Here is a 71926-nt window from a genome sequence, read left to right as displayed (position 1 = left end):
GGCTTGCTTGGGGTTTTCGGTATCCGGACTTGTTTTGGAGATGAATCTTGCTGGTAGTTGTTTGATGGTGCTTGAGTTGGAGATGGGTCTTCCTTGGATGTTGTCTATATTGCCGCTCAATTGGGTTCTGGAATGATTTGGTGAGAATTAGAGTCACCCCCCCCCCCCCCCCCCCCCCCCCCGCCGCGTTTATATTCTGCCTAACAAATGTACCCTGGATACGTCCCCTCCCCAGATTTCCCCTAAGGTTTTGTTCCATGTATATGACGGCTGATTTTCGGCAATGATCCTTGGGTATAATGAGAAGCACTGGTTGGAAAGAGACGTCCTGGAGGCGAGGTTTGCTTGGTGTTAAATGAATTAGCGAGAATTGGTATTTTTGTTGGCTTCCCCTTCCATCCCCAGGCCGCCCCTCCCCCATTCCCTCCCTGTTTTTTTTTTTTTTTTTGAAAGATATGGAAGGATAGATGTGAAGGAAAGGAGACGTGAAAGGAGTGAGGGAGGTAAATAAAGTTGACTATGCAGTATAATTTATATCTATGTAGTTGGGTTATATGATGAGTATGTAGTGAAGTAATGGGAGGATTTTAATTCGGATTTGTAGATCTCCTTAGGAATTATTTGACAGAGTGTATTACTTATTTTCTCTATTGTCCTTTATCCTCTCACCTTAGAAAGTGCCTTATTCTTTTGAGCTATGTTTGGGTTGATTGGTGGGACCCCCATCCTTGAAGTTCGAAACTGAAGTTCTGGTAGGTCCCGGGCGTGGTTACGGCCTCCGCCCGGGAGCCGCTTCATTGAGCGACTGACCATCCTCGGCTTACCGGTCGTTGATTGAGCGAGCTCACCCGTCTGCTATCCTGCAGTGGGGTAACCAGTGTACGTGGTACGATGGATTGGTCATTGCCCTTGCCGAGCCTAGTTGTAGTGGAGGGGCCGGCGGATAGCAGTACTGTGCAGCAGGTGTAACCTAACTAGTTTAGGTCCTGCCACTCGCGCTGATGCCATGCGCTAAGTGAGTGCGCAGCACAGAAGTAAGGAAAGAGTGCGGTAGGAAACCTCTGTGCCACTTGCGGGGCCCATCAAGGGTAACCCGCTCTGGTGGTGTGAAAGTTGAGGCCTCAGAGGGCATTGGGCTGGTTTTCAGGATTGGGAACCTGATGGAGCAGTGCTATTTGGCATTGCCCAGATTTTGGTGCTGTAGTTTCGTTGGGCCTGGGGGACAGCCAGTCCTCCACATCATGGTTGTCCGTGCCACTAAAATGGGGCAGGATCACGCTGGCGAAGCGCACCGGGGCAGGTTACGGGTGGCGGTAAAGAAGCCGTTGGTTGGGTGGCGTCAGACGGCATCACGGTAACGAGGGTACGACTGCTTAACTCCAGGAACAGTGTTCGCACACTCCATCAAGATTATAACGAGCTGTATGTAGGGCACGCTCGCTTGCTAGGGCTAGGTTAAGGTATCCGCTTGTAGGTCCTCGCTCCAACAGCTCGAGTACTTAGTGTCTAGTGTCTAGTGCCAGCGCGCCGGTGCCAAGTAATTTCCTTTACAGTATGTATATCTGTCAATGAAGAATAGAAGGCAATATCGTCTGCGTAGACGTACAGCCGAACATCGTCTCGCAAAAATATAGAAGAAAGGAAAATATTGAATAGAAGAGGGGACAGGACCAAAACTTGAGGAACGCCTTTCGATTGAGAAAATGTGCGAGATGAAACACCACCCTGATAACAGTAAAAAAATCTTCCTAATAAATTTCTTGAATCCAGGCGACTATGTAGTTCGGAACCTGACAATTTATCAAACGAGAAATTAGCAGTTTCTGATCAACACTGTCGTAACCTTTTGAAATATCCAAATTTACTAGAGCAGATATTTCACGAGACCGACTAGCCAAACGAATTCTGCTCTCCAGGTCCATGTGAGCAGACCATATTAAGCCTTCTGGACGGAAGCCAATCTGTCTGGGAGAAAGAAATTTATTTCTTAAAATGAACTGGGACAGACGTCAAATGATTATGCGCTCTATTGTTTTCACCGGATTAGAAGTTAAAGAAATCGATCTGATATTGCCGAGGACATAGCCAAGGCTTTGATTCTTTATAGCAGAACCCCTCTGGCAAGCATCCAGGAGTACTTTAGCGAACAGTTAACAATATTTATTAATTCCTGTTCCGAAATCTGGAATAGGATCTTTTCCAAACCAGCAGTAATACCATTAGTGCCTGGAGGTGAAGCTTTGTTATTGAAATTACAGCTGCCGCTGATTCTAACATAGTCACCTTGGAAAAATCTGTCGCAGCGACAAAGAATGCGAGCGGCCTTGGAGCGACGAAAAGCGAATTTCTAGACCGCGACCAACCCTATCCAATAAATCAGCCGCCTCGCTAGGGTTCAGAACCACAGATGAAGACCAGACTACTTGCTGCGGAGATTTAGCACAGCGCAGGAAACGAAATAGTTCACTCCGGTGCTTATTACCAGCAGATAAAAAAGAATGTAAATCAGTCTTATATTTTTGCTTGGCTGTTCACACAGCACGTTTAAAAAGGGCAGCATGAAACTTGTATTGTAACCAATTAGAGGGGACTGATTATTACGCAGACTCTTCCATGCAGCTTTTCAGCACCGATAAGCACGAGTGCAGTCAGGATACCACGCAGAGGAATTTGAAGGCTGACAGATGAGGTAACAGAAAATTCCGCCGGTTCAATCGCATCGTGCAACCATGAAACCACAGACGCCGCCCGTGAATGAGCGTCAGAAGGGGAAATAGACGAGAAGGAAGTTCGAAGAGCGGTTTCGTATTTAACACATTTACGAAGTGCCTCTGGTGAGCCCTGTACAAATTTTTAAAAGAAGTAAATTATAGGTAATAGGAAGATGCATCACTACTGGTTCCGCTATCTATGGACTTTTCTTGAATGCTCGGATATCTTCGTTCTTTAAAAGCCGCCATTTCGTGCTGCCCGTCAAGTGCGCGAGACAAGACAAGCCGGCGGCCATACCGAGACGCAAGCACTGAAGTGCTATCGCGAATTGTTGAGGAGTGTAACCTCGAGGATGTGGCAGAGTGTCTCGAGGGAGCCCGCACCGTAAAGCTCACGCACTTCCAGGGTTCGAGCCATGCAAGGCTGGACCGCATTTACGCATCCCTCGACATCTTACCTGAATGCAATAGTTATGAAGTAGAGCCGGTATCGTTTTCAGACCATTGTTTAGTTAAATGTTCTTTTGGATGGGTAAAGAGAGGGAATTCTTTTTCGTGGGAAATGTGGAAATTCAATAATAAACTCTTGCAGGATGAACATTTTACCCGCATAGTAAAGAAGAAATTGAAAAAATAAACCCAAGTAAAAATATGCACCTTTGGCAACAGTGGGAGCTGTGTAAAGAAACTATAAAAATTAAAGCAATAGAGAGGGCAACCTGTATACGGTTTGAGGAAAAACAGAAAGAGACGGAGTTAAGGACACTGCTCCGTACGTTGCTTAAACAGGAAGCTCGAGCGCCGGGGAAATGGATTGAAGATATACGGAAAACAAATCAAAAACTAGAATTGATAGACGAAGATCGTTATCGAGGTGCGTTAGTGAGGGCAAGGGCAGAAGACACAGCTGCAGGGGAGGCGCCATCAAAACGAGCGCTGGGGTTCGAAAAAGCAAACGCTCAACGGAACCACATCGACCAAATAGATTGGGGCGGTATCTTGGCGGCGGACAACGACCACATCAAAGCAGCGTTCAACGCCCATTACCAAACCCTCTTCGCATCCCACACGGTAGACGCTATCACTTTTAAGAATAAGTTTCTGGCGACGATACCGCGTCTGGACGATGAAGTGAAAGAGAGATTAGAACTAAAGATAACTGAAACAGAAGTGGAGCACGCTATTGACAGTTTAAATGCCGGTAAATCGCCGGGACCGGATGGGTTCAGCGCGGGTTTTTACAAAGAATTTAAGTACGAAATCACACCTATTTTGAACGCAATTTATAACGATGCCTACACAGTAAATGCCCTGCCTCCGTCATATGGGTCATCCCACACCGTACTCATTCCTAAAACTGATGAAATAGACAAATTACGCCTGGTAACATCTTACAGACGCATAGCACTTACAAACGTTGAATATAAAATTTTTATGAAGGTTTTGGCCCGAAGGTTGCAAACGGTTGTTAAGGATATAGTAGGACCACACCAAACGTGTGGGATAAAAGGGAGGTCAATAGTGACCAACATTCAAAAGGCGCGAAGTGTCCTTGAGTGTTGTGATGACTGGGATGGTCGGGTCGCCATGCTTCAGATCGACCTCGAAAAAGCATTCGACTGCGTCGATCACGAAATTTTGTTTTCCCTTTTGGAACATGTGAATGTTGGTTCAGTTATATGTAAGGGTGTGGCCCTGGCGTACCGTAACTGCACGACGAGAGTGATTATTAATAAGAGTCTGGGAGCCCCCATTCGACTGCAGCGTTCGGTGCGACAGGGCTGTCCCCTCAGCCCTCTTTTGTTTTGCATTTATATTGAAACATTGTGCATGAAACTTATGAATAATGTCAACATTAGTGCGTTTAGGTTACAAGCAGCCGAAGTGAAGCTGCTGGCGTATGCAGACGACATCGTTATTTTTACGGTTGACCAGGAGAGTATCATCGAGGCTGTCAAATGTATCCGTGAGTTCTCTCAAGTTACCGGTAGCGGGGCGAACTGGGCCAAGTGCCTTGGGCTCTGGCATGGACAGTGGCCGTCGAAACCAGATCGCTTTGCCAATGTTACGTGGACAGACATACCGACCAAGTACTTGGGCGTCGAGCTGGATGCCTACCGCGAAAGCGAGCATTATTGGAAAGGGCAAATGACCGAACTACGGGAGAGAGCCGAGAAGTGGAAAGGCGCCAACATGTCGATTTTCTCCAGAGCTACTGTATGCAATCTTTTTTTTATCAGCAAACTTTGGTTCGCAATGCAAGTTTTGAGTTGTTCGCGCGTAAACGTACAGAAGTTACACAGGATTTTCGCCGTTTTTGTTTGGGCAGGTAAATGGGAACGCTGCAGCAGGACGAATTTGTTCCGTCGGGTAAAAGACGGCGGTTTGGGACTCGGCCATCTGTTTTTACGGCAGGTGGTCAACCGGTTTTTGTTTTTTCGGGATGCTTCGGACCCTTTCTTACGCACCGTCTGCCAAGTTAGGCTACGGCGCCTACTGCCGGAGTTTGTTGTCTCCACCGAAGAAGCTACGGGTGGGATTTTTGGTTATTACAGGGAGGTCGTCGCTAGTGTAAGATTTCTTTCAGTGCGTTTTTCTAATGAATATTTGTCCACTGTAAAACGAAAAAAGCTGTGTCGCGATTTATGTGACATTGTTTTGCCACAACCCTTGTACAGAACCTTATACACAGTGGAGGTCCGGGCAGAGATGTCTTGAAGAGAGTAAAGAAAATGCAGGTGGCGCCAGGAGCTAAGACATTTTTCTTTAAATTACACACCGGAACATTATCAGTAAAGAAGTTTTTGGAGGAAAGGGATTTTTTTTTTACCGTGGGGGGCGCACTGTTTAATCTGCAAGCAGCCGGAAACAATAGACCATGTTTTTTTGCATTGTTGGGAAGGGGTTTATTTCTGGGATGTTTTGCAACGTACGATAAAGAAAGAATTTCCACTAGACTCCCACGGCATCCGGTATTTAAGCATTGATAATGAAGATGGCGTTCCGTATGATTTAATCATGCTCATGGGCCTCCACTCTATATGGCGCTCCAGAATGGCGGGCTATCACTGCGACAGGGATGCTCGACCCGCTAGAATATACTTTCGAGAAAGTGTGAATTGGTTTATTGCCATACAGAAAGTGGCTGCTGAACCTCCCGAATGGCTCTCAAGGGTAGAGCCTTTGCTGTCGTTGCGGGAGTTTTAATGTACTGAGACGAAGCCAGCCTGACATTGGCTGATGATGACCTTCCAATATGTACCTTGTTTTGTGTTATTCGTGTTGTGTTCTTGTGAAATGGTATGAACCAAAGCCAGGAAATAAAGAAAAAAAAAGCAAAAGGAGCAGAAAAATTAGTGGGACACTTTTCCACTGTTAAGGGTATGACGTGAAAGCGTTTCATGCCCATGGACGTTATTTTTTGGCATTTTAGAGCGCAAGCTTTTACCACTTTCGTTCGCGCATTTCGCGTCCGTCCGTCTTTCCGATGCACCATGGGTTCAAATTTCCGCAGCATTTTGTGCTGTCTTTGTAGCCACATGAACACATCACGTAAACGTTGTGAGGTCATCGCTTAATTGTGGTACATCTATCACATGACTAGGGTAGTCATGGGACGTCATCCCGTAACAAAGGTAGCCACCGTAGGTAGGTATATGCCGTGTCGTCCTCACGTATGTCTAATCACTAAGCTAGCCTTGTGACGTCATGAAGTAATAGGTAGTCGCCATGGGTAGCTGCGTCGTGATGTCATCACGTAACTATGCTATGTATATTGTCACGTAGTGGTGATAAGCCCAGTAGTCACAAATGGAGGCAATGGCGCTGCACTTGAGTGAAACTCTTTATTTGGTTGACTTGCGCCCGCAAAAGAACTATAATCGACGGCGGCGATAACAACCACGTCCTCGTCGGTCGCCGAACTAAGAATGCCCGTCGCACCCGTGAACGCTCAATTTAATGGCGGCCAAGAAACATCGAGACAAAGCCGAAAACGGTGACTAGCACAGAACATTGCAGAAACATGCCGGAATCTCCGAGACACATCTCGGCGCATCTTGCGCGACAAATATATAATCTGATAAAGCTTCATCTCGCGACAACGAGCATGAACAAACAAAAAAAAAACAGGACTGATCCTGTGCCAGAATCAGTGCGATAAGGCCGCATGCCGGCGGCTGTTGAAAAAAAAAAAAAAAGAACAAATACAGATTCGAATATTTTGCAGTAATATCACATGAATGTATGACAACCATGACACAATTATCCTTCATGACAAACTGTTTTATCTGCAGCGCAAGGGAATTTGCATTGGTTCATGTGTACGCCCAATTTTATGCGATATATTTTTGTTTTATTGACCGTTCATTGGAACCAACTTTTCGTGACGGTCAGATTTTTTAAGTTTTTAGATATGTTGACGATATTTAACTCTTAAAGTTTATGACTTTCACATCCCTTGACCTGGCTGTTTTACAGGTTTTAACTGCTTTTCATCAATTAAGAAAAGGTTTGGTTTTTTACACATGATTTACCTGACAACCAAAAGCTACTGTTCTTGGACCTAAAGCTCTTGTTATGAGGCAGCCCCGTTTGATGTACGTACTCCCCCGTTCAGCGAACAGTTCAGGGAACAGGAACAAACTAACTGTTTTCGTGTCGGCAGTCGTCGGCAGTGATGTAAGCTCAGTAGGTCAGTTCTCTGTTGTCAATGCACCGTTGCGGCATCAATGCACCGTTGCGACAGCGGTGCATTGGCACTGCGAACCCGCCCCGGCGGGGTGCATCCAGATTGCATGATCCCCTTGGCTGGGATAATGCCCGCTTCCCGAAACAGAAACCTTCCCGCCCCTGTGGTGTTGGTGGCCTTGCCCGGTGTTGCCGTAGGATGATGATGACCGTTGGTTGATGTCTGTGCCCTCACAGGAGGGTGGCACCCAGTGAACCCTCCCCTCCATCTGACAGGGCAAAGACGGGTTCTCCCGGTACACAAGGTACGCTTATGTTGAGGCGACTGAGTAGACGACGTTCTGACTCCGTCTGCTGCAGTCGTGTGTATACTGACTCGCGAGATGAGCCTTTCGTAACTCCGAATAGGTGTTGAGCACTCCTATTGCTGCAAGGCGGACCGTGGAGGTGATAATCGAGAGGTACAAAACTGGTTTCACGACTTCGCGAACAATGACGTCTGGGTGCGTTGTGTTAGCTGCACTCAAGCAAAGGTATGGCGACGAATACAGGATAAGACTTATACCCCTGCCACACGGCAAATTTAATGTCATTTCCATCGAAAGACATTTGTTCAAAATGACATTTGTTTGCTGCCACACGGGGAAATGTAATCACATTCGATGAAAACGACATAAGGCACCGAATGAGTTTGAGTAACTCATTCGAATGCGACTAACGAGGTCATGTGTTATCTCAACACCAGAGACTCAGCAAGAACATATAGCCAAAATAAACTGCAAAAGTGCCGCAGGCATTATAGTACTACTGTGCATCTACAATTTTATAGCTAGTCAATAAATTATGTGAAACATGCCAAATAGCATCGCGAAAAAAAAATTCAACCCTCGCTACCAGCCAACCAGCCACCGTACTCAGCGCGAGCGGCAATGGCCGCGGCTGCCGCAGTCCATGGGCGCAGGCACAGTGGTTTTCTTTCGCCACCGTCAGAAGACATGTCAAAATCTGCTGACCTTAAATAATACGCGGTTGGATAAAGGAACCTCAAAAATAACTTTTACTGAGGACCGGTGATAAGTAACCAGAGCGATTTTCTACTCGCAGCCGCGTAGCAGCCGCAGCGCCGGTGTGAGGCAGCTCATCCGATCTCGTGCTGTACGTAGTACCTATAGCTCCAATGCTAATGCGTCGCCGAAATTACACCTTTCATGTACCGTCAGAAAATTTATGACACTATTGAAATTACAGTGAGCAGCTCCACGAATAGGCAACTGACTATTCCCAACGCGCCGTCCGCTGTGGCTTCGATGCGAAGCCGTTTAGGCCTAGCGACGACCAGGGCGTAGCGCACGGCCAGAGCGCCGTCGTCCACCGCTCTCGCAGGCAGCACCGTTTCGGTAAGGTCGTGGGATCCGGCGCAGCAAGTGATGCTATTTTGTTGTCTGCTTTCTTGATGAGGCTGGGGTTCGGCATTTTTCGACGGGCATTTATGCCGAGCAAACCATCTTGCGATGACGAGACTCGACGGGGCTGTGGTGCGCTACGCCGTCGGGCGATACTCGAAGATTCAATAAAAGCGTCGTCGGTCAATACACTAGCCGCTGCCTATTTTACGTGTTGCACTTGGAGTGTGCAAAATGTACCTTGTTGAAACAATTCGTCCGCTTTCCACACCCAGGCACCGACGCGCGCACGTTCCCTACCCTTTCGTAAACAAACGCAGCCGGCGCAGTCGCTAACTGCGTAATGAGTAGTCGTAATCAACAGGTTGGTTACGAATCATGCAAGACATAGATATGATTTCAAAGGCTGCTTTCGTTCACAGCGCTCATCATTCTTTTAAAGGCGCACCAACATTTGTGTATCTATCGCAATTGCCATCATTTGCAAATGACATTAGCTTTGGTCGTGTAGCAGCGCGTCGAAAAAATGACATTAAACTGAACGAATGTCATTCGATGGAAATGACATTAATTTTCCCGTGTGGCATGGGTATTATACACTTCAGTGAGAAGGAGCGCATCGCGTCCGCGCAAACCATCGCGCCGGTCAAATGCAGAGTACGCGGGTTCTAACCCGACCGAATAACATGAATGCGATGGGCAACTCCGGCCGACAATACAAATCGATGCCCTCCACATAGCAAGCGACAATCTTCACGCAGACCCCGCTTTCTCCTCTGTGTCTCCACTGTGGCTTCATTGTAAATATGCCTAGATCTTCTACGGTGTATTTACATTTCTGTGGACACCTCAACCGCACCGTAAGGGAAGGGAGGAAGGTGGGAATGAAGGTGGAAGGAGAGAAACAGGAGCCGTAGTGGAGGACTACAGAGTAATTTCGACCACCTGGAGATCTTTAACGTGCGCTGACATCGCACAACACACGGACGCCTCTTCGTTTCGCCTCCATCGAAACGCAGCCGCCGAGGTCGGGTTCGAACCCGGGTACTTCGGCACAGTAGTCGGGCATCTTACCACTGCACCACCCTGGCGGGGTTGTAAATAAATACAAAAAAGGAGGCAGGCTCGCAACAAAAAATTGATAGGAAGCGATGGAATTGTGATTCATATATTTTTAGATAGCCTGGACAGTCAAGAATTGTAATCTAGCTAACAACGGTGGTATTCGGGCTTCAAGGTATAGTACTTTGTTAGCCACAAATTTTGGGAGCCCAAGACATAATTTAAGCGCGTCCCGCTCTAAAAGAACAAGCGGACGAATTTGGTTAGCAGGTGAACCAGAAAGCAACACACAGCATCCCGCCACATTACAGACCTTGGATTGCTTAACCTGCGCAACATCCCCACAACACGAGCCCCTTTCGCTGCAACATTTTCAATGTATTCCCTCCATGTCAGATGATCATCGTAAATGACCCCTAGATACTTCGATGACTTAACTTGAGGAATCATTTCCTGCGTAAATGCTAGAGAAGGATTTGCCAGATCCTTTTTTTGGAAAACAAGGACAGCGCATTTTTTTACGTTTAATGTAAATCTTAAGTCACATAACCAATTCTGAAGGGAGCACAGGTACGGTTGCAGGCGCCCATTGAGAGTTTGAGTGTCAGGTGCAGCTGTAAAGAACGCGATTTCATGCGCATAGACATACGTGCGAAGTTCTTGATGAGTGGGAATAGAGCTCAATAAAACTTTAAAGAGCACGGGCGAGAGAACTGCCCCTTGAAGGAACACCTCTGGTTTGTTGATATCTGCCAGAATGCACTCCATTCAATGAACAATAAAATTGTCTGTTTTGTAGGAAAGCTCATATCCACGCTATTAAATATGGCGGGAATCGCAGAGTTTGTAATCTTCGCAATAAAATTCTGGGCTCTACACTTTCATATGCCTTTGCTATATCGATAGTCACCAATGTAGCATGCATTTTCTGGCGCCGCGCAAGGAGAATTCGACTCTCAAGGTTGGTATGCGCATTCCGTATTGAACGTTTTGAGCGAAAACCAATTTGACAGGGACTAACTATATGTTCTTGTTCCACAAACTCTGTAACCCGCTGGAATACGACCCTTCCAATTAATTTTACCAAATTTGATGTTAATGATATTGGTCTGATATTGTCCAAGGTATGGCCACCACCATTATATTTCAGTAAAAGAATCCCGTACCTTGGCTAGTGTCCAATCACCAGGTGTCCAAGAATGATTAATTGAGTAATTTACCAACTCTAATAGGGAATTTGGAGATACCTCAACGAGGATCTTTAACATTTTTGATGTTACTCCATCAGGTCCAGGAGCAGCGGCTGGCAATATCATTACTATCGAAAAAAAGCTCAGAAATTGTAATTTTGGGGACTTCCTTAACCATATCTACTGGGCCTACAAACATAGGGGATATGGTTAGTGTTGACAAAAAACGTTTTTCCAAACCTTTAGCAATATTTTCTACTATTTTGAGATCTTCTTTAGGAGTCGAAACACATGAGGGTAAATTATCTGAGGCTGGAATCTTCTTTTTTGATTTTAAAAACCCGAAAAGTGCACGTCGGTTATTAGATTGAGACTTTCGCTTGGCCCCGCCGGGGGGGCGCAGTGGTTACGGTGCTCGACTACTGTTCCCAATAGGGAGCCTACATGTTTTGCCGCGGCGCAACATGTAGGCTCCCTAGTTCCCAAGGATGCGGGATCGAATCCCGGCCTTGGCGACCGCTTTTCGATAGAGGCGAAAAACAAGGCGCTCGTGTGCTGTGAGGTGTCAGTGCACGTTAAAGAACCCCAGGTGGTCAAAATGACTCCGTAGCTCTCCACTACCGGCTCCTCTTTCTCTCTTTCCATTTTAACTCCCACCTTCTTCCCTTCCCTTGCGGCGCGGTTCAGGTGTCCACAAAAACAAGTGTGGCAGATACTGCGCCTTCCCTTTCCTGTGAACCAATTATTATTACTATTCTGTTGCGGGAGGCCTTGCCTGGGGTTGCCGTAGGATGATGATGGTCGCTGGTTGATGTCTGTACCCTGACAGGAGGACTGCATCCTCTCTTTCATCTGACAAGGCAAGGGTGGCCGTTAAAGTGACGAATATTTTTTACAGTGTAGGTTCTTTCATTTCTCCTCGTTTTAAGTCTCTATGGAGAGCAGAGATGGAATTTGAGCTGTTACGAGAAGAAATATATCCCAAGCGATCACGAGAAAAACGGGAGCAGCGCCATTGCCATCGATATTATGATATACAATGTTCTAGCCTCTATAGATCAAGACCGACTGAAATACAGACCTGCACAAAAAACAGGGTCCTATGGGACCTCGTGCGCCAACTTTCGTTACCTTTCTCGTCGTTGAGGGCGCTCGGTTGACCTGTTCGTCTGTCATTTTCATCATCATCAAATCACAAATTAATATAAACAAACTGTACCCAAATTAAAAAAAAAAAAAAGATCTTTGCCCAAGTTATACTTCTAAAATTTTGCCTTTTTGTATTTTAGCGGACAGTGTTTATTTTTATAATGTTTTTCTGTCGCCAGAAGACATACCGCGATTCCGCTTTGTGCGACGGCACTGCAGTTACTCGCTGCACATGCGCAGAACAGGTGCTTGTGCATTACAGCGTGGACAGATAAATAAACTATAACGACGAAGAAAAATGACAGAACTAATAGACCCTTCTTATTAACAGGTTTACAGTATCGCCAGGTTACCCGTAGTGTTCGTTCCCTAGCGGCGAAGGCTATGAACTAGAAGGTGCGCGCTGGAGCAGTGCTATCTGTGCAGGTCTGTATTTCAGTCGGTCTTGCTATAGATATACCACGCCAGTCCTGTGCGTCCAGGTACGATTCCGCTCCTCTGTCCTTGGAAGCTCCATGTCCTACCTCTCATGTCTTCTGTATGCCGTCGGTGCTGCGGACCAAGAAACAAAGGCTTGACTGAAAAGTAAGTTTGCATTGCTCTCTCCTGGCGCTCGGCCTGCAGCTTCACGTCGATTTTGGGATGTCGTGCTTTGATAGACGCACTTTAAAGCTCTCCCCGCTAACCCTAACGTAGCAGCGTGACGTTTTATCGAACAATGAAACAGAAGTTTCGTTGGAACAAGAAATCTTTTTACTCTTTTTGCATCGGATATCTCGACCAGGTATGTTAGCCGAGTCCAGGTATAGCCCTTCTCTCTGGGGTTCCGAGACGCCATAGGCCCTTTCAGGTTCTCCAAAGTTCTTTACACGGAGCATTCATTTGCATATTTCCGCAAAAATTTCTCTGTACGCGTGTAACTTCTGGTTTCGTCAGTGGCAAAGTTTGTCCGCTGCTCTCTCCATTGCCCCAGGCTGAGGAATAGGACGCAGTGCGGAAAATTCTCTCTAAATGTCTCTACAGACGTGTTTGGCTGTTATCGGCGTTCGTTGCAGCGTTCATATAAACTGGGTTATAGAAAGGAAAGGCACAATAACGGTACACCATCACTCCTAGCTGTCACGTGGCGTTCCTTGGCGCGCGTTCAAATTTGGCATTGCAGATGGTAGGAACGCTAGAAAAGGAGAACACATCTCGCGGAATCTTGCCCCGCCGGGGTGGCGCAGTGATAAGACGCCCGACTACTGTCCGGAGTTCCCGGGTTCGAACCCGACCACGGTTGCGTTTCGATGGAGGCAGAAACGAAGTGGCGTCTGTGTGCTGTGCGATGTCAGCGCACGTTAGAGATCCCCAGGTGGTCGAAATTACTCCATAGCCCCCCACTACGGCTCCCCTTTCTCTCTTTCCACTTTCACTCCCATATTCATCCCTTCCCTTACGGCGCGGTTCAGGTGTCCACAGAAACAATTGTGACCGATACTGCGCCTTTCCCTTCCTGTGAACCAATTATCTCGCGGAATCACGTGCACACATTCAACGCCTCAACGCCTCGTTGAAAGGTGTCGCGCGCAACTCTCGCGCACAGAATTTCATTCCATGAGCCTAGAAAGGCATTCGCCTTTAATACTGGTGGAAACAACCGCCAAAGCGAGTCTGCTGCTTCAAACCTCTCTGTCGCTATTGCCAACCATCTTTCGGTTAATGTTCTAAGCGTTTTCTTATGGAGAGCGCTAGAGCGGTGAACACCGCATTAACTGAAACATCGCCGCCTTTTCTATCCTAAAAGCAACGCTAGCGCGGAAAGGTGCGCACGTATATCTGCAACCAGTGAGCACAGGTAATATATGCGTACAGACAATCTGCTACTTTATGACCAATGGAACACTAAAAGCTCCTGTTCTCCGTGACGTTGAGCAGGCGCCGAATGAAAACGCGAGCCGACATCCGAGAACTGATTTTCCCGACGCCGAAAAAGTGAACATCCGCGGGCACCGATTAGATTTCACAAGGCGAGTTCCTCGTTAATTGAGGCTATCGCCCCATCATAAAGGATGGTGCCATACGCGTAGAACACCGCTTGACGGCAGCTGTCGACGTAGCAGCCTTTCGAAGCCCGTTCGAGCAGTTGGAATCAAGTCTGTCACCGTGATGCGGCTTCAGCTCAGAGTTTCCCTCCTTAGCAGATGCTCGGGGCGCACTTGAGCGCTTCTTCGCCCGCATTGTTGTCAGGCAAGCGTCTCTTCCTTGCTACGTACGCTTCTATGTCATTCTGAATTTCAGTGCCGTCAACGTCGCAGCAGCTTAAGAGCCAAGCCAAGCAATGAAGTCTGACGAAAGAAGGTTTAGCAAGCACTTCGGAGGAGCGATCATTTTGCGAGTTATATGCCGCAACAGAAAACTGCTCGCCCTTCCCGACAGCGTGCTATCGCATTACCATTTCATGATTTACGCTAGATTATGAAGGGACTGCAAACTCCACTTCTTGCATACAGAGCTGGAGGTGAAATGACGCTTAGAAATGACATCTGCGGCATCCTTCGGGTATACACGGAGGGAGTGCGAAGATACTGCCCCTTTGATTGCTATAAATATTTACGTTATAAACCATTTCAAGATTAAATTAGTATTGGATATGACCTCTACGGCACCATTTAGGTATCCACGGATAAATTATGAGAGATGCTGTGCCTTTCTTTGCTTTAAATCGTTCCCTTGGAGGCCATTTTGTCTTTTTCGCATGCAGAACTGAAGGTCAAATCAGGCTTGGAAATCATATCTCCGGCGCGGGTCAGGTTGCTACAAAGTGAGATACTGCGAATTTCCTTTCTATACAATTTTAAAAATCACCTCTGTCTGATTTGACCTTCAGATGCCCACTTGAAAACGAACGCTAAATTTTTTTTTTTTTTTTTGCCCCGTCGCGGTTGTGCAGTGGTAAGATCACCTGGGGGATCTTAACGTACGCTGACATCGCACAGCATACCGACGCCACTTCGTTTCGCCTCCATAGAAACGCAGCCGCCGCGGTCGGGATCGAACCCGGGAATGCCGGCACACTTTAGTAGTCGGGCGTCTTACCACTGCACCTACGTGTCTTGGTTGACATGTATTCCTATAAGCGGTAAGCCTTCTTTTCATCCCCAATCGGCCAATGCCTACTGGCGCCAGCAGTGCCACCGCATCTTAATTACGTCACAGATCGTTGTTGGTCAGTAGCTTAAAGCAAAATTGTGAAAAACTTGTGGATTGAAAAAGCTGTACTATGTGGCTATCGCTGCGACACTGAAAAGCTTTCGCCCTATCACTGGTTTCAAGCCATTCTTAAACCCGTATTTTTTTTTTGTAATTTTGCTATGTTAGTTGTCGAAAAGCAAACAGTGTGGGCGTGCTTTAAGCTATGTCGTGTGAATGTCGTATATGCTACGAGCATAGTAAATCCCGGTGCAAGCCATATACATTTTTTAAAAGAACAGTCTGCGTAGGTGCTCCAGACGTTACTGACACCAAGATGTTTATGCTAGGAGACGTTTATAAGTGGAATATGTTATGAATGCTGTAAGGAAAACATTAGGCTTTTTTTCTGGTTATTGTCATCCGCACAGATTTTTTACATTTAATGATGATCGACTATTTCTCACACCAGTCCACCACAGAGTTAACCAACAATTTTCTGTACATGATGGAGTCAATTGCAAATAGCTGGATGTTACAGCTAATTTAAGCGGTCACACCCTGAATATACATTAGAAATAGGAAATAGGAGTGGGCCATGAACGGAACCTTGTGAAAATCCCAAATTGACCGCGATAGCCTATAAGGCATGTTTCCAAGGATGAGAAATTGAGAACGGTAAGCAGGACAAATCCTGCCCAACCCCCCCCCCCCCCTCCCCCCAAGTTATTCATGCATTAAAACTTTGCTTTTAATTTGTTACGGCGCTCGCAATCAAACGTTTTGGGAAAACCTAGCTGCAATATATCAGTTCGGCTGCAAGTATCGATATTAAGAGCCCAGTCATGAACAAATTCAACTAACTAAGCGATGGAGTCCTCGGCGGAATCTATTTGGTCCGGTGATATCAACATCTCAAGCGCTAGAAAATCAGATATATTGAGATTGTGTTCGAAGACTTTACTGATGTGGTAGTCAGTGAAATCGGCCAGAAGTTTGATGCATAACTAACACCTCCGCCATTATAGGTTGTAAATATTTTCGCCAACTATTGCGGGTTGTCAAGATTCTGTGCCATGGGCGAGTCAGCAAGAGTTTACAACTCTTGTATCTTTTTGAGATAAGAATTGAGCCCTCCGAAATGTCCGATTTCGAGAAGAGACAACCATGTTCATACGGCTTTTTATTGGTATGTGCCTGCATATGAATGTATGGGATGAATTCGCGGGAGATATAACTGAGGGACTAGTGCATAAACTGAGGGACTAGTGAGCAAGTAAGTGCTAACGTTAAGAGTTCTTTGGACTGCCAGAAGATCAAATCAGTCGATATTGTCGACCATAAACCCTGACTGCTCATTGGAGGGTCAAATTCTAAAGTTAAAGCTCAGCTACTTTGGTCATCTGATGAGAAGAGAGGAGTCGCTGGAGAAAGATTTGATGTTGGGAAAGGTTGAGGGTCGCCGGAGAAGGGGTAGGCAGCGAACGCGATGGTTAGATGGCATCCTCGAGGCACTGCAGATGAAGTTATGTGATGTTAGGAAGATAGAGACCGGAAAGCGTGGCGTGACATGGTCAATAGGGTCACGAAGAGTCGGACACGACTGAACGACTGAACTGAACTGAAGTGCTAACGTGCATATACGAGAGCGGGGACCTACAAGGGCAGCCACCGACATGAGCTGTCGGTTCATGCCCCTAGAGGCGGAGCTTAATATTTTTTCTTTTAAGGTGAAAGGCATTTCTGGGATCATGGATGACAAGCTGTGCGTGCGCGCGAAGTGTTCACCCCTTCTGGACCATAGAAGAATAACGTTAGAAAAAAAAATCAATGATTGTATGATATAGAGGAGGGAAAATCAAAATTATAGAAGCAAAGTTTGGTGACTGCAGAATAAAAAGGTAATTAATGCCACGATGTCCAATTTGCGTCGAAATAGCGCTGGAAGTCGATATAGTCAAGGGATACGAAAACAGTTCGGGCATAAAATAGTATAGAAAACGTCCAAATTGAGTTAGAAACGCACGTTTTTGTGTCAAACCAATTAAAGTGTTATAAAAAGAAAATAATACAGATACCCGAAAGACGTGTGATTATTTCTCCAAAATTGCGAAGAAACTTGGATGATTACATCATCAGGCGAAAAGGCGTCGAGGCAGTGTAAGATCTCACAAAATTAGTAAGAACACCAGATTTCCGTACTATTGGATATAAAACATCTAATTAAGCCAAATAATACTTCACAGAAGGACCTATAATTGAGGTCAATTCAGGTCAAATACGAAGAAGCCTGATTGAGTACAAACGCGGTGGTGGTGGTGACAAACTTTATTAAGGAGAGCCTTAATTGTAACATCCTAGTGATGGGATAGCTCTTGGATGCGTGTCGCGGCCGGCAGGTGATGCTTCCCGGTGACTTCCAATTAAAGCTCAGTCCACCAGCTGCCGTTGAGCAGCCGGGTCAGAACTGGACACCGCAGCCTCCCATCGCTTCTGTGAGTTGCCATTTGGCTTGTGGAAGATGCTCACAGCACGAATAAAGAATCTGAGCAAAATCCGTTTTGGGAGCACCGCAGAGGACGCATTACGTCGTGAACAGTCCCAGGTGAACAAGCAAAGTAGGCAGGAGAGAGGAAGGTGCAGGATTGTAGCTGGCGCCACGTAACCTGCTGCAATTTAGTGAGATACTTGTGCGGAGAGGGATAGGCAAGACGTTGTTCACGGTAGTGCATAGTGATCTCGTGGTAAGCGATCATACGATCTCGAGCGTCTCCCCAGGTATCGGCGGCTCCTGCTCGGCTGACGAAACCTCGAGCTGAAGAATGAGCCGCCTCGTTACCTGGGTGGCCGGCGTAGGCCGGAACCCAAAGAAGCTGAATAGGTCGGATAGGGACCGGAGACCGGCTAAGAAGCCGGAACGCGGGTTCGGAGATGCGGCCTTTCGCAAAGTTTCGTACCGCTGTCTTCGGATCGGTGAAAATGAGGGTCGCCGATGTAGTAGCCATTGCTAAGGCTACTGCCGCCTCCTCCGCATCCGCGGAAGTGAAAGCGGAGTCAGTACCTGCTGTAAGGGGGGTGGAGGAGTTTGACACTACCGCCAAGGCAAAGGCGGAAGAAGAGGTGTAACAGGCAGCATCAACGTAGGCGGTCTCCGGCTGTGTGCCATAGTGTTTGTGTAGGGCTGCAGCCCTAGCAGCACGACGAGCTACGTGATGTTCGGGGTGCATGTTCTTGGGGAGGGGGTGAATGGTGAGAAGGTCTCGTGTGCGGCGTGGGAGGGAGAAGGTGTGGGAGTAATATCCAGGGGGATGTAGGCTAATAGCATTAAGAATGTGACGGCCAGCTAGGGAGGAGGAGAGCCGATCAAGTTGGGCAGATCGATGAGCCTCGGTGAGTTCGGCGAGGGTATTGTGTAACGCGGCACATAGGTGCAAAGACCCGCAAAAAGGCTTTCACCTTACCGCACTTCAGAGGTATCTAAATGCCTCCAACGCATTTTCTAATCGATTGTTTATTTGAGTTGTGTAGATATATTTGACGAATGGTACAATTGACGACACAGGCGGTAATTTGTCGTTGAAGTGGCTGCCTTCATTGGGATATGCTGAGTTTAGAAAGAACGCCTTGAATAACCGAAGAACACACCCCCCCCCCCCCCCAAAAAAAAAAAAAAAAAAATCGAATTCTTAAAAGTTACCAAATGGGTGTTTCTTTCAACTTGGAAATTTCTAAATTTGATTTCTGAATATAATATACGAGAGGCAGCTGCTTAACGCAAGTTGCTAGTAATATTAAAGGTTAGCGTTCGTCCATAATTCTGTATAGTTCATTCAATGCATCATGCGTCCGCATTAATGTGCCGCTTCTCCTTTGCATACCTTCAATGGCTTACGTGGTACTGAGATTGTTTCGTTTTATTTTTATTTCACAGACTTAATGAAGAGGTCCGAAGGATCTGCACACGGCTGCCCGCCCCTTGCCTGCGGTTCGGAATTGCTCTGTCTGGTTGCGAAATCTGCCTGGCCAACGGGCTCGACCATCGGCTCATTATTGTGGCGTGCTCCAGCCGATCGCACTGCCTGCCAGATCGTAAACCATATTTCTGAATGGAAAACGTTGTTATGGAATACGGGCCTGGAGCTGGGGAAATTGTCCGGCGTTCCTGGGCAGCTCTCCCTCGTCAGCATCAACGAGCCGCTTCTTTCTCATCCCACGTGGAACCAGACATGCCTGGGAGCCGCTCTTGCTTTTCACCTCCTGAAGGCCCATGCGTGCCTCGCTTCTGTAAACGTCAGCACCAAAGGGGCCAGGGCACTCATCGAAGCGCTGCGAGACAACGCTGCGATAAAGTTCAAATCATCGGCTTCATGAGACGCAAGGATTGTTTCCAGGAGGTTCTGTCTCTTGAGAGTCTGCGACAGCTTGAATGCGGCACGGCTATGGAGTGCCTAATCCAATTGTGCGCAGCACTCGGAGACGTTCTCCGAAAAGGCACGCCATTTAGGGTCCTCAGAACGTCGAAGCTACGCTTGAAAGCCAGCGCTGCTGATTACCTACTAGAAGCGCTGACATCTAACTCCTACATCGAAGAGCTGGCGTTCCACGGTTTCGTGATTGGCGAAACTTCTCCAATACCGCGCCTTGTTCTCAAGATACGTAGCCACTAGCACAACTTGGAAAAGTCGTCGGTGTCTACAACGTGGAGTGCCAAAACTCCTTGAAATGGATGCTGCTCGCAGTTGGCGAGGACAACAGCTATGACACAGGGAGATAATTGTCTTTGCAGCCTCGCTTAGGAAGCTAGGCCTCACCTCGTGGCCTCACAATGAATATAGAGATCTCGCGATTAAACGCTGGTGTCGAGAGGCATCGAGAGTGTGGACGCGTCGTCATAAGCGGATCCAGTGCCACGTCGTTGAAGATGGCGGCGCTCTGCTGTCGCATGCGAGGCGTTACCGACAGCTTGAGGACATAAAGGAGCGACCTCGAGCTTTGCAATGTTCGCTTGGAATAAATGTATTATCCTCTCTGGTAAGCCCGACTATGTGCCGATTGCGTTAGGCGAGAGCGATAAGGTGGAAAGCACTGGGGGATTAATTATCTTTCATCTTTGTGTCTCTAAATGCGTCCGTCCGCTTCCTTCACTAACACCTTTCGTCATATCGTCACCATCTCTGTTCTCGATCTTTTATTGGCTGTCTCAATCTCTGGCCTTGGATAGGACTTTATGCAACGGATCCATCATGTGCTTATAACAGATTACTCCAGCAAATAGAAAGTTAACTTGAATGAAATATCCTCCGGTAACCATGGGTGTCGTATTTTAAATCCCCGGCTGTGGCTACTATCTCCCGCGCACCGGAACCAGCAAAAGCTGTATTCGTAATGGCGCATCATTGCCCCAGTTTCTTTTGCGCCATAAAACTCCACATAACTAATGGGTTTAATAATGGGATCGAACCTGCAGGAAACTTTTCTTCGATGACTGGACATAAGGGAATAAAGCCAAGCTCTACTTCATAGGTTTGCGAAATTCCGGAAACAATAACAAGCGACAAAAACCGTTCGTGTGCTGTCCTGTCGACAGGGGTTCAGTGTGCTTATTGGCAGAGTTTTTTTCGCCCATTTTAAAAGCTCTAGAACACGGTCAGATACACACGCAAATTACGCTTAACTGACAACTGAATTTTTATCATGAAGCATGGTTTATAAAAACAGCGGCTGATAAAACGTTAACCAGTTCCATCACATAATCTAATACGTCTCCCTCTTGCTCCTCTGCTGCCTCTCTAATGTCGCCGGGTCCGGAGTTCGGCGCACAAATGAGGGCAGCCACGAGTCGTGTTTGCATGAATGTGGCAACTAGCGCATCACATCGCATCGCACCATGTTCCTAGCTTATCGCATTCATGTAAACAGGGGTTGAGGAAAGCGCATCGCATTGATGTGCCAGGCAGGGCTGGATTGAGAGGGGTAAGTAGACTTTCTCCGTGCATGTCAAGATGGCGGCGTCCGGCGAAGTGGCGGTTGGTCGCCTCACCACCAATTCGTTTTTGCCGCTCCAATAGGCTTCGCGTTCGATATAAATGAATGGTGAACGAAGCTTTTTGAGCTTTCCATGCATGCGGGTGAACGGCGGTAGAAGACGCAGAGCGGTGAAAAGATGGAGACTTGGTGAGGTGCGGTAGGAGGTGGGAACAGACACTCCCATTGCGACGGGCGTAAAAACGTCCCCAAGACCGGCCGTGACTACGGAAAAAATGAAAACGCTAAAATGACTCACACAGCAATAGACACAGACTTGCGCTTTGCCGTCTCCTGCTCTGTGCACCCTTGACGCTTTCAACACTTTCCATAGGCGTAATAAACAGGCGTGTTACGTAAAGTAGCATTGGATAGAAGAAAGCTGGGTAGGACTACAAGGGAACAGAGGCACTAAACACCAGACGTTCCACGTTGAGTCCAAAATTAGGAAAGCCCTCACGATCTCACCGATACCCAAGAACATGCACCCGCAACACGATCAAGAAAGACGCCAGCACAGAGCCAAACACTTGGTAACAAAACTAAGCGGAATGCCATCCGAGACGGTTGCCTACACAGACGCCGCTTTTGACGATGACGGGAACTCTGTCTCGGTGGTAGTCGACGGGTCCGGAATAGAGCAAGGCAAGATATATACAAGCGGAGTAGACGCCACGGCAGCGGAGGAAGCGGCGATCGCCCTAGCGTGCGTTAGTACGAACGCGAAGGTGATCATCAGTGACAGCAAATCAGCAATAAGGAATTTCTGCAAAGGCAAAATATCACACTACGCGTTGGACATATCGAAAAACAACATAGACAGAGGGATCACCCTAACCTGGGCCCCCGCTCACACCAACATACCAGGAAACGAAGCGGCCAACGCCCTTGCCCGAGCGCTCATTATCCGGGGGGGACGCCGGCCTCAACCTAGCTTTAAAGTCGAGATGCTCGCGACCTACAACGAAGTCATTGAGCACTACAAGTTAGGACGGCGGAAATATCCACCCCCAGATAGGTCCCTCACATCCACAGAGGCAGTCACCTGGCGCCGCCTGCAAGCCAAGAACCACATGTCTCCCAGATGGAGATACCTCACGCAAACTGGAAATCCGGAGGACCAATTCTGCAGATTCTGTAGTGATATAGGAACGTTAAAACATATCCTCTGGGAGTGCAGCCACTCCCCGGGCTACAATTTATTCAAGGACGCAGAAGCATGGGAGACCGCGCTTCATAGCGAAGACCCGGCGACACAGGCCAACATTGTCCGCCTGGAAACCGAAGCGGCGAACCGCTTTGTCTACTAGCCCCTGCCTCTTGGGGTGACATCGGGCTCCCTGGACGCCTGCGAGCGGTGCCGGAGCTCCGGTGTCGCCTCTTCCGGACAATAAAAGTTTTCACCACCACCACCACCACCAAGCTGCCTGGGTGGTTAGTTCACGAATAAAAAAGTTTGGGCATAGCCTTCAAAGTCTTTCAAATCATTTAATAGTTGCTCTCCAAACCAGAAATAAACCCGCAAAAAAGGAAGTGAATACTGCGCACCTTAACGGGAACGGGAACAGTATGGGGAGTTGGATGCCCTTCTTGCGCTATGCAGCAGGCGAAAAAAAAAATTCAGACAGGACCACGCAGGACAGTGTTGGACTGAAAGAACTGTTAAAGACGGGGCACCCGTGCCCGCGGTACCATAAAGCACCTGTGTGAGTATCAGGTATGCAAACAACAAAAAATCAAAAACAAGCTAAATAACAATCAAACCATAAACAAAGTACACTGAGAAAACTCTTTGCTTTATTATTTTTTTACATTATTCTTCCAGGAATCCGACTTGCATGTGTCTGAGTGTGGTGAATGATGCACTGATGCAAACTGAACTGGGAGTCATTTTCAAGCCCTCTCACATTAGATTGGGAGTTCATTGCACTCCCAATTACCCTAATGTCAGCGAGTAAGAAGTGTCTAAGACAACCGGAACAATGGGTACGTAGCTTCTGCAGGAGCTGCTGGTAACATATGGATGGGTCCCTAACTACGGAACCGTCTTGTGCCTTCATGCACTACCGAATTATTTCGGGCCTAATAAATGTTGATTCTTCCTACTCTTCATGGATGCATTGTCTTGGGACTAGACCAGCCCTGAAAACGCGGAGAAGTGCTTCTAGTTTGAGTGGTTGCCGCGACTTGCTGCATGATGTTTCAAATTAAAACTACTGCGGGAATTTTGAACGTTTTCTCCACCCTTTTGATTCCCTTACTCCGTGCTAGAACAGGAAGAATCCTTCATAGATGATGTTCCGCGTTGCGTGGAAGCTTCACCACCTAACAGCACTTCCCTCAGAGGTACGCGGCGCCGTCAGACGAGGGCGCAATGGGCGAGTTGCTGATCGATTACTTGGTTTACAGGCTTTAACGTTTGAAGAGACTCGGGCGCTTTACTAGGCGATGTGGGAAAATTTCAGCAAACAGGGATTATTTAAAGCCAACTCGCGTCGCACAATACAGGGATAGCTTTGTTTTTCACCTTCATTGAAAACTAGATGCCGTGCTCTGGATTGTATCCGCATCCTTGAGTTCAGAAGTCGTGCCCTAACTACTTAGGCACCATGGCCAGGATTTCATAGAGTTTTTTCCTTCAGAAGCGCGCCCGCACCCCCCCCCCCTCCAACACGCACACACACAGCTCATGAAATTTGTAACAGCTGATTAGAGAGCGGCGCTCCTGGACGTCTTGAGTCAACGAACACATGGGGAGCGTTCACCAAGGATTAAAGTGTCGTAGGCTACTTCCTGACATGTCACCACCAGTCAGTTTAACTGCAACTAAGCAAAGATCCCACAACCGCTACCAGGAGGAGCATTTTATCTCCCATTCAATATATTAGTTTGATGCCACGGTTGAAAACACCTCAAAGTTCGTTTTGAGGTGCTCAAGGCTACTCCCGGACGTCTTCAAGATGTATGTGACGCCTTACAGCACGCCAGCAGTACTCGTTGAGGCTGTCTAGCTGAGGCCGGCCGTCTTCCATGGCGTGACACTCTACCCGCTTTCTGACGACACCTGTCAGCCGCATGAAGTCGTCCATGCTCTCAATGCTTCGCTGCCCTCGGCTCACCATCTCAGCGGCCTCGCAGCCGCTCACCGACAGCTGCTCGGCCAGCTCGTCCAGGAGTGCGGGGTGCCGGGCCACTCGTTCCAGGGCACAGGCGCTTAGTCTGCGTGGGCGTTTCGCAATTTTAAACACAGATCTCCACCGAGACATTCCCAGTGTTCAATTATTCTAGACTCCTGACCTTGAGAAAAGACTTAGACGACAAGCACAATTTAATGCCACACATATTTGCCAGCGTGATGCTGCAATTAAGGCACTCTTAGGAAATCCAATGAAGCGCAGGCAGCGAACCTCTTCATTACATTACCCGGAGCGCGATCTTGTGTTCTGCACATGCCCGATGATACAGCGCATTCTCAGGCGAGCAATCGTGTGCTCTGCGATCCTTGCAGAAATAGGGAAGCCAAGAAATCAAGCCGTAGGAAAGAAAGAAACAAAAAACGAGAAGAGTAGGCGAGAAGGTTATTCCTTCCGCTTCGCCGTGCACTTCGTCTCCTACCCCAATCTGCGGGTGGGAAGGCAGCATGGAAAGAGCGGGGTGCTCTCCCTGTAGCAGAGTGTGGATCTGCTCCCTAAACTGGAGTCATAAATGGGGGGTGGGGTCTCCTCTCTGCTGCGCGGTGTGGTGCTGCGCGGCCTCTAACGCTTTGTTCAAACGGGGCTGAATCCGATTAGGGAAAGGGGCATGCAGGCCACCATAGATTGGAAGGCACGAGAATGTATTCGAGTCCCCCCATTGCCGAGAAACATGCATACAATAAAGAGAGAAGGCAGAAAAGGGCTGAGGCTCTGGAACGCATATATTTATGGAAGCCGAGGTAGCAGGTCGCATTTGTACATGCGGTGGGCGGAAAAAGGGGGGAAGGCACCTTAGCGGTAGTGGTTGACGGGGGAGGGGGCTCGATCTCGGCACTATCGATTAAGAGTGATGATATTGATGTGGCAGAGGAGGTTGCAATAGCTCTTGCTTGTCACAAAGGCCAAGTATGTGTTGAGCGACAGTAAAACTGCCATTCGAAATTTTGGTACTGGGAGGATATCTCCCGTGGCACTCAAAATTTTAAGACAAAAAGAATTGGATGGGACAATTAATCTGGTTTGAACCCCCGAGCAGGAATCTGTTAGTGGCAACGAGGCTGCTCAAAACCTGGCTCGAGATTTCTACTGCCGAGCAGGTCGGAATGGGCAAGCTGATGAAGGCTACAACAAAGAAGGGCGTCTGCTGTCGTATTATGATGTGACGCAGTATTATATAGGCAGCATTTGAAACTACCCCCTCCAGACAAGACTCTAGATGGGAAACAGATGACGGCATGGAGGCGTCTGCATGTTTATCCAAATCCGGTCTTAATAAGTAAATATATATTCCCAGATTTTGAAGATGAGAGCTGCAGGATTTGCGGGCAGAGAGGCACCCTGAACCATTTAATATGGGAGTGTTTCATTCCCCAGGAACAAAATTGATAGTAGAGAAGACTGGGAGGCTTTGCTGGAAAGCCCAACCCCGGAACACCAACTACTAGCGGTTCGACTGGCTGAAGAAGCCGCCCAGATCCAGAAGATTTTGGCCAGCATCTGAAGCGGATTCTCACCTGGCGCAAGGGGCCTCTCCTCTAGAGGGGAGGACGTGGGGCAGACTTTTATGTCGGACAATAAAAGTTTATTTACCCACTCACATACATTGTGGTCTGCGTTCGAACGCGTTTGTTCAAGGAAGCACAAAGCTTGTAGACGATGACACAAACACAACTGCATTGAGCACTACTGTCCTCGTTTCATGTCTTCGTCTATGGGATGCTGTCATCCTATAATGACTGACATGCCGCTAGCCCCATTAAATACACCTTACACAGCAAAGCTGCATTACATGCTTATGCCATTGCGAAAGTGCTTCGAGGGGCTCTCCGGTTTCTTTTCGAATAAAATCCAGCTTAAACACCCTTCTTTCAGCAAATGTGCTGCCGTGTTTCGGAATACGCCTTCTTGCTCACCAGCTACGGGGTGTGGACATCGGGGCGACAACCGAAGAGTGTGGACGGGACACCAGCCTTGCGGGTCCGAGAAGGGCGGTAATCGGACTCAATAGCCCTGCTTACATGCACCCGACTGCGGTGGTCGAGTTAGTGGTCTCGACCTGACAGGGTTTACATGAACCCGACCTTACGAGTGGCGATTACTACGGCGCCTCGCGTCGAGGCGAACTAGCAGACGGCACCCGATTTCGTTTTTCTTTTCTTCGCACATCCATAGCATTTTCCGTACTGTTTTCTCAAAGTGCGCCCCCAACTCAACTCGACCGCTTTTACGTGGTTCTCGCTAGGGGGGGGGGGGGGGGGGACATGGTATACTGTAGCCAACCCACGCCCTGCGCCCGAGTTGACTCGACTCGGCCCCTTATCTCCTCGACCCGACGCGACAGCGTTTACACGAACACTGTGACCGGCTTTGGAACCGATAAATCAACTCAACCCGCTCCTGTCGGGTCCATACTAAACGCCGCTACTGACGGCTTTGAATTCGTCGGCCGAACCCGTAACCCAAGCCACTTGTACAGTAGTACCGCGGCTGCCAGCACGTATGGCATTTCGGTGGGTGATGCGCCGCTGATGTGGGAAAGAGCGAGATAGAGACAGCAAAGCAGTCGTCTACCTGCCTAGATGGGGTCAACCATGGGGCGGCCGCGCCAAACCATCCAGTCCTTTCTTCTAACCATAGATTCCTTTCGGTGCCAAATTCTCGTCAGCTCACGCTCCGTGATGCGCTAGACCGCCAAGCAATTAGCTTTGCAAATTTCGTACATCTTAGCTCATAATTTAGCATACTCTCTTACACTCTTTGTGTAATTTATTACTCTAAAGAATTAGTGCCGTGCTGTGGTATCTGTGGGGAACGTAATCGCACTGTCTCGCCATCCTAATATCGGGAGATTTTATGGCGAACCCGTCAAGGTGCTGCACAAAATTCTCGATTAACCGGAAACATGAGTCGATTTAAAGAGGCTGTAGAACTTTACTAATGTGAGCCCAAAGGGCGCACACATTTTGGACACTTCTTTAAACTACGTCCTATCAGCATTGAAGTGATTTGCACTTCCTGCTAATGATGTGTATTATGGCACAAATAAAATTATTATTCCACACTGGTGCTATATAGATATGCCGGGCGTTCTGGAAACATATAAACCCTCTGGCGAAACCATTGCTGATGCACGAGCTAAATGAGCCCTCCACGACACTATCTCAACTGATGTAACCAGTGTCACGAAATCGAGTGGGTGTGCTGGTTCATCGGACGCCCATTATTGCCATCAGATATTTAGTTTTGACGTCATCAATGGCCCGACCAGTTTTGTGGGATGACTGGGATGAAAATGGGGCTGTGAAAGGGATTTTGTAACGTTGAAAACGCAGCAAACTCATTTCAAAACAAAGCGAGCAAGCGCTTCAAATTGGTCTGCTGTCTGGTTTATAGGTCATCGGGTTTTAAAGTCGCAAAGCGACTTAGGCTGAGAGACTAGTGGAAGGCTCAGGAATGTTCGACCACCCGGAATACTTGAACGTGCACTGACATCGCACATAAAACAGCCGATTTGCTTTTCGCCTTCGTCGAAAAGCGATACCGCATGCTTGGGCAGATCAGTCGAGCGCCCTATAACCAGCGCTATGGTGGTTCGCTTTCTGTCTCGTGAATTTGATGCTCATCTTAAAAGCTGTTGTACAGCACCGGCTGATGTGAATTGTTAGTTGTCTTTCTTATTTTACGCTTCACGGGAGATAAAGAGAAATGGGGCATCTGGTCCTAACAGTTCGGCAACCAAAATATTGCCTCCTTAAATGTGGTTTTAGTGCAAAAACTGCAACATCGATAACTTCCCATCACGCATCTTACCAAAGCCGACGGCGAAACACAATCAGAAATATCCCTGCCAACTATTTAAAGTATTGCTAAGCAAAATCTCCGCGTACCTACCTGTCATGTATGGTGCCGCTCACGAAATCGGCAGCCCAGGCAACTATGTCCGCGTTTCGCCGCGCAGTGTCATGGATGACGAATAGTTCATTGGACAGATGCACTTCCCTCAGCATGCCACCGCTTATTCTCACGTTGACCAGGTTGTAGTTGTCTTCTATGCGGACGCGCAAGCGTCGGATAAAATTGGAGGCTATGCGCGGCTCCCCGGTGGTCAGATGAACCGCCCGGATGACACTGCAAGATTTGATGGTGTCTGCTAGGAGTTCGACAGCGTCGTCATCTATGGAGCTGGCGCCGACGTGAAGCTCCTTTATGCTTGCATTCTGACTGAGGCCAGCACATATGAACTGCCAGCGTTCCTCGGTGAGTTGCCCGAATGCATGGCGAAGCCATACGCTGAGGTGTAGCTCTCGAAGTGTCGTGGTAGTAGCAAGATAGCGGGAGATGGCTGCGCTAAGCATCTCGTCTACGTCGGGAAACCAGATAATGAGGTGGACGGATGTGATGTGGCTGAGAGAGGGTAGTAGAAGAAGCGTCCGATGAAGTACATCCCACGTTTCGCCATACGGATATACGTAAATCTGAGAGAACCCCCTGCAGCTTAGGATTTCGCTGTTCTGCAGCTCGTATATGCAGGAGTCAAAGACAACATTATTTTCAGCACCGCTACCCGTGAGAGTTTTCCAGAGTTTTTTTCAGAGGAAGTGCTGGCTGCACTGCCCGGTAATGGTCAACTTCATGACGCTATTCTTTGCTGCGAGCGTCCTGAACAGCAACTGCCAGGACACGAGCTCGAAGATAGTGAGCGGCAAAGTGACGGCTTCTAGAGTTCCGTTGACAGCTAACGCATGCAGCCAGGGTCTGCATTCGGCCCTACTCGCGAAGTTCCAGTGCGGCTCTGTCCATGTGTCAAAGCTGCGAACGGAAATGTTCAGTTTTCGCAATACATCGTTGCCAGCAAGAATCTTCGTCATGAGCCTTGCGCTCTCGGAGTCTAAGAGAAAGTCTGTGAGGCTAGCATCCGTCACCGTTCGGTTTTCCAGGAGGCCTCGCAATATCCACTTCAAAGAGTTTAGGCGCAGTACGTCTTGGCCTCCAACACTGAGCTTTGTCAATGTTGTGCTGGTGCCTACGTATTTTGAGAACGTGATGCGGTTCTCAAGAGAAGAGTTCCCAATCACGGAGCCATGCAACGAGAGTTCTTCGAGGGTGGTGTTTGCGGTCAGCGCTGCTAGAAAAGCATTAGCGTCGGTGTATTTCATGCATAACTGCGGCAATCGGAGAGCCCTCAATGATGTTGCCCTCTTGAGAACCTCGGTGAGGGCTGCGCAAAACGCGGCTGGACATTGCGCAGCCGTACCGCACTCTAGTTGTTGGAGATTCGCAAGGGACGAAATGGTGGAGTAGAAATCGTTGTGTTTCACGAAGCCAGAGAAGTTGATTGTAAATGACTTGATTGAAGTGTTGTCTTTCAGGGCGTCGCGGAAGAGTGTCTCGGATTCCTTGAAGCTGCTGGTGCAGATATTTATGGACGCAAGACACGGATGGCTCTTCAGGACGTGACAAGCAAGATCGGCTACCGTACGCATCTGGTTCTTCTTGGGACGTGGAAGACATGGCTCGTCGAAGCTGAAGAGGGAGAGCTGCCCAGGAGTGCCGGGAAGTTTGCGCAGCTCCAGTCGTGCATTCCATAAGATCTTGTTCAACGCGGGAAGATGATCCGTAATTTGGCAAGCGGTACGTTCACTTGCAGTGCATTGCAAAGGAAAGCCAGCGGTAGAACCTACGCACCGGAGTGTGGCGCCATCTAGCTGTTCTGCACAACGTTGCTCTGCACCTTGCCAAGGTTTCTCCGAGCAGCCATCTGGTGATAGAGAATCCTGCCTTGAGCCCCTGGGCCTTTCCATTGCGTCTGCAAAAGCGAAAAGAAGAGCGTTATTAGTATACATAGGAGAGAAGCTGCAACTCAAGGCTTATATACTAAAAATGTGAAACTGAAAAGCACCTAAGGACAAAATCGTGAACAGACCTTTGGGATTGGTAGTGCGCTTATAGTTGCTGCCCTTTGGTGCCTTGGTATGATGCTGTGATAACTTGCCAGTGGAAGTATACGCAAATGCGTTCAGTTTGGAGTCCTTTATAACCTATGATTATGTGCAGTACTTCGTTTCATGTGTTAGGAGTAAATAAATTAAACAAGGTTTATTAAACTAATTAAATACAAATTAGGTTAGCAAGGCCACAGCGTTCTTGCCTCGTTCGTATCCAACACCCCGTCTGCTCTTTTGTCTGGCGCCGCGTGCGGCCGCGCGTCCTCCTCACTCCCTCTCTTCATAGTTCTCCGCACCTGTAGACGGCTCGGGTTGCAAATTTCTGCCTCGCTTGCAGCGTTTCCTTCGCCTGGCTCGCAGACCGGCCTTTTTACAGGGCATCGTTCTTTGTCCAGAGTTGGCGTTCACATTCGGCCGTCCTGTTTCACCGACCGTCCCGGCCGGAATCGTACTTACATTGCGATTCTTCTGAGAACGGTGCTTCTGAGCTTATCTCCTTGAATTCTCGGTCTCAAAGTTCCAGCTTGTCAACCGGAGCAATACTGCTGTATGCTCTCCTCCTCGGTTGCGCCTAGGCATGTTCTCAATGCGATAGCGGTCATTTGGCATCCTTTCTCGTACGATGTACGGTCCCTTGTATTTTTCTTTCAGTTTCCTTGATTCCCCGCTTGCTACCGCTTCTCGTTCCACTAGCACATCTCCGGGAGTGTGCGTCGGCGCTTCCGTCCGGCTCTTGTTGTAGATTGGCAGGTTTCGGGAAGTCAACGATGCTCTGGATCTTTAAACTTCCGGGTCCTACCCCTCTGGCCGAAATATTGTAGCCAGGGTAGTCGACCTTCTCTTAGAAGAAAGCAAGAAACGGCACTTGCTTAAACGCAGGGTCAATCCCGCTCCACGGAGGACATCCAAAGCCACCCGTAGATGGTCTAGTCTCTCTTCCACGGTTGTTGTGGGCGACAGAATGTCATCCATGCAGACGAGAGCCCAGTACGGCGTTGATCATTCTCTGGAACACTGCCGGTGCGTTGGCCAAGCCAAATTGCATTCGAATGAATTCATAATGGCCGTCTGGTGTAACGAACGTAGTCTTGTGTCTTGAGTCTTCGATGGAGTTCGGTATTAGCCTGACACAAGATCTAGGCTCGTGAAGAAGAATTTTCCTCTCAGTCTGTCAAGTTGATCATCAATTAACGGCAGCGAATACCGATCCTTTTTCGAGGCCCGGTTAAGGGCTCGGCAGTTCACACAAAGTTGTTGTTGCCCTGTCTTTTTTCGCACCAGTAGGATAGGACTTGCATAATCTGATTTGGAATCGACAACAATGCCAGCTTGTTTTAGTTCTTCGATCATTTCTTTCGTGAGTGCCCGTTCGGCGTAGGAGAGTCGGTAGGGGCGAAATTTCACTGGCTCCGGTGATGCCAGCTCAATGTTCATTTCAGCGGCATTCGTGCAGCCCATCTCTGAAACGGTGCTTGCGAAGCAGTCGCGATATTTGCAAACAAGCTGTTCGAGTTTTTCTCGCTCTTCAGGAATGTTTTTATGTTCTCGCGCGGCATCATTGAAAGCTGAACAACGCTACTGTCCTGCTGTCCGACTCGCCCTCTCGCAGTGACATATCGTCCGGGTAGCAAATTTCCGCTCATGCGACCCGCTCGTTCTCTTTGATGGTCAGGTGACTCAGGTCATGATTAGAAATTTTCATGATCGGGACGCGTGTTTGATTGTCGCCGATAACGCTGAGGACACAACATGGTATGCAATGCTCTCGACCTTCTTGACATCTGAGCTGAACGTGAACGAACACATCTGAGCATGGTGCGCTGCTTGTGGCGTGGAGCTGAACGAAATCGACGTATTGTGGGGTGCCACCGTTGTTTCCTTCGCCCAAAGGCATACGGGCCGTTCTAGGAGCTCTGGGATTTCAATTGACTAAAGCTTGTCGTTGCTATCGTCCACCGTTATTGTGCTCCTCAAATATCCGCACGGTGTTCTTCCGGCTCAGAATCGTGACGTGTCGTCGCTCAGTAAAAGGTTGACCCACAAGTAGGGGTATGGAATGTGACGCGTCGGGCTAAATTAGCACAGGAACGTCCGATGTAGCTTGGTCAACCGTGAGAGTGACGCGTTCTTCTCCACACGGTGTCACATGCCCTGACCCGTAACCCCCGATGGTGAACGGCTTTATCAACTTCGAGTAAGCGATGCCGTTGCGGTCTACGTCCTCTTGCCATTGGCTGCCGAGATAGACGTATGATCGTATGTCTGAGCCGTTTGCCTTCGCCATCATGAAATACTTTTCGTTCGAAACCCAACACGTTCTGAGCGATGCGCGCTTCTCTCTGCTTTTGCTTTGTAGTCGTTCTCTTGATGACCCACTTCACCACAAGCTGTGCATCTCGCCCTCCACGGCGGTGCCGGGCAGTTGAGGGACATGGGACCGTACTCGCTGCAGTTGAAGCAGAGTGGTTCACACCTTTCGTTCCATAGCGGCCTCCTCCTCGCCCTCGGAGAAGCGTTCCTGCGGCCGCGGTTGGTGTTCAAGGTCGACACCGGTTCGATTTTGTGGCTGTGGGCGTTGGAAATGGCGGGAAAACGAGCATTCGGGAGGCCACCTGATTTGGAAGTTTTGGAAGCGATGTTTCCTAACCTTTCATCAAGGTGTTTCAGGCAGTGAAGAAGGTACTCTGGTGAATCGTACGTGCGTACGCTCACTGCTCTATGACCTCGTCGTCGTAGAGCCCCGTGATGCAGTACTCAATGTAAGCTTTATCTGTGAGGATGCAACGGCTAGCTTTAGAGAACTTGTCATAGTAAGAACATTCAATGGGCTCACCTCGCTTCTGTCGTCTCTCGTCCATTTCCCTGTGGAGTCTTTAATCCAGCTGCCATGGGGAAGGCGCGCTTAGTTTCTTTCCATTCCGGCCAAGTTTTGTTGACGGAGGGGAGGGAGACATACCATGTCTTCGCAGGTCCTTCCAACCTTGAGAGTGCATTTCCAGATTTCAGCCGGTCGGACAAATGGTAGACTTGTGCCAAGCTTCGTCCACGCGCCGCGCGCGAATCCACGCGTCTGCCGTTGGAGAGCTCGAAGACATCGGATCAAACGAAAGCACCAACCGAATAGTCTCTGCCGCGCCGATGATGGGTGTAGCCGTTGCTTGCTGCGCCTGAAGCAAGACAACTCCATTGATGGCTTCTCTCACTGCTGCCTGAACGCTGGCTCGCAGGATTTCTGCCACGTTCAACGCTGACTGGGGTATCTGAGCCACTGGTTACCGTGTCGTAGAGTGCGCTTTGACCTGAGTCGTCGTTCCCGCCATCGCTGTCCAGTCGTCCGCCATCTTCGTTGGTCGCATCCATTGAAGATGCTGCGTTGCGGGTGACTGGCATGGTGGGGCTTGACGGTTACTTCGTAAGTTCGGGCGTACGTTGCCTATTCATCTTCTAAACTGTTTGGAGTAACAAATTAAACTAGATTTATTAAACTTATTAATTACAAAACTAGGTTAGCATGGCCACAGCGACCTTGTCACGTTCTGCTCTTTTGTATGATGCGCGCGCGCGCGTGCGTCTTCCTCACTCGCTGTCTTTATCGTTCTCTGCACCTGCAGACGGCTCGGGTCCACCCCGCCGCGGTGGTGCAGTGGTCAGACGCCCGACTACGGTGCCGGAGTTCCTGGGTTCGATTCTGACTACGGCGGCTCCGTTTCGATGGAGGCCAAACGAAGTGGCGTCCGTTTGGTTTGGTTTGTGGGGTTTAACGTACCAAAGGAACTCAGGCTATGAGAGACGCCGTAGTGGAGGACTATGAAAATTTCGACTACCTGGGGTTCTTTAACGTGCACTGACATCGCACAGCACACGGGCTCCTTGCTCTTCGCCTCCATCGAAAAGCGGCCGCCGAGGCCGGAATTCGATCCGCGCGTCCTGGAAACAATAGTCGAGCGCGTAACCACTGCGCCACCCCAGCGGGGGGAAGTGAGTGGCGTCCGTGTGCTGTGCGATGTCAGCGCACGTTAAATATCCCCAGGTGGTCGAAATTACTCCGTAACCCTCCACTACGGTTCCCCTTTCTCTCTTTTCACTTTCACCCCCCTCCCTCCCTTCCCTTACGGCGCGGTTCAGGTGTCCACATAGCAAGTGTCACAGATACAGCGCCTTTCCCTTCCTGTGAACCAATTATACGGCTCGGGTCCCTTCGCCTAGCTCGCAGACCGGCCCTTTTGCAGGGTGTCGTCCTTTGTCCAGAGTTGGCGTTCACACATGAAATTGTCAATAATAGGCATCACCCAGAAACTGCGCCACAAACTGGCAACTGTTATTATGTAATTCAAGTTCATAAAGCATTTAAGCAATGTGAATATGACTTATTGCAAGAAAAAAATGTCAGCGACATTCCGAAAATTGGTAGGACAGTCATACATACGGAAAAGAGGTTTGTAAAAACAGTTTGTGGAATCCAACGGAATAGGTGTGCCCATAGAAATTCAAATGGGACAACTTCATCAAAGGCGGCTGATCTCAGTAAGTACGCAGCGCCTTACTTGCCGAAGAGGTCAAAATGGTATAAAACTACTACAACTTATTATATCCTCCAATTTGGGGCATTTCTCCGACCGCTATCCTGGCCAGGAACTTTCTTGTGATTTTTGCTTTACCTCCGCAGCCGATTTGCAAGTATATGTCTTAAAATTTCTGAAGCTCTTAAGCCTCCTTACGCGCGTCAATGCGAAAACATTTCTCTCCTGTTGGTGATCTGATTTGCGCCTGAGGACACTTCTAATGCGTTGTGTTGTACACAGAATCCCGCCCGTTCCTGGAGCGTTCAGGCATGCCTGGGCACACAGAGGCGCCATCTAATATGGCTGTTATAGCGTCAAACACTGTAAGAATAATTAGGACTAATTATGACTAAGATTAACCATTACTATTCGTAATAAAATCATAATTATCACGGTTAATTTTCAGTGACTGCATTATCATCGACCTTTGGATGATTTATAGGTTCGAAAGACGTTATCTCGTAACGCGGTTCGTCACACGTTCTGTCACACGAAGAACGAGAAAAGGAAATGCTTTCCGCCTTGACAAATATTGACAAACAATTACGGTTTTAATACAAATTTTGAGCGCATTCGAGTTTCGCAGAGCCACCAAACATACCCACGTTGCTTCCAACCCTTCTGCCTTCGGCGCCTCTCCTTTTCTCAATATAAAATAAATTGTTTTGAATGACGAACAACGCAAATGGAGTGCAAGATGCCTCAGTGTAGAACTCAGGGTTCTTTTTCAGTACCCGGGGTACGTTAACGTGTCTGCCGACGTTGCATAATATAATGAAAGCCATCGTGTCCTGGGTGCGGAGGATCAGTTTTGCTTTGCGTTCTGATTCCAATGTTAAGGCTCTTAATTGGGCTAGCTAGCGATCTAATTCAGACATGGTGCTAGCGCACAAGAAAAACACACACACAGAAATGTCTATAAATGCGTCCTTTCCGGAGTAAAATTTAGTTGCAAGTCTAGCGTGTGTCCTATCCCCCTACTTTCTTTATGATTTTCTTGTGCGCTAGCACCTTTTTTGAATCCAATGTTAAGTTGTGTCGCGGAATTCATGTGCTACGTTGAAGACATGCATATTCGCGTGGTTAGCTACTGGTGCCTCATCGAACCGATGAGCCATACCAACAACCACGCTTAAGTAATCTCCCTGTGCAGCACTATGTGGAGGTTGTTCTAGTGCGCGGCATGCAACACGATCAAGACAAACACTGTTAGTTCATGCATGACTTAAAGTTGTAAGAACTGAGTGAAAACGACATCAGGAGTCACTTTTCACAACTTTCGCTCCTTAAAGGTCATTCTGAATTGGCCGTGCTCCTTGCATAGCGGCGTGTACGCGCGGCAAATAGCGGGTGTTTATATTCGAACACATCATCGCACTGATTGTCTGATGCACTGACTGCTCCAGTATTGTTTCAATGGGCGTAGTCACTTGTCATGTAAAGCGTGGGAACGGCGATGAGGTAACAAACTCCGCTTCGTCAGTAAAGATACGTCCTGAAGGTGCAGGTGTGTTTCCCTCTCAGAGGCACACGTGTACGAGCGGCGCCAAGGAGACGGCTCTCAGCATCGTCAGGCTTCCAACTCTCCGTATACGATCACTGGTGGTGGCCTCTAATTGCCGTAATCCCCAGGCTCCTTTCTTCTCCCGCACGTCTGCGGATGGATCACTCCGATCGTCCCTCGCTGACGATGGGCGCCCTTCGACGGGAAGGGTCAACAGTCGAACGAAGCGTGGGAAAACACCTCGGGCCGTTTCTCACAGGACGGCGCTTCTTTTTATTTTTCTTAATTTCACTTCGTCAGACGAAACGTCGTCGACTTGACAGTTGTATGGTCACAACAGCCCATAAGGAAGCTTCGCAAACGTGCTGCACTCCGTAGGCCATGCGGCAACCTAGAACCACCGGCGTTTACCGAACAAAGATAGCGAAAAAACAATTAAGGGGGTGCATATTCTTCTTGGCATTGAGAAGCTGGTACAGAGTTTGGCAAAGGAACTACATTATTCGGTTTTGTTTTGGGTTATTCGGCTAGGTTTTGGGGAAAGAAATGTGCAATATCTGTCTCGTTTCTCAGTGGACGCCTATATTAAATAGCAGAGATATGCAAAGTGAAAAGTAAAATGGTATGGCACCGACCCGATTGCGCAACAATTTCGATTCTGACACCCGACTACTGTGCCGGAGTTCCCGGGTTCGATCCCGACCGTTGGCTGCAGCGTTTCGATGGCGACGAAACGGAGAGGCGTCCGTGTGCATTGCGATGTGAGTGCATGCTAAAGACCACCAGGTGGTAGAAATTACTACGCAGCCCTCCACTCCGGCTCCTCTTTATCTCTATCCAATTTTCACCCTCTTTCTCTCTATCCAATCTCACTCCCACCTTCCCTTCCCTCAAGGTGGGGTTTCAGTAGTTCACATTGAAACTGTGGCTTATACTGCGCCTTTCCCTTCCTATGAACCAATTATTATTATTATTATTATTATTATTATTATTATTATTATTATTATTATTATTATTATTATTATTATTATTATTATTATTATTATTATTATTATTAACAATTTCGATTCCAAAGACCACTGGCCACGGGAACAGTGACGCCTTTTCAACCGAACGAGCAGTAAAATTAATATTCGCGTAAAATTTAGTAGGACACTGGCTTGAGCTTCTCCTTAATGCCATAGTGAGGCTTATATGTGGGCCCTATTTTACATGGCAATGCATGTGAAATAGGATATTCAATAAATAATAATATTGTTTGACAGGAAAGGATATTACGCAGTATCTGTCAGACTTGTTCTGTGGACACCCGAACCGTGTCGTGGTGAAAGGGAGAGCTGGGAGCAAAAACCGGAGAGAGAGAGGTGCCGTAGTAGAGGACTACGGAGTAATTTCAACCACCTGGGGATCGTGAACATGCACTAACATTGTTGTTGTTGTGGCTGTAGGAAGAAGGAAAAGAAAATGCACGGGCCTGCTACTAGCTCTGTAGCTAGGCCACCTCCGCTTCCTCGTGCAAGGTACTCCAATGATGGGGCTGGGACAGGTAGGTCACCGCCGCTTGCGGCGGGGGCTAGCCTGCCACAGAATTTTTATCTGTTTTAGGCCGTCATTGCACCCGCCATCGCTTCGGTGGTGGTCGACGGCTGTTGTTGCAGCGCGCGTCTTTCTCTCCCTCTTCCTTTTCTTGTCTATTTTCTCTTCTGTCTGAAACGAAGAGGCGTCCGTGTGCTGTGCGATGTCAGCGCACGTTAAAGATCCCCAGGTGGTCGAAATTACTCCGTAGCCCTCCACTACGGCTCCTCTTTCTCTCTTTCCACTTTCGCTCCCACCTTCCTTCCTTCCCTTACGGCGCGGTTGCGGTGTCCACAGAAAAACAAGTGAGACAGTTACCGTGCCTTTCCCTTCCTATAAATAAATCAGTTCTCTTCTGTCTGCACGAGGCAACGTGGGTGGCTCAGCTACAGAGCCAGTAACGGGCCCGTGCATTTTCTTTTCCTTCTTCCTACAGCCACAACAACGACAGAAGAGAGAAAGTAGAGAAGAAAGAAAAAGAAGAGGGAGTGAAAGACGCCTGCCGCAACAGCCGTCGTCCACCACCTTAGCGGTGGCGGGTGCATTGACGGCCTACAACAGATAAAAATTCGGTGGCTGGCTAGCCCCCGCCGCATGCGGCGTTGACCTACCGTCTCAGCCCCGTAGGGCAAGGAACAGCCACCCTTCATAAGTGCACAGCACCCGGATGCTCCAACTAGACGCAGCCGACGTCGGTAGTGCTCGAACCCGGGTACTCCGTCATACTACTCGGCCATTAACTAATCTTAACCACTGCATCACCGCGGCGGAGCGGGAACCGTTTTAAGCCGATTGCCTTTAATGGCTCATGCTCGCAGATTGTGTTCGTCCGTTCGTAACGCTTAAGTTACGTGGCAGGCGGTAGCTGACAACTGACATGGCCGAGCACAAATAGGACGTAGGGCTTCCTGATATTACGTTTGGTAGGCGCTGCTAATTCGGGCCTCTCATATGAGTGGGTGATATCAGAATCAGCCTGCCACGACCCTTGCATTCACGTTACCTCTCGGCCACGCAGGCTTGAAAAGCAGGGCTTTATATGTTGGCTGGTAGCTTACGCTATCGCGTCATCGTGAAGGTGGGAGTGAAAACAGAGAGAAAGATGCCGTAGTGGACGGCTTCGGACCACCGCGCGATAGAGGCTTTCGCCTCATCACTGTTTAGGGATCCATAGTGCCCCCTAAAATTTTCGTTAACGTGCACTGACATTGCACGGCACTCGGACACCACTTCGTTTCGCCTCCATCCAAACGTAGCCGCCGTCGGTCGGGTTAGAGCTCTGGTACTTAGTAGTCAGACATCTTAACCACTGCATCACCGCGGCGGGACGGAAACCATCAACGAGGCGCTGCCATAATCGTACACTTAAGGCACAGCGTTTCAGTGCGCACTTTATTTTCTCTCGACACCATGGGCCGCCGACGACGGTTACCTTTAGAGCGAATGGGCTGTATGCGCTACAGTGTAAAAAGCGGAAACCTGTGATCGCGGGGCAAGCTTCGCGTATTCACGTTGCTTGCAGGTCTGCGTGGCTGTCATTAGAGGTGGCAGCTACCACGACTTGTCAAGTTTTATGCAGGAAAGTCCGCTCCTCGAGTGCTCCGCACAACGTTGTCTCAAGCGCGCACACAGCCGCACTAGCAAAAAATTTCTGGCACCGCTACCAGCCATCGTAACACTTCCAAATTTGTAAGAACTCAAATAACGCATTCAATTCAACAGCTGCGGACGATATCAGGCCAATCCCGTAAGGAAGCGAAGGCTTACTTCGATACAGATAAAACACTAAATAAGCATAATGGCATCAGCGTACACATTCCCCTGGATGGCATGCTCAAAGGTCTTTGCAAGACGAAGTTGGCTATGGCGTCTCGTACTCTTGAAGACCGACGCTGCGCGTTGCTTGGGATAACGCACACTTCAAAATACCCGCCACTGTTCTTAAAAAAGAAAAAAAAAAACTTGTTAGCTCGCTGAGCGCTACGTATAAACGTTGCTGTATGTAAGGAAGTATTCAAGGCGTTTATCGATGCGTTACGCTCCAAGGGCGACAAGGCGGAGTGGCTTTGGAAGGAGAAAAAGAGCACTAAACTACACCCACAGAAGGAAGAAAACGACAGGACAAGGGAACGGACATGACGGTGTATTAAGAACGCTGTGACAGGGAAACGGAAACTTACCTGTGATCTAGTACAGCCGCAGCTTTAGTCCTGACGCGAAGCCAGGGAGAACGAAGGCTCGAAACCAGGAATTTCGCGACGATACTGGCTGCCAAATGCCTCCAAGAAAAGTACTAAACGTTCAGCGAGCGAAGCGAGATACGCCTCCGTCATCGGACAAGATTGGTGCTGGTAAAAAAAAAGAAGCCTTGATACCAATCCAATCCAATCCAAGTCTGGTACCTCCTAATGTCCTGGCCAATGGGGCTGCCCTTGTAAAGAGCGGACACTTCCGTAGGTATCTCAAAATAACAGCTTGAGGGGCTAATTGGTGTGTGTTGTGCCTCTTCGCATGTGTTCGTGTTTGTTGCGCCACATTCTGGGCATTATGCAGCACTTCCGTAGGGTCCTGCGGCCGAGCTACAGCACTCCTGCTAGCGTTCCGAGCGGCTTGTCAGACCGCTAATTTTGTCCTCAGACATTTCAGGCGCGTGCGTTTTCTTTGTTTCAGTTTTGGTTTCGATAGCAGTGCTTTCGATCACGATTTACCTTTGGCTGTTAAAGTGTTCAACCACATCGGTGCGCAAGTGCTCTTAATGATGCTATGCATTCAGACGTATTATAGTCGTGTAGCGCAACCTTTTTACCGATACCGCCAAACTTCTCGTATAACCTAAGGCAGCTGACGTTCATGCAGGTTGAAAAAGTGCGTTTGGATCTCTTTAAGAGGGGGTCCATAGGAAGGGAAAGGCGCAGTATCTGTCACACTTGCAGCTGTGGACACCTGAACCGCGCCGTAAGGGAAGGGAGGAAGGTGAGAGTGAAAGTGGATAGAGAGAAAGAGGAGCCGCAGTGGAGGGCTGCGGAGTAATTTCGACCACCTGGGGATCTTTAACGTGCGCTGACATCGCACAGCACACTCTTATCGTAATTTTTTTTATGTCATTTAGCCGCTCTTCTCATTTGAACACTTAGGGGCGTGGGTTCCACACAAATAGCTCATTTCTAGTGTTTTCATATTGAACTGCACAAAAAGAATACTGTATCACACACTTTATAAGATGCATCATATTACAAAGAGTGACAAGAACGAAGGTATGGTAAAACAGGCGGCGCAGTGTCAAGAAGAAAAAAAAAATTACACATACCCGCTGTGTGTTTTGCCTCTTAGGCATCACCCGTGAGAACAACACAAAGGAGGTTATGAACGGCTAGACACAAGCAAGGAGGAAATTATGCAGGCACAGCCCGCGCGGAATTTCTATAAATCAGCCTTGAGCAATAGACTGTTCAAAAATTGAAACACAACACTGAGTACATAATATTATCACAATACTAGGATCGCAGACAAAATTACCCTTTGTCCGTATGAAAAAGGTATCACAGGGAGCCCAATGTACGCGACTAACAACAGTACATGTTTTCAAAAATGCAGGCCACGAACAGGCAGCAGCACTTTTCAGACAACAGCGAGAATGCTTTAGCCATGACAAGGAACGTGGCACATAACAATGGTGCTTACGAATCGGCAAAGGCGCATGTATTGTGCAAATAAAGCGAAGTAAACATAATTCAGAAAACGATCCCTAATGCGCAATGCACTGTTCTTGTAGTGCCAAATAAAATTTTGTGTTATGCCCATGTGATCCACCGATAAATCCTGTCTTTAAACCGTAGGTGCTACTGGTGAGTCTATAATATTACGCAATGGAAGCAATCTAGCTCTTGGACCAGTTTAACTTGCACATATTGTTCAGAAAAACACGACCCAAAAAGAAAAGTTAACTGAACACTAAAAGTGCGTCACGGCTCATATTTCATGTTACACGGGCAAAATACATTCATGCAGGGTTATAAATTATTTGCTAAAAGCATTCGTAGCTCAAGAAACAAAATAAAAAAAAAACATCTTGCAGGCAAAAGGAAACAAGTTACCGGCAAAACGAGGGACGCATTGTAAAGCGTGGTGAGCTGGGCGTACCCTGCGGCACATGATCAGCGCAGCATCAACGTTTATATGGAAAGGGCAAAGAAAGGATAGGCTTAGATGCAACCCGGTGCATGTATGATAAGGTGTCTACCTTTGAGGTGAAGTAGAAGAGAACATCGCTGCGCCGCCTCGCGGGTGGTCAAACCCTTACTCGCTTGGCCCCGAAACGGCTCGAGCGTCCGCTCTTTACGTATGTCTCTCTGTGCTGTCTTCTAGAAGAACGGCAGATTGAGAGAGTTGGTGGTGGTGATAGATAACGAGAAGTAATCTAAACAGCACAAACAGGACAAGGAATAGAAGAGAGAAACACGGCACCTGTCTTCTCAATTGTCTTCAAAACGTGGGAAAGTTGCTTCATGCTGTCCATCTAGACGTAAAACGAGGAGAAAAAGAAGGGACAAAGTAAACTTGTGGTTTGTTGATGAGTTACTTATTTCATGTAATTCGTAGCACTCAGCATTATTCAGGGGGGAAAGTGGTGCTAAAGTGGCGTCCAGAAAGCTAGTCGCATGACAGCCACAAGACCTCACCCGCGAATTTCAAGCCCAAAACAACAGTCGTGTGTCAATTTCTGCAACATACCGCTGAGTCAAAATCATCTAATCTGGCAATGGCCCGATTCTCCGGGTGCTAAAGAAACTGATCCCATTGATCAAATTACCTGGGAGTCCTACATCCGCAGCTCAAATGCGGATGAACAAAACATCGTCCTACGCATGGCGGAGGAGGCTTACTCCAAGACCTTCTCTGCGGCCACGGCGCAGGAGAGCCGGCAAGGAGACCCTCCCCCTGGCTGAACCCCTGCCCCGAGGACCATGTCGGCGTAAATAAAGTTTTCTCACTCACTCACTCACCACAGCCCGCTAGGGGACAACCATGCCGGTCACTATTTGCATGGGGCTACGCTTTCTGCTCCTCTTCGTGCCGTTTCTCCACCAATCTGCAAGATTGCTTCCACCAGGCAAACAACGTGGATGTTTCCGCTTCACGTTGAGACATAGTTCATCTCCATCCGGGCAGAAAGGCTGAAAAAAGCCGACGCCGCGATGTGGCCGTGCTAACTCTACCGTCAGGCTTAGCTCGGCGTGGTCCGAACAGCACAGCCGCCATAATGGCATACGCTGTGCATGGAGAGGCCTTCGAAAAGAATATTTTCGAAGAACCGGTCTGGAAAGAAGTCGTCGATTACCGCTACAAGAAGTCGAAAAAATTGGCTGTGGTTTAGTTCGGTTAACCCTAGTGTGAAGCGAAAGCTGAAGCATGGTTACACAAGGTAAAACTCTTTTTTCAGCTGAAGGCTTTTCTTTGGTTATGGCTAGGAAGAAACTCAGGTGATCCGTAAGTAAGTCCATCTTAGTTTGAACTTGGCTACTCCGAGCCCGTGGCGTGGCTGCGCACTCGATATTGACGTCAGCGATCATGTGTCTCGCCACGCAGCTGCTCACCCGTCAAGATAATTCTCACATCAGTTGAACTTTGACCTTAGCATTGCCTTTGAACTCGAATTTTGGTGGAAACATAGCTATTCAAAGTGGTTATGGCTTAAGTTCCAACTTGACCTCGGTGATTTTGGAAGGTCATCGGAAGCACACATTGACCTTGGATTTATTTTGCCTAGTCAAGCTATCGCTTCAATATAGGGGGGAAAGGGGGGTAAAGCATGGCTTGAACCTAGTGATAGAGAGAAATCCATGAGCTTTGAAGCAATGGCCTCTGTAACGCCGCCTTTTCAATCCGTGGTCTTTTCATAATTTTGCTCATAATTTGTTCACGGGAAAGGAAAGCGCAGTGTCACACTTTTTCTATTGACACTTTCTTTCTTTCTTTCTTTCCAAGCAAGCGATACATGCTTGAGGAACAAATGGGATTAAAAATCCCATTATGCGGCTTGACAAGCTCCCATCACCTATGCGTGTGCGGCAGGGCAATACAGGAAACAGTAGTGGTGGATACACATACTTAGTGTACACAGGTTACAAATGACAGGTTAAAAAGAGAAAATGGCAGGGATGATCAAAAGCAAGGAACTTCCGAGAAACACAATCAAAGAAACTCAGGAAGCACCTCCGGAGGATATCACGGAACGCCCGTACATCGGCCTCAACTCGGAAGAAAATCAGATAGTACAAACATTTTGTAAGGACTCTGTTCTTGACAGATTGCAAAAACAAGTTTTGTATATGCCTAAAACACGATGAAGTAATTAATTGGTTGGAGAATTCAAATTTATTTAGTGTCGAGGGTAGCGCGTATGATAATCTTTGGAAGCTATAGTTTGCGCGCTGATCCGTGACGTGCCAGTATTCATGGTGTCATGTTCAATGAAGTTGCCTGTTTGTTGCTAACTGATCAATGTTAGGAAGAAAATAGTTTTTACAGTGTACCTGGGACTTATATAAGGTTAGAATATCATACTCATATATGTCCCTAACTCGTGATTTTATATCTTGTAAACAAATGACTCGATGGTGATATTATTTGGATATCAGTTATAGCTTTTATTGCGCCTTTCTGTAATGTTAGAAGCTTCTTTAAATTGGTAATTGTTCTATTGCCCCAGACTAGGCTGCAATAGGTGAGTATTGACGAAAACAAAGCTTGGCAAATGAGAAGTTTGGTTCTGGTCGGTAAAGTGAATTGGAATTTCCGAACGATGCCAAGCACTCGAACTAACTTGGTTTCTATATGAGGTACATGATGATCCCAGAGCACAAATGGGTAATATAAACATCTAGCGTTTTCACTACATCTGTTATTACTTCATTTCCGCAAAGACGTATTTCTTATTTTTAGCTCGGAACATTACAGCTTTAGTTTTTTCCACAATAATCATTAAATCTTTTCTCCAGGCCCATGCATGTAGTTTGAATAGCACATTATTGCCTCAGCGGATTATGTATAATTAGCTTCAGTTCCGGAAAAAAAATAAATGTGTCATCTGCATATATGATTTATTTTACTTCGTTGTCTGTTTGGATAAAATCATTGATATAGACATTAAATAAAAATGGCCTAGTATACTTGATTAATGCACGCCATGTTTGACTGATTGATATTTTGAGTGGTAACCCTCAATGTGAACAGATTCTGTACGATTCCTAAGATAACTTGGTATTAGTTTAAGTGCCGTATCACGTACACCAGACACTGAGAACTTGCTTGTCAGAGTCAAGTGATTCATTCTCACAAACGCTTTGGAGAAATCAATAAATATTCAAAATGTTGATTTATTCTGTTCTATATCTTTAATTATCAATTATTTTTTCTTCAATAGTGCTAACTTTGATGAAGATTTTTGGTGAAAATCATATTGCTTTTGGGTTATGTCATACCTATCGTAAAGCTTGAACATCATTTAAGGAATATTTTTTCTAAACCCTTAGAGAAAACGGGGATAATAGACACTGGCCTGTTGTTGGAGAGGATATTTCTAGGAACATTTTTGTGAATCACGATTAGTTTGGCTGTCTTAATTACGGTTAGGAAAATTCCAAACCGTATCGAGAGATTGAATATACAGAGAGCACAGGGCACAGAACGTTCAGTACATGAAGAAAATGATTCAGTTTTATACCAAATGCATTTTCACCCTTACTTCGCTTCAAAGAGTTAAACGCTGTGAATATATACTTTTTTGTCACAAGAAGTGAGGTAAATGCTATTAATATTGGATCTCGGAAAGTTATCAACTGCAGTGGGGTCATGCGTACTGTCCTCAAGTGTAACAAAATAATTATTAAACTTACCAGCTAGTTCCTTTCCACCATAAATGAAATCATCAATTGACCGCACTTCAAGAGCCTCTCATGATGTGCGATTTAAAAGCATATTTAGTCTAGACCATATACTTTTGTTTGACCACGGATCCCGTCGAACATGTTGATGTGATAACTATTCCTGGCCTTCCTGAGAAGGGAATTTACATTATTGCGGTGTGCTTTGAAAACAGCAGAACCGTCTGAATTTCTATTCCTCAAAAATATGTGATATAAACTGCATTTCTCGCGTGGCCCCACGTTTTCCGACAGTTCTTAGATGGTTGAACGGGTTTATATGGAAAATTATGGATATGAATACGTGCAGAAAACAATTAAATGCTTCATCGGTGCTTGGTGTTGCATAAACTGGCTCCTAATTTGTAGCCAACATTTGTGCACGAAATGAATCCAGTCTCTATGGGGAAACGCACTGGACAGTTTGATGTCTGTGGTTTCTCAACGTTGCAGCTAAAAATTCAGATTACAAGTAATATAAACCACAAGGTGGTCACTTACCAGTATATTTATCACTCCTGCAGATAAAGTTTCAGCCGAGACAATGAGGATTAGGTTGACAAGCATATATGAGTCAAGGACCACCAAGAAATGATCAAGAACCGGCACTGCATAGCGACTGTCTAAGTTTTTGACCTTCAAAGTTTTTCAAGGTTAGATGTGCTTATTTGCTGCGGTTTGAAAACTTTTCGATTCAAAACGCTGACGTCCCTTGTCAAACTATGAAGAACGCGGATTCATAAGACGCCGCTCACGAAGACGCAGCGCCCCCTTCCTCTGTACTTCAACGCTGGAGAACGACTATAAAGTTATCTATTGACTTACGGGAGGCACCGACATTGGCAAATACTCCAAAAGGGCAGTCAAGTACGCTCTCATCAAAGCTGCAGGCATATCTGCGCAAGACAAAGACTCGACGAGAACGCATGAAATCGAGAACATGCTTACGATCCCCTCCCCCCTCCCTTCTTCAGTCAGGACAGTACGAGAAACCCAAGAACATAAGGTTTTTTTTTATCCTGGCATCTTCCGCTTCTTCGAAAGGAAACCTGTGATACGTGCTAGCGGGTTCAACGTCGATGGACGACTTCTTGATGCCGTTTCCACCTTCCTATATACGGCGGGAAGTTTTATTTTTTGAACTCCTTAATCACTCCTGCAATCTAGTCTGCAATGGATCCCGACAATGACTTCATCTATCATTCGATGCTTCAGTGAAACCAGACTAAAGTACTCACGTGCTGACGCCGGCGGCGGCATCAATAAAACGCGTCCAAGGCTACTCCAGAAAGCGTAATTCGTGAAAAGGACTGCGGCAATTTCTGGTGATACATTCGCAAACCGAAAGCGTTCCTGAATACTATCGAACGACGAGCAGAATACGCCTTCACAAAGGACAACAGGATCTCAATGGACGTTTTCTGCACAAGTGATATCATTTATGTCTCGCGCTAGGTGCATACTCCCAACAGGACTGTTGATGGGAGGCAGCCGCGGCGCAACCAAAACAAGAGCTTTCACGTGAAAACCTTATCGACTGATTTGCTTTTTTTTTTACTGCAAGCCACTGGTGTAAATCTGGCTTCTGCAGCACAGTGGCAGCCCGAGTATTTGTCTAACTGCGACGATTTACTTAATGCCCCAAGTCCCCCGGACGCTATAGCAAATGTCCAGTTTTGCAACTAGTCATGTATTTGCCCCTAGTAGTGAACTCAGTTTATGTGCCTAGTCTGTCCCAAGGGAGAGCTGTTCAATCCACACAGTGCAGCCTGGTCATCTTTTCGGTTTTCAATTCCATATTTTAGTATAAAAATACCGACAGGAGCAAGTGCATGACTGTGTGCTCCAGTTTACATAAAGCTGTAGATAACTATCAACCATGCACAGAACATTTCCGGTGTCCACACGCGAACGGCGTATCTAGTATTTAAGAGTGCGGAAAAGCTATATACCTCTGACACTTGCCACATGCAGAGTTCGGAGTCTGTACACATGTCACTAAGAGCCTTAGAAAAAAAAAAAAAGGTATACAAAAGATCTTGAAATGCATTCGGCTCTCAAAATCGATTCTGTATCCGCGTGTGTCCCTGCTGCGTTTTAAATAAAGCGACGCAGAGGTGCAAAAAGGACAACACTTTATTTCAAGCAAACAACAAAATGTGCAAAGTACCGATGGCAGTCGCTGCACAAAAAAGAAAAAGAAAAAAGGTACAGCAAGTCTTCCCTGCTGCCGAAGACCTGGAAAAAGAAGCAGGTGCAAGCAAAACAATTAGTGAAACGAAAACCAGCTCGCGAGTCATCCAGCCTATCGCATGGTGACAGCAAGGCTTTACGTGCCACAGCACTGGTAACTGAGGCTCGCAAAATCTGCATGGGCACATAAAGAAGGCACTGATGGACTAACATTCGAGGCTAAAGATAAGCCTCAATTACAGAGGGGGCACTTGAGCTACTTCAACAATTTACCGGTGTGTATTTACATGTATGCGTCTCGCCGAGAAGTTTCGCAGCTTTAACTATTAAGTGTACGGTCCACCCGCTGTGGCTGCGTGTGGCAGCTTAGTTTTCCCAGGGTACAATGAATGGCCGTCATGTGTGACGGGACAAGGTCACGTGACACGACAGAATCGCTTGGCGCTGTCAATTCAAGCTTTGAGATGAAAGGGCAAAATCGGAAACCAGCTTTCCAGGGCCCTGGGATTCTGGGTTTGACAAAATAGCATTCGACCGGCCTGATTAAGCGGGGATTTATGTATGTCTGACATAATGTGGTATCCTATGCGACTGTGTGTTAAGGGCATACATGGCAAAATTACTTTTGAAAGGAATTAAATGACATTACTAATTACTTTGAAAATCGCAATTACATTACTCATTACTGCTCCCAAAAACTAATGAAAATACATTACAGTTACTTCAACTAAGTAATTCAATTACTTTCAAATTACACTCTAGTTTTCATACATGCAAAAACTAAGTAAGGCTAGTAAACAAAACACCAGCTTATTGTCCAGACACGAAGCACGCAGATTATTTCGTCTTCCCGCCACATTCCGTCCCAGAGAACTGTTCCTTCCCGTTTTCCTACAGCACCTGACATTACAAAAATAAGACAACCACACACACCAAAAAGCAGAAGTATGGTCGAACAGTCGTGAAATGACCGGCGACCACAGCGTCTTGCTGGCCCGGAGTTGTCTCCGCCATTTGAAGTGCCCGAAGAAGCTAATTTATTTATTGCTTCTATAGTCCCAAGAATCGTCCTCGGCACCATGTGCTCAGTAATGCACATGCCACGGCGGCTTACGCCATAGAATCTTCTGCCTGTCTACTCCGCCCCAGCCCTCCCTCGCCAAGTGGTGACGAGTGAAACCAGGCGCCGCTGTGTCCTAGCGGACGCAACAGGGAGTGTCACTTCGCCATGCTTCCAACTAGTTTTGAACTCCGGCCTTCTTGCACCATCTTCCCTTCTGCATTCACTTGACGCCTTGTTTCCTGCTGCTTGGAGAAAGGTTGCCATGGGATAACCGCACTGGCTAAACAGGAGGTCTCAGACGCACTGTTGTGCTCAATTCTGTCTCCTTTTGCCGATCCGTTACGCTGGCTTCGGCTTGCCGCACATCGTTCCTGCTTTGGCAACCTCTACTTTGTTGTCTATTGAAGGAAATTACTTTAAAAAAGTAATTCATTACACTACTAAATTACAAAACCGAAAAAGTTGTCATTTACATTACAAATTACCAGAAAAAGTAATTAAATTGCAGCAGTTTCATTACTGTTATTCAATTACTGCCATGTCGGATCAAGGGGTATGTGTGGGATAGTAAGAGGCACGAATAAAAGATTAGGCCAGTATCAAAGTGCATGTACGTGAACTAGGAATAATAGAGTGTGCCGATAAGCGGTTATCTAACGATGTCACGATCACCATTCACAGATCCGTCGCGCCATACCCCGAAAGTTGAGCTAGAGTGCCTTCCCAATAGTTACTCATTACTGCTCCCAAAAACTAATGAAAATACATTACAGTTACTTCAACTAAGTAATTCAATTACTTTCAAATTACACTCTAGTTTTCATGGTTTCCAGTTGGGCTAGTCGGTAGCTTTCATTGACGTTTAATTTTGCACTTTTATTATTGCACCGCACAGGAAACGACACCAGTGCTGCGCCTAACGTTGTGTGTCGTTCAATGCTCGCTGCTCGTTTTTTCTTTTTTTTTTTTTTTTTTTTTTGAAGCGCAACAATGAATGACGAAGCGATTATTGCCTTGCTAACATAACAGCACAGCCGATTCTAAATGTGAACCGAACGAACTGCAATTCTGCACCGAGCACATAAGCCTTATTTTCAGGAATTGCGGAAACATTGCCGGAACACCGTAAACACCGGCGGTTGCATTATATTTCATGGCAAAAGTAGAACCGCCAGTGGGCTCAGTCAGTTCGTTCAGTTCGCACCGTTCCTTCTCTGCCTTTGTTCAAACATCCTCATGTCGAGGCGTTGGCTCTTATCACGCCCTGTAATGGTTGCTTCTACAGCTGATCTGCCAAGGAACCCATTGCATTCGACGGTAGACTGGCGAGTACATGCATCCAGGATGGAAAGCTCGCCGTGGTGGACGCTAGGCAGAACCCACTTCCAACATTTTCCCTAAATAGTCGAAAGTTGATCCAGGGCCCTGCACTACGACGCCTGATGTCCCATGCGTTAAAGAAAAAAAAAAATGCCGCACCAAAACATAAGGTGGCGTCAGGAATGTTAAGTGAACAGTGAATTTCGCTCACCTGGCAGCGGTCCTCCTCACACGAAGTACATGGCTGTCTGGAGGGAGTCGAGAACCTTGACTGCTTCCACGTACTGGCTTGTGGCCACTGAGTCCCCGCTGCCACCGGACGAGTCGCTACTAGAGCTCGACACGTCCACCTTGCTCATCACGTGGTTCTTGGCGCGGTACGCGGCCAGGTGAGCGTAGTACACAGGCGCCGGGATGCTCACGCTGCGTGAGCACCGGGCGTAGGTGTGGCAGAGGTAATAGCTCAGCTTCTCCAGGTCGTCCGCCGTGAAGTCGGAATCGTCCCAGACGACGTAGTAGTGCGAAGGCTTGCTCGTGCCCTGCGACCGCACAAACAGCCGCGGTCAGGCGATAGGAAATCGACGACCAATCGCATCATATGTTGTCTCATGTCAGGTCATGTCGCATCGCAACGCCCACGACTCATGCACTAGAACAAACTCCTTACGTAGCTGCCTCTGAAGTTAATTTCGGACCCTTGTTTTCCATTTTAAAGGACTATAGACATCAAATTTTGGTGTCATTTTTCTTCTTGTTAATGATGCGTAAGTCATTCCTGTATATCGATCCGCACGCAGTTTTTGCCTACGACCGCTAAAAAATTTATAATTGAATTTTCTTTTCTCACCAGTTTCGGTTTCAACAGCCGAGAGAAGGCTGTGACGTCACAATCATGTCTTGATGCACGGCATGAAAAAAACAGCGATATAATCACTCATTGTTCACTTAGTGATTCCTGTTCTTGAGGCAAGCTTGCTTTATCATTCTAGTGAATTCAGATGACACAGCAATGATTATATCGCTGTATTTTCATCCCTCGCCTGACCTAGACATGAGTGTGACGTCACAGCCATCGCTCGGATGTTGTAACCGAAACCGAAACAGGTAAGAAAAAAATTTGATTATAGATTATTCGGTAGTCGTAGGCGAATGTGCCGTGTACAGTAATGTTCTATGCATCATTACAAATAATAAAATATGAACCCGAAAATTAGGTTTATTATTTTATTACAAGTTCCTGCAGCGCCCGAAGGCATTATTGCAGGGGGAGAGATGACAAGTAATCTTGCTGGGAACGCCAGTGATAAAATACATAAAAATGAAGAAAATAACAGGACACAAGTGATAATGCGGAATGAAAAACATGCATCTAAAGGGGGCAACTGCGTGACGAACAAAGTGATGAAAACACTCAAAAAACAAAGTAATGAAGGAAACACACGCAAGAGAACTGGGCGCCACGTCACACATCCGATAAAAAAGCCCGAAATAAATTTTCAATGCAACACTCAGTGATGCCAGCTGGCAGCCGGTTCCACTCATTGATCGTCAGTGGAAAAAACGAGGTGTTATACACATCTGTCCGGCATTTTATTTCGCGGATCTTCCACTGATGATCAAGTCGTCTAGACAAAAAGTGAGGTTGAAGCAGGTACCGGTCTTTGTCAATGCTGAACTTTCCAAAATAAATGCGATACATGATCTGCAGTCTGAAATGTTTTCTGCGGTGAGCTAAAGATTCCAAACCAAGATGATGTTTAATAGACGTGACACTAGATGAAAAATTATATTAGACACAAATCTGGCAGCATTATTTTGGACGCGTTCGAGCATGTCTGATAAGTAAATAAACTGGGGATCCCATACAGGGCATGCATATTCAAGAATTGGCCTTATGTAAGTGAAATACAGGAGCTGCTTGACATTTGACTGCGCTTTGCTGAAATTACGCTTTAAAAAATTAAACATTCTGCAGGCTTTCGATGTAATATGCTCAACTTACTGGGATACTTACGCCGAGATACTTATATTCAGAAACTTTTTGCAGGGGAACATTATTTATTGAGTAGCAGGTCGGTAGAGGGGAACGCTTACGAGTGAACGAGACAAGCTTGCATTTTGAAATGTTCAAAGACATTTGCCATTTTGAGCACCAGTGCTGGATAAAATTTAAGTCTCGCTGAAGTTTTAATGCTTCAGAAGAACTTTCCACAACATGATAAAGCACACAGTCGTCAGCATATAGCCGAACTTGGCAGGTGAGGTCAGTGTTTATAATCCGTTAAACACATCGTACTCAGCAGCTCAGCAGGGTAGCTTCAATGGCTGTTGCACCACGAAGCACAAAAAAAAATAATAAAACGCGCGACATGTGATCTATGACGTAAGCGAGATACAGTGGTGCTGCTGTCACGAGGAAGACCCTGCTAGTGAAAGGCGTAGCTCCCATTGAAATATATGGAACCATATTTGTTCATTGCCATTTTCACTCTTCACATTGCACCTGTGATCTCATGCAGTTAACCATGAACAGCCCAGAAATGAATGGGAAGGTAATTATAGGGGTATACGAAGTCGGAAGTGCCCCCCATGAAAGCACATGTAATGAAAAGAAAATGATCCGCTGTACGAGAGCACCAGCAAAAGTGGTGGGTAATTTAAAGCTAGCGTGCGCTATAAGGAAAAATGCGACACAATATAGCGACGTAATGGACAATTGATGCAGAGGAAGAAAAAGATATCTGGCGCTCTACTTCCATGGTTTTGCCCACAAATTCGTAAAAAGCACGGCATTCAAATGATTCTTACGGCTCCCGACAAAGCTAGAAGTATGTGTGCGCGGGTGTACGGGAATGGGAATAAATTGAGGTGTAAAACAGCGCACCGAAAGATATTCAGAATGTATCCAAGGAATAGTATATCAGATTCCGCCGTGTATCTATGATATACTATTCCTTGGATACATTCTGAATATCTTTCGGTGCGCTGTTTTACACCTCATACTTCAGACGGGGAGCTAGATGTATCAACGACAGGATAAGAGAACACGGTACTCTAGTATTGGACAAGTCTGGAACTCAGCAGCACTTAATAACGCAGTTTGTTTTGAGAATGAATAAGGATAAGCTGACGAAGGAGATTTCGGAAGCCTGGGCGATATATCTGCGTGGTGAGGATTGTGTTAGCACGCCTTAGGCTCTCTTATTGAAGGAGAAAGAATCTTTAGATCACTGGGAGGACAGTGAAGGATGAAGTGATGTGACATTTGACTGCGCTTTGCTGAAATTACGCTTAAAAAATTAAACATTCTGCAGGCTTTCGATGTAATATGCTTGTCTCGTCCACGTAAGGTTAGAGGTGAAATATACGCCGAGATACTTATATTCAGAAACTTTTTGCAGGGGAACATTATTTATTGAGTAGCAGGTCGGTAGAGGGGAAGTATGGCGCAAACTTCCTGCGTAGTCGGACATGCTGTCGCGCGAGCTACCTTCTCTCTTGAATACACTGCAGCTAAAATATTAGTAATGTTTACGTTGACGGCAGACTTCAAGTCATGAACAAAGTAACCGCGGGCAGCAGCAGTAGACGACCCAAACCCATCTGGAGACAAAGGTTACGTTTGTGGACGCCGTAGCCATCGGCCCTCGAATCGAGCACTGTCAGCACCGCGGTCTGCTGCAGTGCGCCGCACTCTTGTTTCCTTGACATGACCTTGCAGGTTCTTTAATCGCAGTTCTGAATTTGCCATATAATTTGTATAAAAGCATAACTGAGGGAGTTTAATGTGTGCGGAATCGTGTCAGGCACGAGAAGCTTGCGCGATTCGGGTAAACACCCGGCGGAAATGGAGACGATTTCGGGGTACATCTGGCTTCACAAACGTTTATATCCGCGTTTTGGAAACAGGGTTCAGAATGACGTAGTATAGTGCTCGTCAACATTCATCAATCGGCTACATCCACTGGTGCTCTAAGGATACGGGCTGTTCTGCTTAGGCGTATTTCTCTGCATGTGTCTCGCTTTCGACTCATGCCCGTATATGTTGCGCGGTATTTGGAAAACAAACTGCCGTTACATATATGTTCACCAAGTGCCCTAGGATATGTTTATGGTTGTTCTATGGCACAAAAAATATCTATGGCACAGGAACAAAATCCAGTTTGGAATCAACCGGGATTGTGAATTTCTATGAGCGGTATTTCTATGACTACCCCCTATTGTAGCGGCGTCTGCAATCGCCCATTTAGTTTGTAAACGCGTTATTGTCTTTGACGCCAAAAACCAACACAGGCCCTAAGCTCCGTTTTAAGGTATCCCGTGGCCACTGCATCATTTCAGGGCTTGCAGCGTAGCGGCACGAGACTTGTCGAGAGGAGGGGACAAACACTGCGTTGAATTGACAACTAAGTTTATTGTCCTCGTGCCGTTACGCTGCATCGTCTGAAGCTACATCTGACCAACTAGCCCGCCACTTCATGTTGCACTGTATCGCGCTAGTCGACAGCATGCCACTAATCCACAAGTTCTGAGCTATCTCAGTTCGTTTTTCTATACGTTGGTCAGTTCTGCGACCCGATTATCCCTCTCTGATATACATCTACAAATATTATTAATCGCATTTCATTATCGCGACACCGCTTACCTGAATGCCGAAGTTACCCCAGTTTGTTCGGAATTTTATTACTTTCAGCGATCCCATCAGCCTCTACATAGATAAAAGCAAATTTGGACTAGTGGTATTTCAATGTCACGACACTACCCACCTGAATGCCGAAGTGGCTGCAGAGGTAGAAGTCAAAGTCAAGCGGGTGCGTCACCACGGAGTCGACGATGGTGCCCGGAGGCACGTTGCGGCACTTGCCCACCCCGTCTCGGTCGCTGAAGGGCATGAAACGTGTGTGGTGGCGCTTTTGGACCACGATGAACGTCAGCGCCGGCTGGTACGTCTCGTTCGGGGAGAGCTCCTGGCAGGCCAGTCGGATGGCGCTTACCTGTCGCAAGCGAGAATGAGGGAAGAGGAGTGGCATCTCATTTAAGACCCATGAGTTACCACAGTAGATATGCTCAATGAACCAACGAGCTGATAAGATTCCGCCCTAACTGCCGGTGAGTTCAGGACACAGAATTAACGGGGCAATGTTCGGAGAAATGATTCGGCTTTTCACTCACCTCGCGGTTGCGGACCTCCAAGAACTGCCCCTCGCTCACACCATCCCGGTAGAAGATGATGCGCTCCGGCTTGTGCCTTGTGGCCCGGTAGAATGCCTTCATCATGTCTTTCATCATGTCCTTGAGGTCCTTTATGATCTCCAGGCGGGAAGTGGCGGCGGCATCCTCCATCTGCACGCGAATGGAGGCGTGAAACTTGGACGGGATGGAGTCGAGGCTCCCGACACAAGCCGCGATCGAGGGCCTCAGCTTGTCTCCGGGCGCCGGGTGAGTCACATCCGCGCCGATGATGATCACCGGCTTCTGGAAGATAGCCGGCTTCTCCTGGGTCAATAGGCCGTTGTTGGTGCCGCCAAGCTTGGCGTTGATCTTCTGGCACAGATTAGTGATGAGCGCAGCGTTGCACTTCTTGATCACGTTGTTGTCCATCACGCACTGGGTGCGCAATCCAATCTCTGTCTCAGCCACCTGCTTGATCTCGGCGTAGTTGGAGTTCTTGGTGAGCACGATGATTACCATCTCCAAGTTTGGAGCCTTGCACTGTTCCTCGAGCAGAATACTCCTCATGGGCTTGCGGTTCGCGTCAGTTGTAGTCACGTCCAGTGGGTGCTCGACACGCATGCCAAGCTCCTGGCCGACGCGGATGAGCATTTTGACAAAATTGTCCAAGCTGTCTCGCTGAGCAAAGCGGCTCAGGCAGAGCAGTGTCCAGCAGGTCAGCGAGGCCGGCTTGTAGAAGTGGCGGCCGCGCAGGTCCCAGGTTCCATCACGGGGTTTGGCGACGGAGTTGTTCTCGAAGACCAGAGACGGTGGTTCAAGCACGCGGCCCTTCAGCTGAGTCGGCTCGGTGCTGATCTTAATGCCGAACTCGCGCAGGCACAGATCGCTGTTGCTGACCAAGTCTCGTACCGACTGGCGGATCTCGTTGAAACGCTTGGCCGGAGGTTGCGCAGTGCGCTTGATCATCTCCGACGTCTGGTTCTCGTCAAGTTTCTTCTTGCAGTGCTGCCCTTCGACAATCGTGCAGACCTCCAGCGGGAGGTAGACTGGATGGGTCGCGCTGCCGGTCTGGATGCAGGGTAGGTTGGAGTACTTGAGGCGGCTGTAGCGGTTTTGAAAATATTCAGCCACAGAGCTGCGGGAGCCATCTTCCATGCTGAAGAAGACCTTCTTAGCTGGTTCCTTCGTGACACGCACCACCTTGTACTTGCGCGGGTAGGGAAGGTGTGTGACCTTAATACGCAGGCCCTTCAGTTCCTTGTTGAGACGAACGTTTTGAAAGTCGCGCAGTTCCCTGAAGTCTCCGGCCGACATCTCGCGCCGGCCATCGCTGAACAGCTTGCACATGAAGTTGATAACGGGCAGAGGCTCATAGAAAGCAGTAGCCGACATGTCAACATTGAGCATGGGCTTCCATTGAGCTGGCCTGACGCTCGTGTAGTATCCGAACCAGACTTCGCGGCCACCTCCTAGGGAGTTGTCATTTCGCGGAGGCGCCTTGAAGAAGGACCGTCCAACAGGAGTCAGTTTGATGGAAGGTCCATGCCGCAGAACGATGTCCACGGCCTGTAGAACCTCCTGGGGTACCTGGTTGACGCGGTTATCAAAGACGGCGTGCAGGGTGTCCAGATTTACGGTGGCCGCGTACTGGATTTTGACAAAGAACTTCTGAATCCGTTGGTCCTCTTCGAAATCGACCGTGAAGGTACGCTCGCGGAACTTGAGTTCCCGCCTCGTGTAGAGGTTCTTGCGGCCGTCAAAAGCAGGCAAGCAGCCGCTGAGGTCGAACCGGTACTTCTTGACAAGCATCTCGATGACCAGGCGGTTGATCTTGGTGCTGATACAGCGGTACTTGCGCTTCTCGGGGACTTTGGCCTCCTTTCGTGTTTCGGAGCAGATCTCCACGTCGTAGTGGTACACGTTTCCGGTAGGAATCTCCACGCTGAAATGGTTGGCGGTCAACTGAATCGACCGGCCCAGTCTGCCTTGAGCAGGCCGGCGTGGAAAGTGAGATGGTAGGGTCCGCTCGATTTCCTGCAGAGAGTATGGGAACAGATCACGGATGTAAATAATCACTTGTGTGTGTTGTGTGTCGTTTTATGGCACATCGGCGACTAAGGCTATCATGCGCCGAGCGCAGCGTGTATTGTAGGATTATAACTGTTAGGCTATCACACTTTGTTTAAAAGCATCGATTCTGCAAAGCTGAAAACAGTGCATGTACTGACAAGTTCATTCTCTCGAGTAATGTCGGGTGAAATGTTATATGTTCAATGTAAAACTAAAATATTTCTTCCTTAGTCTTTCAAGTATTCTACATGAGAATAAAATGTGGCTTATTGTGAGCTCAGACCGCAGAGTTCGCAATTTGGCTTATCTGCTTTCCTGAGGATAAAAAGCATCGCTTGTTGTTGGACTAGGGTTTCATTCAATGCTAGCGGAACTCAGCGCAAAAGAAGCATAAGAACAAGGACGCAGGACGAAGCGGTTAGTCCTTGTTCGTCTTTATGCGCCTAGTCTCGCAAGCGCGGCAGTGTCTCCAGCTCAATCACTACATTACCGCTTACGATTGCTCATAAGGCTTTCTAAAGGATCTCAGGAAAGCGAGTTGATGCGAACTGATAATGCTGTGGTCATGTAGGTACGTTTCAGCTCAAAGTAGTAGCGTTGATTCCGCTGGCGATTTGATGCATGGATCTTTAGCCATGAGGCTTATCGGCTATCACGGAATCTATCGAAATGTTTTTGAGCACTCAATCGACCGTATCACACCTGCCTATGACCAGTGGCACAGGTGAGCACATCGTATCGAGATGTAGGCTCCGTCTTTATTTTATTTTTAAATTTAGGATACCGTCGATTTCGAATGAAACTCGATGATTCGAGACCTCGCTCTCCTAGGGAGAGAAACAGCTATAGACAGCCCAACGAAGTTTGCCGTGTCAATCGCAGCTCAGTCTACTGAGTCCAGCAAGAGGAGCAAGAAGACTTCAGGCGCGGCTATTCTTACAGCAGCGCCTGCCAGAATTCGTCATGGGAGCTATGCGAGGCCTTGCGTCAGATAGCTGGGCAGCTATAGCCCTAGCAGCGCCGCTTGGACAGAACAGGTTGCTAGGCAGTGCCCCTATCACCCTTTCCCGTAGCACTTTACTGAAACCTTATGACCACAAGAGTTGCGTTCGTCAAAGCGCATATGCCCCGGGACGTGCGATGTGCATTGCGCCTGAGATATTTATACCTTTCGGCAGCTAACTTACGACCTATAACACCGAACCTTCACCCCATGAAGGCATCGACAGCACAAACCATCGGCCTAATATTGGAGTTTGTTGGCAGTCCTGTATAGGACCGTACACATTTCCAGCCCACTTCCAATATTGTGCCAATAGTTACTCTACTTGGAGGTGAGGGTGGTTCAAATGCGCACTGCCGCAGCCAATATCGTTCACCTGGAGCTTGAGCTCGTCATTCTGCGACTTCATGTTGCCAATGCTTTTGCAGGCCTGCATAGGCATGGCCATCAGCGGTGGCGAGCTGGTGGGCGAGCCCTCGGTGTGAGCCACGGAGAGAGCCCCGTTGCCCTGTCTGGCGGCCCCGCCACGGGTTGTGACGGCGCTAACGGTGGTGACGGCGGTGACATTGGCGACTGCGGTGATGGTGGAGGAACGAAGTTGGGGAGGCGCCGCTGTGACCACGAGCTGCTGCATGGCTTGGGCGAATGAACTTTGCGAGGTGCCATTGAAAGAGAGCGCCGAGGGGGAGACCTGTGTGCATCCGGGAAGTCCTCCTGGAACAAAAGGAAAGCATCGCTGACGTTCATAGGACGTACCAGTGTGTAAGCTCTGTGGGAGGTTCTGCGACAAATGGCAAGACCAAACAACTCACTTTGCGAAGGAGTATTTCAGTATTCCACCAGCGTGATTGAATGAAGTTACGTTCGCGCGACGTCGACAACACTGGTGAGCCTATAAGCATTCGAATATTAAGATCCGCCGCAAAAGAACTAATTCGCGCCACCAAGATCAGGAAGACGAACGCTCAGTAGTAGTGCACAGGTAACGATACTTGTTACTCAATACACATACTGCAGCAGGACGAGATGAAGCGAAGAGGTCAAGGCAGGAATTGCAACAAAAAGGAGGCACGAGGATACTAGTTGTTTCAGCATGACCTACGAGACGAGTCGTGCTTATTAGCAATTTGTAGTGGAGAGAGAGATAAAACTATATATATATATATATATATATATATATATATAATATATATATATATATATATATATATATATATATATATATATATATATATATATATATATATATGCAAAAAAATAATGTAGAGCCCCCGTGGTTGGGTCCTCATTCCAGGACTGCAGCGGCCTTTGCTGCCCAGCTGTCCAGTTCTATCAGTCAAAGCTGGTTTCTAGACTCCGAACTGGACAGCGCAGCCTCCCACTGCTCCGACGTAGCGTTGTGAATTACACGCATCTATTTTCTGGCAGGCCCATGTAATATAATAAATTGTCGGTTTCTGTTCACACCAGGGACATGTGTCGGATGTATCTTGCTGTATAAAGAGAGGCATGGATAAGAATTTGTAGCTGCAGCCAAGACACCGACTACTCCCTGTTTAACAACTTGTTGGGCGGAGGATATTGTCTTCTGATCCCCCGATAGTGCACCAAAATGCCTGTGTAGGTACGAGTCACTGCCTCGGTCTCTTCGGCCTCTGAGCTCGCGGTTTGCATAACCTGGAGCTATGAGATCGGCCCAGATGTTCCCGGCAATGCCGACGTGCTCCGGAGCCCAAAGTAGTAGTCTTGTGTCGCTTTTCCCACCGATCTTCAAGATGGCGGCCGCTTTTTTGCTAATCCTGCCGTTAGTGAATCCTCGGCAAGCGGCTTGCGAATCGGTCATAACTACCAGCGAACGCCTGGGCCGATTGCCCTCAGCAACCGCTAGAGCTATAGCGGCTTCCTCGGCGTCAGACACGGTGCAGTTCCGTAGCGAGGCGCTCATTTTCTCCTTTAGCTGGAAATTTACCACCGTCACCACCGTATCTCTTTCGTTTGAGTACATCGCCGCATCTACATAGACGGTGTTCTTTTTCTGATTGGTCTTGGCTAGGGCTTCGGCCCTGGCCCTATGCCTACCCTGAAGAACGAGAGGATGCATGTTCTTGGGGAATTTCGGTTTGGTTTGGTTTTGGGGGGTTTAACGTCGCAAAGCGACTCAGGCTATGAGAGACGCCGTAGTGGAGGGCTCCGGAAATTTCGACCACCTGGGGTTCTTTAACGTGCACTGACATCGCACAGCACACGGGCGCTTTGCTTTTCGCTTTCATCGAAAAGCGGCCGCCGAGGCCGGGATTCGATCCCGCACCCTTGGGAACAGCAGTGCAGCGCCCTAACTACTGCGCTACCCCGGCGAGGCTGTTCTTGGGAATTGACGCTACGACAAAAGTAGACCGGATCGTGTCCGGTATGTCTGTCGTCCGTTCAATCTCCAGTATGTGCTCATGATATCCCAGTCTTCAGAGGAGAGCTCGTCCCGCCGTAGTGCGTTGTAGCCTCATCTTCTGAGAGACAAGCTGCGCTTCCCAGTGCTATTCGTATGTGTTTGTTAAGCCAAGGGCCATAAAATTCGCGTTTGCCGTAGCGCTGTTTTGTACGCCTTCCTGAGGATCGTTTCCACTTGCTCTTTCTCCGTCTGGCTCAGGTGTTGATAGGGAAGACTGTACGTAGCTCTGCTTACCACAAGCGCTTGCACTAACTTGAGCGTGTCTTACTCCTTCATTCCCTTTCTTCCATAGGTCATTTGCATAATCAATCAATCAATCAATCAATCAGTCAATCAATGTATTTTATTTTTCCAGAAAACAAGCTGGGTGGTCTCCTGGGCTAAAAGCTCCTCAAGAAGCTTGACTAAGGCCCAAGAGACCACTACGTCTCTCTTTATCTCGGCCGAAGATCCAGATAGCAATCTGATCGCGTTGTCCGAGCTCTGATTGGACTGAATACACATTCCCAACACTCTCAGCACTCTGGTATTCGAGCTCCGGATAGCATAACGGTGAGGTCAACTTTACTGTCGTATCGGGGCCTATATACTCTGAGAAATTCAGATTTTTCGGACGAACACGAAACTCTCCTAGCCCTTGCGTAGCTGTCGACACAGTCGGCGGCTGCTTGTAGCCTCTCCTCCTTGAGACCTAGAAAGCTCTCCGTCGTCCAAATCGTTATGTCATCGGCTTACATTGCATGCCGAATACCGTCTATGGCATTCAACTTCTTTGCCAAACTACCCACAGCGATTTTGAAGAGAAGGGGCGGGATTACAGATCCTTGAGGCGTACCCTTGTTGGGCATCCTGTAGTCGAGGAGGTGCCACATGGCATGCCAAGCTTTAGCCCTAGCAGGACCACGAAAGTAATAAAGATTGCTAAATTCTAGGACCACTGATCACAGTTCATGGAAGAGCATCAGGGTCAGATCGAAAAACCATGACGACATAATCTTTCGCCGAGAGCAGCATTAAGAGGCACCACCATGAACGCGGAGCGAAGTGCTCAATCGTCATATCTTTGCCGTGCCTACCAGCCGCAGGGGAGCAGCAGCGGCCCAGTACACTCCTGACGTCATCGCAGACTACGCGGATACGGGATGGGCTGACGGCCAGCGATTCCCGAAAAAACAAATTGCGGGCCGTGAAAGGCGCTCACCTCTCCCACGGCCTCTCGGCCGCGCTAGCGGGACGGTCTCCATTTGGGAAAAGGCACGCTTGTAGGAGCCCAGATTTGCGACAACGATGGGACTTCTCTGGGCAGTTGGATGGCGGGACAGGGCGCCTCAGCACCGAAGCTACAGCGACCGTCCGGCAGATGAACGAGCTCCTTCTGAAGCGAGCTAGACGGAACGTGCCTCGCGCCTAGCCACTGCCCCGGATGGGCAACACCCCGGGGATGGCCAATGGGGCAGCGAGCCATTGTTGAACTCGCGCTGTGACGTCAGATACGAAGGGCGGGGTCGCGCGCGCTGACACGCCCACCTACTCGTGGCATGTGCTACTTCGTCCTCTTCGCATCCTCTTCGTCCTCTTTACCGTCCTCTTGACCGTGTCGTAGTCGACAGGGTCAAGTGTAGCCCGCTCTTACGTTTGTGGCGCCACGTTGTAGGGGGTCGAAAGAAAAGATATCCTAAGCTTCGCTTAGAGAAATAGAAACTAGATGGTGATGATTAGTAGAGTTTATTGGTACAAGGGCATCTGGGACCAAAGAGCGCCAGACACTGACATTGGTTTGTTACTATGTGAAATGAAAAAGTCTTGAGATGCTGTGAATGTAGAAAAAGGAATTAGTCCACTGTAAATGAGTGGAAAAATAATCGGAAAACTTGTGACATAAAACATTGTGATCGCCCGGTAAAAAAAAAAAAGTAGCATGTTGTAAGGAAGTTTCAGGAATTGCCCTGAGCAATAAGGCGGAGAAAATAAAAACCAAATCAAAGTGGACACTTACACATCTTATCTTTTTAGGAGCCCTTATCTTTTCTCTGTAAAGAATACTGGAGGCAGTGATTTGTCTCAGCCCCAGAAGCGCTCCGGAATAATTCGGCCACCTGGAGCCTTCAACGTGCACTGACATCGCATAGCACTCGCGTTCCTCTCGCGCTTCGCCTCCATCGTAAAGCTGCCAGGTTCGGACCCGGAAACTCCGACTTAGTAGCCGAACACTCTCACTACTTAACAACCATGGCGGGCGATGTCCGTAACCCGCGCCCGTCGAAAATGTAGAAAGGGAGGAGGCAGGACTACGATAGTGAGACGTGAGGTCCGCGGGTATCCGACGACGTCCGCGGGAACCGCTCTCTCTACGTATATGTTACGTTGCTGTCGTGAGCGCTTTCCCTCAAAAAGCCGCTGCATTTCGAAGACGCCGCAAATCACGAAGTTTAAATCTAGGTTTGGTTCTTTGTTTTTTTGGGGGGTTTAACGTCCCAAAGCAACTCAGGCTATGAGAGACGCCGTAGTGGAGGACTCCGAAAATTTCGACCACCTGGGGTTCTTGAACGTGCAACTGACATCGCACAGCACACGGGCGCCTAGCATTTCGCCTCCATCGAAAAGCGGCCGCCGAGGCAGGGATTCGAACTCGCGTCCTTGGGCACAGTAGTCGAGCGCCATAACCACTGCGCCATCCCGGCGGGGCCGTAAATCTAGAAGGAGCAAGGAAGGAAAAAAACACTATGGAAATAAGGTCCCGCTGAGGGCAAGTCCTAAGATTTAAAGAGCATATATATCACTATGGCGCGAGCAGGCGTGGTCAGTGGTACGGACTAGGCTTAATTGAAAATTGCTGATCCAACAACATATATCTGTGGTAAAAATATATGAGTAAGAGCAAGCGAAACGACCTCAAAACCGAAACTAAAAGCGGCCTATAAAGGTGTCGTTCAATGAACAAGAAAAAGCAGCAAATTCGCGACAAGGCAAAGCAAGCACGGGAGAATAAAATTTATAGTCCAGTGCGCGAGTAGAAAAAAGTAATAGAGGAAACTTTTCCGACATCAATCATTCCAGTTATCCTTGAACAAAACACTTCGTTGCTCCAATAGGCCACAATATCGACATGACAAATCGAACGTTAAATCTGCGATGGCGCTGAAAACCTACACGTCGACGAATAAGCGTCATAAGCCACCAAAGCACGAATCGAAGCAACCAAGCCCTAAGAAATGAATGTGAGCGCTAAGCGTATCACTATTGAAAGGTTCAAGTCCGCCTAGGTAACAAAAAGCATCGAAAGGATGCTACTCTTTAAAGAAATGCATTTGAATCACTGCTCGTTACTAATCTACTCGTTTCGGTTAAGTTCGAATAGTAAGAAAAAGCATGAACCACGAGCAGCTGTTCCAAGGGTGGAACACTAATACTGCCACGTCAGAAGATCCTGAGAGAGTGTTCTATCACACGCAAACGCATTGGCACCACGAAAACTTCAAAAGGGTAGTCGCACGGAAGTTTCCCTCAACATTTGTTCTCATTACGTTGGATAATTCTCGATTAACCCGCTTAAGCCAGCAATCATGTTTATTTACTGACTCCCCACCGCGCTCGGTCAAAACAATGCAACAAAGTACATACGTAATTTTAAAATTGTGACCGGACGGCTCCTAATTATGTGAAAGGATGGGCAACGGATGGTGGCGTTTTTAGTGCGAAACTATTTGCGTTTCAAGGCTAGGCCCGCGCATTTCGAACGCATCGTGTTCTCTCGCGCTTCGGACGGGCCCCGTGGTGAACCACCAGGGAAAACTAGAGTGAAACAAAAAATAAATCTACTCACTGCGAACTCCCCGCAAGACTTCAAGCTTCGACATCTTGTCTTCTTCGAGTTGCTGAAGAAGAAATCCAAATCCTCGTTGTGGTGACGTTGACTACTGTGGCCGCTTTCGTCTTCGTCCCTGCTATATCAGCAACGGTGGTGCCCTGCACAAAATAAAAGGCGATTTTAGGAGAGCACAGTCAGTGCCGCAGTTTTTGGAACATAAATTGCAAATAGGAGATGGGGCATAAACTGGGAACCATGAAAACGTAGCAGAAATGTGCGAGCACTGACATAATTTGGTCGGCCGTTGACGAAAAGGAGAATCAAATCGAATGAGTCTGACGCCTGACTCTATGGAACCACCCTGCAGTCGAGCGAGAGTGCAATGATGACACTGAAATCACCGTCTGCTTCTGATGGCGTAGCATATCGTAGTCTCGTGACCTACTTGTGTCGCCACGCTACTGGCTCAAACCACGGGACACGCACGTTCTTTACACTTCTACCACTGTCAAGTAGACACGAAGAAAGCGTGCGCGCGTGTGCGCACCCTTGCTTGTGGTAATGCATACTTTGTGTGTTTCTGTGTGCGTGCAGCGACTCATAAATAATAAGGTCACAGGTTACTTTTTGCACTGCAGAGCTAATTTGCAGGTTAAATTGCCGCCCGTGGCAATAGAGTAAACTAAATGTTTTTGGAAATCCCGGTAATTCATTCATTCATAAACATTCATTCATTCATTCATTCATTCATTCATTCATTCATTCATTCATTCATTCATTCATTCATTCATTCATTCATAAACCTTTATTCATGAGGATGACCGGAGGCCTAGAGGGAAAGTGGGTGGATTAGGTGAGGCGAGGTTGAGGGCGCCAGACTCCGACATGAAGTCTAGCAGGACAATAAGCTTGCGCTTGGCATTGGTATTGGCGGCTGTCCAATCTCCGTAACTCTGAATGTGGTGAGCATATGTGTAGCGTGCGCGGAGGCCAACCGTGCCAGGACAGGTCCAGACCAAGTGCTGCAGGTCAACGGAGTCAGCAGGGCAGTTAGAGCAGCTGATCTTGGTTCGGCGCCATTGACTCAGGATGTCCGGTGTGTACGCTGCACGGGGTCGCGCCCTGTGAGTTACAACTTGGGCAGGAGGAGAGAGGTCGGAAGGGATCGGAGGAGTAATATTGAGAACGGTAAGTATAGTTGTAGCGTATAGGGGGCACCGTTATGTGATAGATCAGGTTATATATATATATATAACCTGATCTGTATAAGCATGTGAAAGGCCAATAACGCCTCCTTTTTCTCTCTTTCCACTTTCACTCCCACCTTCCTCCCTTTCCTTACGGCGCGGTTGAGGCGTCCACAGAAAACAAGTGAGACAGTTACCTCGCCTTTCTCTTCCTATAAATAAATCAGTCCACAGAAAACAAATGAGACAGCGCGCCTTTACCCCGCCCGGGTGGTGCAGTGGTAAGACGCCCGACTACTGTCCGAAATGCCCGGGTTCGAACCCGACCTCGGCGGCTGCGTTTCGATGGAGGCGAAACGAAGAGGCGTCCGTGTGCTGTGCGATGTCAGCGCACGTTAAAGATCCCCAGATGGTCGAAATTACTCCGCAGCCCTCCACTACGGCTCCTCTTTCTCTCTTTCCATTTTAACTCCCACCTTCCTCCCTTCCCTTACGGCGCGGTTCAGGTGTCCACAGAAACAAGTGTGACAGATACTGCGCCTTTCCCTTCCTGTGAATATACTATCACTATCACAGCGCGCCTTTCCCTTCCAATCAATCAATCAATCAATCAATCAATCAATCAATCAATCAATCAATCAATCAATCAATCAATCAATCAATCCACTTTCCAAAGTTCCAGACAGCCGCTCTGCTGTTACTATATGCTGGCTTCCGCTCCAACGCAAGCGAGTGCTATCGGAACTGCTTCAGCAGTGTCTACATTTCCGCTTCTAACGGACGCGGCGGTGGCGGGTACGCCGCGGCTGTTGACGACCGCAGCCACTGCCGCCCCGGACTTCCCGCTAGCCGCGTCCACGTAGGCGACCTCCCCCGGCTTCATTTTCCCCGCTTTCTTTGCTAGCGTCTCGGCCCTCTTTTGTCTATTCTCCTGGTTGTACGTAGGGTGCATGTTTTTAGGCAGGGGGGGGGGGGGGGGGCACTATTATATATTCGCGACACTTTTGTGGAATGTCCTCTTTGTCATTTGTTCCTCTATCTTACTACAGTCTCACCCAGCCGAGGATGGCTCTGCCCGTGGTGGTTCTGCTGAATCTTTCTAATTGCGCCATGCGCACAGCCTCCGCTAGTTCCGTCCAACTGTTGTGCACCCCAATTTCAAGGAGGCGTTCGGTCGACGCCGAGATGGGTAGTCCCAGAGCTCTCTTCGCGCATCGTCTGATGAGTGCGTCTATTATCTGCTTTTCGTCTGATCTGATTTTAGGAATGGTGGTGGCGTAATACATGCGGCTAGTGATGTAAGCTGTATTAATAGAAATTATCCCTGGTCGCAAGGAAGAGAGCCTCTCTTCATCTTAAACGTGTACAACACCCCAGCAGAGAAAAAACAGTAGTTTTCTGTTCGCCTGGTGACGTCATGACCAGTCGTGACAATATATGGCGCGCCCCTTGACGAACACAACCAGCATTCGATTCAATGCATTAAAGTTCACCGGTTCTATAATTCGTTCGCAGGAAATTAAAAGCGTAGTATCTGTCACCCGCAGAATTCCGCTATCCTCACGGTAGACAAGGGGAATTATGACGACCATTTCACAATCCATGGTGTGGCGCAGATGATATACCGCTCGGCTGAGGATCCAACGGATTGAGGTTCGATTCCCCGTGAAGACAAGGCTTATTTTTTTATTAAGGCGAAAGACTTTAATACCGAATCGTTGTCAGCACGAGCTGTCGGCAGATGGTACACCATAAAAATGACTTTTGAGACTTTCGAGAATGCACATAAAAATGATTAAAAATTGACTCCACCGGGAACCCAACCTCCATCCCTTGGATCCCAAGACAAGCGCTTTAACCTAGGGAGCCTCGATGCAAAAAGGGCGTTTGCATCGAGGCTCCCTACTTTAACCAACTGCGCCACGCCACGGATCAGGAAATGCTCATTATAATTCCCCGTGTCTACCGTAAGGATGATAGTGGGATTTAGCTAGCTAGAGATACAGCGCCTTTCCTTACCTGTAAACGAATTATAGAACGCTGGTGAACTTTGATGCCGTTCAATGGAATGCTGGTTGTGTTTGGCAACGGGCGCGCGATGTACCATCATCATCATCATGAAAACGTTTTATTTCCACCGAAATGAGATTCCTTTTTGGAGCCCCCGGCACGCAGGCCTAAGGGAGCCCTACTCAGGAGCCTCGCAAACAAAGGTCTGGTGAAGATACATCCCGTCACGAGAGGTCATGACGTCACCAAGCGATTCAAGATGGCCCCGCCGGGCGTCCTATGCAGGCGTCCGTGCGGCGCTATTCATTTGGCGCGATTACTGGAACGCCGCACCACATAGAAAACAGAAGCAAACCCAGAAGCCTTCATTAGACACCTGGACATCACGCACAAGGAAGTGGGAACAGAATGGCCCACGAGGCCGCTGGCGCGCAGCTAGAGGAAGACCGCCGGCATAGCCTTGATGTGGGCCCGTCCAACTCGGACCACCCTTACTGTTCTCCCGTCTCCTTCATCATACCAGACTCTATCATCACGCGGCTTAAACATGAGCGGAGGGGTTTGTTGCGGGACCTTGTCCCCGGTATTACTTCTCCGATCCCTTCCGGCCTCTCTCGTCCAGCCCAAGTTGTAACTCACAAGACGCGAGCCGGTGCAGCGTACACACCGGACATCCTGAGTCAATGGCGCCGAACCAAGATCAGCAGCCCCAACTGCCCTGCTGACTCCGTTGACCTGCAGCACTTGGTCTGGACCTGTCCTGGCACGGCTGGCCTCCGCGCACGCTACACATCTGCTCACCACATTCAGAGTTACCAAGACTGGACAGCCCCCAACGCCAAGAGCAAGCTTAGTGCCCTGCTAGACTTCATGTCGGAATCGGGCGCCCTCAACCTCACCTAACCCACCCCCTTCCCCTCTAGGCCTCAGGTCATCCTCATGAATAAAGGTTTATGAATGAATGAATGCCCCGCCGCGATGATGCAGTGGTAAGAAGCCCAACGACTGTGCCGGAGTACCCGGGTTCGATCCGGACCGCGGCGGCTGCGTTTCGATGGAGGCGAAGCGAAGTGGCATCCGTGTGCTGTGCGAAGTAAGCGTTGTTGTTGTTGGTTTGCATAATTTGCGGGGGTCCACATCTCATCAGCTCCCGCTAATGCACGTATCCACAAGACAGATGACAAAAGTTCTTATTGAGACATTATTTTCTGTACCGATCTATTGGCAGCCTTACCTCCCCTTTCTAGACTATAGTGTATTAAAGCAGGTTCAACGAATGTATGTGCAATCAGCCGCAACGACTTTCTTTTTTAAACTTCACACATCAACCTTGCCTGTCAAAACGTGGCTTCGTGCAAAAGGGACTTTTGTGCCATGGTCAGTAGACGGTCGCCTGTGTCAGCAGCCAGAAACTATAGATCATTGCTTTGTGTATTGTCGTGGTGCGGTGTTTTTTTTTTTGTTTTGTTTTCTTTTGGGGGGACATTCTTCAACGGACTCTCAAAAAGGAGATTGATATTACGCCCTATACCATACGGTTTTTGCCTACAAAATAAACTTCTGAGGCGCCATGTGACCTTTTTGTGCTCATGGGACTTTTTAGCCTGTGGAAGAGCCGCATGACCGATCACCACGCAGAGCCACCACGTTCATCGAAGTCTCTGTTCAAAGAGCAATGGTGGAGGGGGGGGGGGGGGGGGTATATGCAGCGCAGGATCGACCTCCTGTCTGGTTACATTTCCTTGATACATGTATATGTCTCCCAGAATTTTGATGTGTGATTAAAGTGAGAGCTCGATGCTGGTGTAACTGTGTATTGACAGGTTGCAAAATGCAACCTGGTTAAATTGCTCGAAGTACTTCCATGCAATAAAGAAAAGAAAAAAAAAATATGGGGCGTGGCACAGTTGATAAAGCTCTGGGCGAGGGTTCCAAGGGGTCCCCAGCCAAGAAGAAGCGCCTTTTCCGGGCCGCTAGAAAGAATCCTAGCACTTGTGCATGGGATAAATATTATGCCGGGGTGAAAACTCGGACTTATCAGCGATAAAAAACGCTAAGCGATCCTTCCATCATTATGACTTGACCAAAATAATAAAAAGTACCCCAAAAAAGTTGTGGCAAACTTTAAACCCTAATAACATGCGTTCAATTACACTTAATAATGACTCAGAAGAACCATTTAGTGATACTGAATGTGCTAACATCTTTTCAACTGCGTTTTCCTCCGTTTTCACAAGTGAGCCTGATTTGCCCTTACCCGCTCTACCTACTATCATTGCTCACACCATGCCTATCACGAATATTTCTGTTCACGGAATACTGTGTGTAATAGATAAAATTAAACTTTCGTCATCAGCAGGCACTTACGAAATAAACTCTGAACTTTTAAAGAACGCCAAGCATGTTTCTGCAGAATATTTATCACTACTGTTTGCTCATTCTTTCCACAGGCACCATACCAAATGACTGGAGGAAGGGAAAGGTCGTTCCAGTACACAAATCCGGTAACAAAGATTCACCATTAAATTATCGTCCTGTCTTGCTCACTAGTGTGCCATGCAAAATCATGGAGCATATTACCTACTCTGAAATCATGCAGTCTCTGGAAACTAACAATTTCCTTCACCCTGCGCAACATGGATTTCGTAAAATCTATTCCTGCATTAAACAACTCGCAATATTCCTTCATGACCTACACGCAAACCTTGACTTGAATATCCAGACTGACGCCATATTCCTAGATTTTGCTAAAGCATTCGATAAAGTTTCCCATGGGCGCTTATTGCTCAAACTTTCACAAGTAAACCTGAACCCTAACATCTTAAAATGGATCCAAGAATTCATTGCGTATCGCTCCCAGACAGTTTCTATTTATAACCAGTCTTCTAATTACGTCCCCGTAACCTCAGGCGTACCCCAGGGCTCTGTCCTAGGCCCTCTCCTCTTTTTAATATATATAAATGACTTACCAGAGCTCATCTCATGTAATATCTGTGTATTTGCTGACGACTGCGTGATCTACCGCTCAATAAAAAAAAACATCTCTGACCAAAATGCCCTTCAGGATGATCTTAACGCGTTGAAAAATGATGCGATGATAGGAATGATCCTTAACCCAAACAAATGCAAACTCATTTCGTTTCACCGTAGACGCCAACCGTTTACTTTCTCTTACAGGCTTGCTAATACTTCAACAGACCTCATACACTCATATAAATACCTGGGTATCATTTTAAGCCATGACTTATCTTGGCGCGAACACGTTACTAACATAATTTCTTCTGCTAATAAAACCCTAGGATTTATCAAGCGCCATTTACGTCACGCGTCTACAGATGTAAGATTACTCGCCTACAACACACTGGTCAAACCCAAACTTGAATATGCTTCCCTATTTGGAGCCCTCATCAAAGATACCTCATCGATGCACTTGAAGCCATCCAAAATCGCGCAGCTCGTTTCATTCACTCCCAGTATTCGTACGAATTCAGTGTATCATCCTTGAAATCGCAGTCTAATTTATCATAGATTTCCTTACACTACCTATAGGGAA

The 71926-nt window shown here is 47.8% G+C and overlaps 2 protein-coding genes across 2 annotated transcripts; both read right to left on the bottom strand.

Moving 5' to 3' along the window:
* Positions 1–19494: 19494 nt before the first annotated feature.
* Positions 19495–33928, bottom strand: LOC146190078 (uncharacterized). Its single transcript, XM_084605412.1, has 5 exons — positions 33742–33928; positions 29205–30399; positions 28485–28721; positions 24378–24618; positions 19495–19701 (listed from the first exon to the last, which is right to left on the bottom strand). The coding sequence occupies exons 1-5, from the start codon at positions 33926–33928 to the stop codon at positions 19495–19497; spliced, it is 2067 nt and encodes a 688-aa protein (XP_084461538.1).
* Positions 33929–48227: 14299 nt separating this feature from the next.
* LOC146190077 (protein argonaute-2-like) lies at positions 48228–59556 on the bottom strand. Its single transcript, XM_084605411.1, has 5 exons — positions 59299–59556; positions 55850–57883; positions 55444–55671; positions 50889–51216; positions 48228–48339 (listed from the first exon to the last, which is right to left on the bottom strand). Exons 1-4 carry the CDS (start codon positions 59554–59556, stop codon positions 50905–50907), a joined length of 2832 nt encoding a protein of 943 aa, XP_084461537.1. The 3' UTR covers positions 48228–48339; positions 50889–50904.
* Between the last annotated feature and the right edge of the window lie 12370 nt (positions 59557–71926).

This window comes from Amblyomma maculatum, chromosome 5 (genome assembly GCF_055883805.1).
Source record: "Amblyomma maculatum isolate TAMU_Amacu chromosome 5, ASM5588380v1, whole genome shotgun sequence".
Classification (NCBI taxonomy): domain Eukaryota; kingdom Metazoa; phylum Arthropoda; class Arachnida; order Ixodida; family Ixodidae; genus Amblyomma; species Amblyomma maculatum.
The sequence above is the reverse complement of the archived record's forward strand: the minus strand, read 5'-3'. Positions and strand labels throughout refer to the sequence as shown.

Coding starts and splice junctions, on each gene's coding strand:
- LOC146190077 (XM_084605411.1), bottom strand. CDS start 59,556: ATGCAGCAGCTCGTGGTCACAGCGGCGCCTCCCCAACTTCGTTCCTCC. Junction 55,672..55,849: donor TGGAGGTCCGCAACCGCGAG/GTGAGTGAAAAG, acceptor CGCTTGCGACAG/GTAAGCGCCATCCGACTGGC. Junction 51,217..55,443: donor GCAGCCACTTCGGCATTCAG/GTGGGTAGTGTC, acceptor GTGCGGTCGCAG/GGCACGAGCAAGCCTTCGCA.
- LOC146190078 (XM_084605412.1), bottom strand. CDS start 33,928: ATGCCAGTCACCCGCAACGCAGCATCTTCAATGGATGCGACCAACGAA. Junction 30,400..33,741: donor GAGCCAGCGTTCAGGCAGCA/GTGAGAGAAGCC, acceptor TCGCTTTTGCAG/ACGCAATGGAAAGGCCCAGG. Junction 24,619..28,484: donor AGCGGCACCATACATGACAG/GTAGGTACGCGG, acceptor ACGCCCACGCAG/ACTAAGCGCCTGTGCCCTGG.